The sequence below is a fragment of the Pinus tabuliformis genome, chromosome 4_2 (assembly GCF_031772625.1).
Source record: "Pinus tabuliformis cultivar Carrire ecotype Pingquan chromosome 4_2, CPIR1, whole genome shotgun sequence".
In the NCBI taxonomy this organism is placed as follows: Eukaryota; Viridiplantae; Streptophyta; class Pinopsida; order Pinales; family Pinaceae; genus Pinus; species Pinus tabuliformis.
The window spans coordinates 860,829,956-860,902,044 of record NC_142304.1 but is presented as its reverse complement, the minus strand read 5'-3'; the positions used below and the strand labels follow the sequence as shown (position 1 = coordinate 860,902,044).

General features: G+C 36.8%; 2 protein-coding genes across 2 annotated transcripts; both read right to left on the bottom strand.

Annotated features, from left to right (window-relative positions):
• Positions 1-12,591: 12,591 nt before the first annotated feature.
• Positions 12,592-27,173, bottom strand: LOC149172384 (uncharacterized). The gene is made up of 5 exons (XM_089426305.1): positions 26,831-27,173; positions 19,055-19,668; positions 17,865-17,922; positions 13,790-14,403; positions 12,592-12,657 (listed from the first exon to the last, which is right to left on the bottom strand). The coding sequence occupies exons 1-5, from the start codon at positions 27,171-27,173 to the stop codon at positions 12,592-12,594; spliced, it is 1,695 nt and encodes a 564-aa protein (XP_089282431.1).
• An 11,014-nt stretch (positions 27,174-38,187) lies between these two features.
• LOC149172383 (uncharacterized) lies at positions 38,188-41,236 on the bottom strand. The gene is made up of 2 exons (XM_089426304.1): positions 38,728-41,236; positions 38,188-38,504 (listed from the first exon to the last, which is right to left on the bottom strand). Exons 1-2 carry the CDS (start codon positions 41,234-41,236, stop codon positions 38,188-38,190), a joined length of 2,826 nt encoding a protein of 941 aa, XP_089282430.1.
• Positions 41,237-72,089: the final 30,853 nt, after the last annotated feature.

The window sequence follows — 72,089 nt, the reverse complement described above, 5'->3', positions numbered from 1 at the left end:
AAATTTTGTCGTCAACTCCCAACAACCATGTAGCAGGCCATTGGTTTTTAAAAGCTAGAAAAAATGGCATGGATCGTGATATATCAACTACTTTTACTTAAATAATTATTGTTAATTGCACCTAGAACGGGCTCTACAACCTAGTATGAGGCAGATGTTGTCACTTATATTAGGTTGTAGAGTATTATCCAATTTTAAGGTCACAACCATGTAGCAGGCCAATAGTTTTTAAAAACTAGAAAAGCTAGAAAAATGGTAAGGTCATAGCCAAGTTGGACGCCAAATTGGCATATGAGACCCCCTTGTGTGTGGGACAAGGGACCCACTTCCACGCAGCGATTTGATGCTAAGCCTACAAAAGCATACATACTCTACCCCCTCTGGCTTTGAACTTGTGACCTCTCAAGAGGAAACACAGGCTTTTAATCATTAGGCCCACTCAAATAGTATTATTGATACTACATGATATGTAATTCAATTGACATGTGACATATAAAAAAAAAATATCTATAATGAAAAATTATCTTAATATCAATTATAAATAACATTATATATATATATATATATATATATATATATATATATATATATATATATATATATATATATATATATATATATATATGTATCCAAATTATCTACATATATATAATTGAAAATGTGATAGAGATTTTTAATTCTTTCAGTGTTTATGTTTAATATAAAATAAGACATGTAATATTTTAAAAAGTATTAATAACAAATATATATAAATAAATAAAAGAGTCACATAAAATATCTGAAAAAATATTAATAGCAAAAATAATTCTATTCATCATATAAAACAAGCCAAAATAAAAATAAAAATAAAAATACAGTTAAAACATTTTATTAGTATTGTTCAAAACTAGAAATGTATTTCAATTCTAAATTTACTAAGAGAAAAAAAAAAAAAAAAACAAAAACTATAGAAGTCAAACTTTTTTTTAAATTCTACATGGCAAATAAATAACATCTTCAAATCCTCTTAAAACTTGATAAATCTAAAATTAGATTAATCTATACTAATAATATTATAAATAAATTCATAAATAAAATTAGTCCTAGTCCAAAAAATATGTTTTTTGCCCTTAAAGTTATGGAAATTCAGGCTATATTTTGAAAAAATCTGGCAAGGATTTTGTAAAAGCTGTCAAAATTCATAATTTTAGGTGCCTTAAAAGTTTTTGATGGTGCTGAATCCATTTCCACCATCAAAAACATGATTCAAACACTGCATCTACAATATTTTTTTAATTTTTTTAATCCAGATTCCAACCACTTTTAACCGTCCAAACAATTCTTCTGCCTCCTTAAACACTCCATAAAATTATATCTAAAACAATTAATTAAAAAAAATGCTAAATATCACCAAAATTATAAACAAAGATTTTCAAAATCCAATGAGTCAATGTCAATGCATACGACACCCTGTTTTTGCTTGCCACTTCGAAGATTTCTTTAAATTCAATGTGCTGCCAAAAGAAAAGTAATTACACGTTTCATATGAATAGTTGTGGCAAAGAAAATTAGGAGGAGTTTAAAGTGTAAAAGTGGTTAAATAGTCTGAGAATGCGTGGTGTAACTTGAAGTTTAAATTTTGTCGGAACATATAGCCAGACAATGAGAAATGAGAAAAAGTTCATGTATTTGAATTAAAGTAAGTTTCTGTTGGGAATTTATGAAAATTCCATAAACAGACAAAAAAAATGCAATGTTTTTATACTCTGTTTTAACACAGAAAACCCAGAAAATCACTTGCTGGAAACGGTGTTTTAGCAACACAGTTTTTTTTCAGTTGCTGTAACTGGTGTTACAGCAACGCTGTTCGTGGTGTTGCAGCAACGTAAATTTTTGACGTCAAGTATTTTTTGAGTTACGGTGTAACAGCAAAAGGAAAAATTAACTTGCGTTTATTAAAAGTAAACTAACTGTTACAGGAATTTCATAAAAGATTGTTCTTAAAAAAAACACATTCCTCTTGACAGAGGGATTCAACAGGGCTACTTTAGAGACACCTCAAAACTTAAAAAGACTTCAAGCTGTAAACAGAAAATACATTACTATGTCTGCACTGCTGTACATTACAGAAAACAAAATACTCTATCTCCTCTGAAAAATCAACAGGCTGTTTTTCACTGCTGTGTCTGCACTCTGCATTGTTGTGACTGCACTTCTGTGCATTTACAAAACATTCTGTTTCTGTTCAGAACTAATGTTGCTGTAACACTCTGTTTCAGCTCAGAACGCTGTTGTAACACGCTGCTGTAATACTCTGTTTCTTCCTTGAAACATTTTACACTGCTGCGTGTAAATTACATTCATACATTCACGTTGCTGCATACAAAAAAAACTTCTGCACTGTTGTGCATTACAAAGAGAGCTCTGTCTCTGTTCCAAAAAAACTTACACACTGCTGTGTCTACATTACATTTTTCAGATTCAACAGAAAACTAAAACTACACGTTTTTCCTTTTGCCGTAAAAACAAAACTGTTCGTGTGAATTAAAATAAAATAAAATTAAAAGTCCTACCTACATTTACCAACTACAGCAATAAATTACCATCATTCCGTGAGTGACCACCATTCCGTAATAAATTGCTGTGTAATGGCTGATTCAGGAAAAGACTGGAGCTGCGGCTGTTTAATGGCAGATTCATCAATGCAGAGGTATGGCTGTTGATTCATCAGTATAGGAGTATGGCAAAGGACAGGCCCTGCAGTTGAAAATAATATTTCAACACTCCCCTTTAGTTTCAACTGTTGGGTTATCAGTCATACCCAGGCATTTCCTCAAAAATTTAAAACTTTTATGTCCCAAAGGCTTGGTTAAAATGTATGCAACCTGCTCCTGAGTTTTGCAATGTACTAAGACAATTTCTCCATTATTTACCAACTCTCTGATAAAATGAAACCTTGTGTCAATGTGTTTCATTCTCTTATGAAACACAGAATTTTTGGATAATGCAATAGCAGAACTGTTGTCACAATAAATCACAGTTCCTTTTACCTGCTCTTGGCCTAAGCTCCTTAACATCCTTCTCATCCAAACTGCTTGACATGCTGCTGCTGTAGCTGCCACGTACTCTGCTTTTGCTGTAGACAATGCCACAATTGCCTGTTTCTTGGAAGCCCATGAAATGGCTCCTGAACTCATATGAAAAACATAACCAGAAGTGCTTTTTCGATCATCTACACTTCCAGCCCATTCACTATCAGTGTATCCAACTAAATTTGAACATTCTGAAGTAGTATATAAAATTCCAAACCTTTTGGTACCTTTGACATACCTCAAAATTCTTTTTGCTGCCTGCCAATGTGCTTCCTTTGGCCTCTCCATGAATCTGGAAATTAAACTAACAGCAAACATAATGTCAGGCCTAGTAGCTGTTAAATACATAAGGCTGCCAACAATACTCTTGTACAAACTAGGATCAAAATCCTTGCTGTTGTCCTCTCTGCTGAGTTTTAATCCCATTACTGTGGGAGTGATCACTGCTTTGCATTCTTGCATGTTAAATCTGCCCAACACTTGATTTACATATCTAGCTTGTGAAATAAAGATTCCTTTTTCATTTTGATCTACTTCTATGCCTAAGAAGTATCTCAAGAAACCCATGTCAGTCATTTCAAATTCCTCTTTCATGATTGATTTAAAATTCTCAATGAGCTGATCATCATTACCTGTGAAAATAACATCATCAACATATAGGACAACAATTAAAATTTTACCATCTTTTTCTTTGATGTAGACGGTGGGTTCTCCTTCACACTTGTCAAATTCATTATCCAATAGATAGAAATCTATCCTGCTGTACCATGCTCTTGGCGCTTGCTTCAGCCCATAAAGAGCTTTCTTCAATCTGCACACTTTGTGCTCTTCACCTTTCTTCTCATAGCCTAGAGGTTGTTCAATGTAAACCTCTTCCTTTAACACTCCATTTAGGAATGCTGACTTCACGTCCATTTGGTAAACTTTCCACTTGTTTTGAGCTGCTATGGACAACACTGCTCTCACGGTTTCCATTCTTGCAACCGGTGCGAAAGTCTCCTCATAATCTCTCCCATATTGTTGCTTATACCCTTTGACAACCAGCCTTGCCTTGTGTCTTTCTATTTTACCTTCAGCATTGCTCTTGGTCTTGTAAACCCATTTCACTCCAATGACTTCTTTGCTTTTTGGTAGCTCAACCAAATCTCATGTTTTGTTTCTCTCTATGGCATTCATCTCCTCATCCATAGCTTCTATCCATTTCTTATCTTTAATTGCATCTTTGAAATGAATAGGGTCTTCAACATGACAATATAAAGCAAATAAAGAATTCATACCTTCATTTGCTGCTTCTTGTTCATAAATTTCATTTAAATTTTTGAACTTTTTACCTCTTTCATTTGGTGTATAAGTGCTTGAAGAAGCACTTGAATTTCCTCCTTGTGGTGTGCTTGAAGAAGCACTTTCATTTCTTCTCAAGGGTGTCTCTTGCTGTCCTTGTGTTGGCGTTGCTGTTTGGGGTGTTTCAGCCACCTCCTCATCATCTTCATCATGAGACAAACAGTTTTTAACATTCACTGTTTTCTCTATGCTTCCATCCCAAGCTTCCTCCTCAATGAATTGAACATCTATGCTGACAAAAAATTTCTTGGTAGATGGGATATACAACCTGTAAGCTTTGGATTCCTCACTGTATCCAATGAAGATACATTTCTCCCCTTTGCTGTCCAACTTCTTCCTTAACTGATCTGGTATGTGTGCATAGGCCACACATCCAAAAACTTTCAAGTGTGTGACACCTTGCTTTCTCCCACTCCATGCTTCTTCCGGCACTTTGTTCAACACTGCTTTTGTAGGACACCTGTTCAGAATATACACTGCACAATTTACAGCTTCAGCCCAATAATCATTTGGCAAATGCTTTGCCTTTAGCATGCTCCTCGCCATATCCATGATGGTCATATTCTTCCTTTCAGCAACTCCATTTTGCTGCGGAGTGTACCTTGCTGTAAACTGTTTGTGAATTCCATTTTCTCTACAAAATCGTAGGAATTCCTTGGAGATATACTCACCTCCTCTGTCAGTGCTCAAAACTTTTATATGCAGCCCACTTTGGTTCTCCACAAGTGCTTTGAAATTTCGAAATTTCTCAAACACTTCACTCTTGTTCTTAAGGAAATATACCCAAGTTTTTCTTGTAAAGTCATCAATAAATGTTAAGAAATATTGGCTGCCTGCTAATGATGGTGTTTGCATCAGTCCACATAAATCTGAGTGGATGATCTCTAAGGGTGCCTTTGCCCTTATGCTTTTACCTGATGGAAAACTTTCTCTATGTTGTTTCCCCAAAATGCAGCCTTCACAAAGGCTGTCCGGTTTCTCTATCAGTGGTAATCCTCTTACCATTCCTTTTCTGCTTAACAAGTTTAGACCTCCAAAATTGAGATGTCCAAATCTCAAGTGCCACAACCAATTTTCATCCTTTGGCACGCTTTGGAAAGCCTCTTGTGTCACTGCTGCAATTTCTTCTTTATTTTTCAAATCTGCTCTTATTCTAAGAGGGAACATTCTGTTCCTTGTCATCTTCACTTCAGCAATGCATCGCTTGCTGGGTGCTCTGTCCATGATGGTGCATACATCATTCTTAAAGAAAACATTGTACCCCTTATGGACAAGTTGTCCAATACTCAAGAGGTTACACCTCATTCCAGGGACATAGTAGACATCTGCTATGGTTTTCTTTTCTCCTTGCTTTGTAAATATTTTTACCTCTCCTTTTCCCATAACAGAAATTTTGCTATCAGTTCCTAGTGTGACTTCTGATTTCACATTTTTATCTAGGGCAGAAAAGAAGGCTATGTTTCCTGTCATATGGTTGCTGCAACCTGAGTCTAAAAACCATATGTCTTCACTATTTGTTTCAGCCATATTACAAGCTAACAACACATTATTTTGGCTGATATTTTCACTAGTAATGTTTGCATTAGATCTATTGTTCATATCATGCTGCTTCTTTTTACATTCACTAGCATAATGCCCATATTTTTTACAATAATAGCATTGGACATTGGATTTTTCATACCTTTGTCCTTGAGCATGATGTTGTCCTCTTTGCTGGTTGTTGCCTTGGCCTTGGTTCTGATTTGGATTGTTGCCTCTTCCTTGAGCATTTGCTGGGCTGTTCCTTCCACCTCTGTTCTGGCTTCTGCCTCTTCCTCTCTTGTTTCCTCTGCCTTGACCTCTTCCTCTTCCAAAAGACATCTGGGTCTTGAAGGCTTGCTCTAGAGATGAGTTTTCATTTCTACTCAACCTCTGCTCATGTGTTATCAGTGATGCATGTAGCTCATCAACTGAAAAGTTTGAGAGATCCTTTGTCTCTTCAATGGTGGTGACAATCGCATCAGACTTTGAGGGTAAGACCCTCAATATTTTCTCCACAATCCTCCTTTCTTCAATGGTTTCTCCATGAGTCCTCATCTGTGTGATCAGACCAATCACATGTGTGAAGAATGAGTCAATGTTGTCTGACTCCTTCATGTTCAGATTCTCAAAATCCTTCCTCAGCAATTGTAGTTTTGCTGTCTTCACTCTCTCCATGCCTTGATAGGCTGTCTTGAGAGTTTGTCATGCTTCATTGGATGTCTTAGCTACTGCTATTCTTGGAAATACACTCTGTTCCACTGCTTGATACAACAATACAATGGCTTTTGCATCCTTCTTCATATTGCTCTTTAGCAGATCTTTCTCTCCCTGAGTTAATGCATTGAACTCATTTTCATCTGCTGGTTCTGCAAACCCAGATTCAACTAATTCCCATAAATCTTGAGAGATAAACACGACTCTCATGGTTATGGCCCAATAGTCATAGTTTTTCCCATTAAATTGTGGGAGCTGGGTGTTAAACATACCCATACTAGTGCTGGTGCTAGCCATTCTTTCAATACTTGACTGTGTAAAAAAATTACTGACTGTCTTCACTCTGCTGGTGAAGTTGCTACAGCAATAAACCCTTCCTTCAGCTTCTTTGACACTTCAAAGAGCCTGGACTAGCTCTGATACCATGTTGGGAATTTATGAAAATTCCATAATAGACAGACAAAAAAAATGCTCTGTTTTTATACTCTGTTTTAACACAGAAAACCCAGAAAATCACTTGCTGGAAACGGTGTTTCAGCAACACAGTTTTTTTCAGTTGCTGTAACTGGTGTTGCAGCAACGCTGTTCGTGGTGTTGCAGCAACGTAAATTTTTGACGTCAAGTATTTTTTGAGTTACGGTGTAACAGCAACAGGAAAAATTAACTTGCGTTTATTAAAAGTAAACTAACTGTTACAGGAATTTCATAAAAGATTGTTCTTAAAAAAAACACCTTCCTCTTGACAGAGGGATTCAACAGGGCTACTTTAGAGACACTTCAAAACTTAAAAAGACTTCAAGCTGTAAACAGAAAATACATTACTGTGTCTGCACTGCTGTACATTACAGAAAACAAAATACTCTGTCTCCTCTGAAAAATCAACAGGCTGTTTTTCACTGCTGTGTCTGCACTCTGCATTGCTGTGACTGCACTCCTGTGCATTTACAAAACATTATGTTTCTGTTCAGAACTAATGTTTCTGTAACACTCTGTTTCAGCTCAGAACGTTGCTGTAACACGCTGCTGTAACAATCTGTTTCTTCCTTGAAACATTTTACACTGCTGCGTGTAAATTACATTCATACATTCACGCTGCTGCATACAAAAAAAAATTTCTGCACTGCTGTGCATTACAAAGAGAGCTCTGTCTCTGTTCCAAAAAAACTTACACACTGCTGTGTCTACATTACATTTTTCAGATTCAACAGAAAACTAAAACTACACGTTTTTCCTTTTGCCGTAAAAACAAAATTGTACGTGTGAATTAAAATAAAATAAAATTAAAAGTCCTACCTACATTTACCAACTACAGCAATAAATTACCATCATTCCGTGAGTGACCACCATTCCGTAATAAATTGCTATGTAATGGCTGATTCAGGAAAAGACTGGAGCTGCGGCTGTTTAATGGCAGATTCATCAATGCAGAGGTATGGCTGTTGATTCATCAATACAGGAATATGGCAAAGGACAAGCCCTGCAGTTGAAAATAATATTTCAACAGTTTCATCACTAATTTCGTTTTTCTAGTTTGAGTTTTGGTGTTTGAAATTTATTTGCAGAAATCTCACTCGAAGCAGTTGTCTTTTTCATTTTTGTCATTTAAAAAAAAGAAAGAGAATTTTATAATATGTGAGTAGCAATAACGTAGAAATATCTCTGCCGTTGTGGAGACTTCGCAGATCCAGAGTCCCGGAGATCCAACTTCAAAATATGGTTTGAAACATGTGCGCAGGAGTTTTGTTGGAATATGTACAGAACGGAGGCCACCCATCTCCTTGAATTGCCAACATTATCGGGGCAAAGTTTCACGTTTTCCGAACTCTTTTCCAACATTCTCCATCTTTAAGAAAAAGGCGAGAAATTTCTAGTTTTGCGTAGGGTGGTGATCTAATAAATGAATATTGTTTTTGACCAAAAGTGGCATCATATCAAGATATTCCCACTGTAAATTATATACAAACCATAAGAAAGTGCCAACCGATTGCACAGGACGATGGACTCCAATATACAACACGGACCCCACAGCAATAGTACAATAACTAGCATTTGCACCTGATGTTGCAAAGAAAACGCCGTAAGGCAAGCCAATAGAGAATGAACTACTAGTTTGAAGTGTCTTGTAAAATCAATGCAATCTATGCACAACATTATAATGTTTCAAAATGTTATATTTACAATGTTCAAGATCATTTAGTCAACATTTATTACCACGAAAAATAACAATATAAAGTCCTGGAAAATAGGCTTTTGATCACCCTATGAGGACACAAATAATAATGTTGAAGGCACATTTGAGATAATTTCACAAAATGGCTAGTGAAGATGCAATATCCACTTGCAAAAATTAAATTAACCTAAATAAGCTCAAAGGAAGAGTGGGTTATGTAGATGGGAAAATTGAGAAGAAGCCCAAGATCGTAAAATGAAGGAGAAATAAACTTCAAATAACAATGTTAAATTGACCCTGATTTTCTGAATACAACCATGACCATGAACAACAATGGTGTGATACACTCCATTCCTAGATATCAACTATAATATTCTATACAAAGCCTTTGTGCCCATTTTCATTTAAGAAAAAACCATTACATATAATAAGGTGACAATAAGACAAAGATATGATAGATATGAAATGGGAAATAACCAATAATTGGCGACAAGACTGAAATAGCTATGATATTAAATTTGACAAATAAAATTCTAACTATAATAATAGTTCAATGAATGGAAAAGGAGCTCTACAAAATCTAGAAATAGATGTTGACTTATGAACTTCCATTTAATAAAAATATCCTATTTACGTTAAGAACTTGTAAAAGTACGGAATCAAGTTGTAGGTGGAAATTACCTGCATTGCTCCCCCCTCCTTATCACTAGATTTTGGGCCTTTCATTGGTCCTTCTTCACCAAAAATCTTTCCCTCATCCATAGCAATTTTCTGATTTGTTTCTTTCTTTGTTCTCACTTTAGCCTTTGCTAATAGATACGAAACAACCGTTGGCATTTTTACTGTAGAAGTTGTTTCTGGAGGTGTTGTAGGATGAGGATATTCAAATAATGAGGGTGTGGCGTGTGAAAGAAACTTAAATTTTGGCTAAAGAACCTTTGTGCCCATTTTCGTTGAAGAAAAAACCATTACATATAATGAGGCGGCAATAAGACAAAGATATCATAGATATGAAATGGGAAATAAGCAATAGGTTGTGACAAGACTTAAATAGCTATGATATGAAATTTGACAAATAACCTTCTAACTATAATAACATGTCAATTAAAGTTAAGGAAACTCTACAACAGGTAGAAAGAGATGTTGACTTGTGAGCAGCCATTTAATAAAAAATTACCATTTATGTTAAGAACTTGTAAAAATATGGAATCAAGTTGCAGTGGAAATTACCTGCATTGCTTCCCCTCCTTATCACTAGATTTTGGGCCACTTTTTTGGGATTTTTACCCCGACAAAATTCATGTCCATTTGAATCTGCTCAAAAAATGCAAAAATACAGAAGATGATCTAAACATGATACTATCATTTAATATTCGGTGTGCACCCTGCATTTAATTTCAGACTCCTTTTATAGTATGGGTATTAACCTATTTGTGATAACATAGTTTCTTGAGCTCTCCCAACGACATTTTAAATTGATTTCTTTTGTTTCCAAGCACGCATATTGCTACCTGAGTTGTCTCATCTTCATAGGATTTCCCAACTGTTTATTGCAAAAAGTACGCATGACACAAAATTCTGGAGCAACTTTAAGAAGATATTTCATAACAGTAACATTATTACTTCAAAATGAATGTCTGTCAGTAGTTAGTGGCTTCTGAGATTTATTATATTTGACTTGAAATACATCTACGATGTACAATAAGAATTCAAAAGGCTAGAATACCAACACTATGCGAGCCCTATTATGACCAGCATTTGCAACAAATCTTTAGGGCACCTCGTAAAAGTAACAAATTTTGATCTCTATTATAGTAAGATTACAGGATTAATTTCCTTGATAATTTAATTGGTCTTAGCCATAATGTGTTTTTTAGAAAAAGTGTTTCAAGTTCAACAATGGACAATATCATGTATTATTTTTTTTATTAAAATGTTATAAATATTCTTTTTCTTTGTGGAGAAGTCATACAAACATGACATGTGTCACGAGCATGGAAGGAATTACACATCTCCCTAATGTTGAGCAACACACTATTGAAATATTTTAACTATAAGAACTTTCTTATTTTCAATTGCTTTACTCACACATATATACTTTCACTATATATATATATATATATATATATATATATATATATATATATATATATATATATATATATATATATATATGCCAATCAAAGACTTCTATTAAGTTGTCAAAATATTACAGAGTGCTTGTCCATAAATTAGTGTTCTTTTGACCTCACTTCAATCAAATTTGTTGGCCAAAAGAACAACACAGAAAATACTTCCAAAATGCCAAAACCTTCTTGAAATTGAGAGTTGTAGCAGCCATAACACCTCCACCATCCAGTAGCAGTGCTTGAGTTCTGAGTCTTGTTCCTTTGTTGTCGCCACCTCCATCTACACCCTCACGTGGAGGGCATGTGCCTTCTAGTTCTAGTCGTTGGTCTGTGCGGGAGACTCCTAGAAGACAAGCACGACCTGCTTATACTCCTAGAGACTCTTGTGGCAACGGCCACATGTAGATTTACAGTTTACTTGTCTTTTCTAGTTTTTATTAGTTTTCATAGCTATTGAGTCTTGAGTCCTTGAATCTTGACTCTCGACTCTTTCATATCATAATGATATTTTTCGTAAACAATATATGACTGTGACAATGAAAATTTGAAGTTTGAAGTTGGCAATTATAACTCATTGGTAATGATTGTGAATTATGAATATGATGCTTCGTGAAAGATTAAAGTTGTTTCATTTCATTATTCATGTTTCATTTTATAACATTTCATTTCATGTTAATAGTTAGAAGTTAAAACTTAGTAATATCTAAGATATTATTTCTTGCAACGGTTAAACTTAGCTTACATGTACAACTTTGGTGATCAATGATGATAAATGTTATATATTGAATTTTCAATTTTGAAAGCTTGAAGTTGAAACTTTAAGATTGAATTTGATGAATCATGATTCATGAGACTCAATATATTGCAGTTGTAATATGTATGTTACTAACTTGTGGACATGGTTGATGAAGATTATAACTTCTAGATGATTGATGTGATATGGTTCAATGATAAATCTATGTTTTTTTATGTTTTTTATATCTAATTCATCATTCTCCATGTTTTTGTTGACATATATGTATCAAAAATTAAAAAATATAAAAAATATATATATTTTTAAAAAATTGCTCTGGGATTCGCTCCCAAACCGAGAGCTTTGTATTGGCAAGAAAACTTGTTTCATGAAAATTGAAATTTTGTAAGTTAATATATATGTAACCAATTCAACATATATTGTGCCTTTGTATTGGCAAGAAAACTTGTTTCATGAAAATTGAAATTTTGTAAGTTAATATACATGTAACCAATTCAAACAACCAAGAATGAGAATTGAAATTCTGTAAGTTAATATGGAGTGACCAATTCATACAGCCAAGCACATTTTAGGAGACAAAAAGAACATTATATTATTCGTTCAATATAAGTAATAGTTACAAGCATCTCAAAAGAAATAACAAATAGACAACCCATTTTCCTTCCTACATAATTGCCAAACCATAATAATCAACCAAAAACATACATATTGTAGAAATCTAGTTGTCTCTAAGCTGTATGTAGTTAATCCGAAATCAATATCCTCAACCATACTTTTACAAACCTGGAGCCAGCAAACCATTTTATCACAAAATAACTACTACTCGACAATAATTACTACTCAACAAGATTCAGGAAACAATGAACTCTCCACTGGAAACTACAGGATGGACTAAAAGCATTTCCTGTGAACAATTGATGGGCCACATTCGTCATATTCTACTCGTGTTACCCACATCTGAACAAACCAACAATGAAATTAGTCACAAACAAGCTTGTATTTGATGAATCAATGAACCAAATATGAAATAATCAGAATGATGTTATTTGATGTTAGAACCTTAGTATCGGTTAATATAAACAACAAAAGGTATAGTTCCTTAGCCAGAGATATCTTCGAGTAGAGTTGGGTCCAACTGGTATTAGAATGAAATTTCGAAGGTTAGGGTTTCATTTTTTCTATTAGACTAGTTCCACTGTCTAAATTAATAAAATCAAAGAATACTTGTAGCCAAAGGCATTGGTTCATGACTAGCATCAATCCATTCACATAGATTCTATTATCAGTTTGGAGTCTGGACTACCCTCTTACATTTTTTATGTCAATCAAGTTATACCATAGTTGGATACATCAAGTTGTTCTCAATCGAACATTCTAGCTCAGACCATTTAGGACTAACTCTTTGCCATGCTCAAGTAAGACCTGGTAAGGTCTTTTTGGGACATGACTTAGCAGGCTGGCCTTTTAGGACCAGAGCTCTACTAACGGCTGAGCTTCTATGATTGAAGCTCTACCTATATAAAACCTTTCAGGACCTGAAGTTCTACTTACATAGGACCTTTCAGGACCTTTCTTTTGGCAAAGGGAAGTTTATTTTTGGAAAGCTCAGGAAAGACCCTTTAACACCAACCTGGTATAGTTCTTCTAAGACCAGAGCTCTGCTTAGATAAGACCCTTCGGGAGCTTTCTTTTTGAAAAGGGAGTTTCAAGGAGACGAGGCACAGTGCAAGTCCTTGGTGATAATTGGTGGAAAAACTATAGGTCAGACCTAACACAAGAGTCTAAGGAAGTCTGTGCTTTGTGATGCAGCTCCTCAAGTATGTTTCTTAAGGAACTTAAAAATGTGTGGTTGTAAATTTCTTCCCCTATCAGAAACAATACCTAGGAGGTGTTTTCAGATCTCAAAACAATAACATACTTTTTATAAGCATGAAGGATACTAATGAAAATAATTGGCAATTAAATAAAGCCTATTTTCTGGAGTCTCATGATCCATTATTCCAAATATTTAAGCTATAGGTTATAGTTCAAGTGTTGAAATATGGTTGAGTTCATATTTCTATTTCAAGAATGTGGTGGGCAGGACTACCTGTTGGAATGTGCTGAGAGAAGCCAAGATGGAGCCTCCAATCCAGACACTATATTTTCTCTCTGGAGGAGCAACCACCCTGATCCTCATGCTACTTGGAGCAAGTGTTGTGATCTCTTTGTTCATACGATCAGCCATGTCTGGAAACATAGTGGATCCCCTGCTCAAAACTATGTTACCATACAAGTCCTTTCGGATATCCACATCACATTTCATGATAGAGCTGTAAGTAGTTTCATGCACCCCCGGAGCTTCCATCCCAATGTGAGCAGGCTGGAATAAAATCTCTGGACACCTAAATCTTTCAGAGCCAATTGTAATCACTTGGCCATCTGGAAGCTCATAAGTCTTTTCTAATGCAGTAGAGGTCTTTTCCAGTTCCAACTCCTTTTCATAATCCATTGCAACATATCCCAATTTTTCCTTTATGTCTCGAACTATTTCTCGTTCTGCTGTTGTAGTGAAGGAGTAACCTCTCTCAGTCAGGATATTTGATATTGCATTAGTTAAGTCTCTACCTACAAGGTCCACTCTGTAGATTGCATGTGGGAGGGCATAGCCTTCATAGATGGGAAAAACATGAGTGACACCATCTCCTGAATCTAGAACAATACCTGAAAATAGAATTTGGAATTCAAATATTTAAACATACTCTTTGTTTTGAAAAACTAAAATAAGGTGACAATAAGACAAAGATATGATAGATATGAAATGGGAAATAACCAATAATTGGCAACAAGACTGAAATAGCTATGATATTAAATTTGACAAATAAAATTCTAACTATAATAATAGTTCAATGAATGGAAAAGGAGCTCTACAAAATCTAGAAATAGATGTTGACTTATGAACTTCCATTTAATAAAAATATCCTATTTACGTTAAGAACTTGTAAAAGTACGGAATCAAGTTGTAGGTGGAAATTACCTGCATTGCTCCCCCCTCCTTATCACTAGATTTTGGGCCTTTCATTGGTCCTTCTTCACCAAAAATCTTTCCCTCATCCATAGCAATTTTCTGATTTGTTTCTTTCTTTGTTCTCACTTTAGCCTTTGCTAATAGATACGAAACAACCGTTGGCATTTTTACTGTAGAAGTTGTTTTTGGAGGTGTTGTAGGATGAGGATACTCAAATAATGAGGGTGTGGTGTGTGAAAGAAACTTAAATTTTGGCTAAAGAACCTTTGTGCCCATTTTCGTTGAAGAAAAAACCATTACATATAATGAGGTGGCAATAAGACAAAGATATCATAGATATGAAATGGGAAATAAGCAATAGGTTGTGACAAGACTTAAATAGCTATGATATGAAATTTGACAAATAACCTTCTAACTATAATAACATGTCAATTAAAGTTAAGGAAACTCTACAACAGGTAGAAAGAGATGTTGACTTGTGAGCAGCCATTTAATAAAAAATTACCATTTATGTTAAGAACTTGTAAAAATATGGAATCAAGTTGCAGTGGAAATTACCTGCATTGCTTCCCCTCCTTATCACTAGATTTTGGGCCACTTTTTTGGGATTTTTACCCCGACAAAATTCATGTCCATTTGAATCTGCTCAAAAAATGCAAAAATACAGAAGATGATCTAAACATGATACTATCATTTAATATTCGGTGTGCACCCTGCATTTAATTTCAGTCTCCTTTTATAGTATGGGTATTAACCTATTTGTGATAACATAGTTTCTTGAGCTCTCCCAACGGCATTTTAAATTGATTTCTTTTGTTTCCAAGCACGCATATTTCTACCTGAGTTGTCTCATCTTCATAGGATTTCCCAACTGTTTATTGCAAAAAGTACGCATGACACAAAATTCTGGAGCAACTTTAAGAAGATATTTCATAACAGTAACATTATTACTTCAAAATGAATGTCTGTCAGTAGTTAGTGGCTTCTGAGATTTATTATATTTGACATGAAATACATCTACGATGTACAATAAGAATTCAAAAGGCTAGAATACCAACACTATGCGAGCCCTATTATGACCAGCATTTGCAACAAATCTTTAGGGCACCTCGTAAAAGTAACAAATTTTGATCTCTATTATAGTAATATTACAGGATTAATTTCCTTGATAATTTAATTGGTCTTAGCCATAATGTGTTTTTTAGAAAAAGTGTTTCAAGTTCAACAATGGACAATATCATGTATTATTTTTTTTATTAAAATGTTATAAATATTCTTTTTCTTTGTGGAGAAGTCATACAAACATGACATGTGTCACGAGCATGGAAGGAATTACACATCTCCCTAATGTTGAGCAACACACTATTGAAATATTTTAACTATAAGAACTTTCTTATTTTCAATTGCTTTACTCACACATATATACTTTCACTATATATATATATATATATATATATATATATATATATATATATATATATATATATATATATATATATATATAGATATATATATATATATATATATATATATATGCGCCAATCAAAGACTTCTATTAAGTTGTCAAAATATTACAGAGTGCTTGTCCATAAATTAGTGTTCTTTTGACCTCACTTCAATCAAATTTGTTGGCCAAAAGAACAACACAGAAAATACTTCCAAAATGCCAAAACCTTCTTGAAATTGAGAGTTGTAGCAGCCATAACACCTCCACCATCCAGTAGCAGTGCTTGAGTTCTGAGTCTTGTTCCTTTGTTGTCGCCACCTCCATCTACACCCTCACGTGGAGGGCATGTGCCTTCTAGTTCTCGTCGTCGGTCTGTGCGGGAGACTCCTAGAAGACAAGCACGACCTGCTTATACTCCTAGAGACTCTTGTGGCAACGGCCACATGTAGATTTACAGTTTACTTGTCTTTTCTAGTTTCTATTAGTTTTCATAGCTATTGAGTCTTGAGTCCTTGAATCTTGACTCTCGACTCTTTCATATCATAATGATATTTTTCGTAAACAATATATGACTGTGACAATGAAAATTTGAAGTTTGAAGTTGGCAATTATAACTCATTGGTAATGATTGTGAATTATGAATATGATGCTTCGTGAAAGATTAAAGTTGTTTCATTTCATTAATTCATTTCATTATTCATGTTTCATTTTATAACATTTCATTTCATGTTAACAGTTAGAAGTTAAAACTTAGTAATATCTAAGATATTATTTCTTGCAATGGTTAAACTTAGCTTACATGTACAACTTTGGTGATCAATGATGATAAATGTTATATATTGAATTTTCAATTTTGAAAGCTTGAAGTTGAAACTTTAAGATTGAATTTGATGAATCATGATTCATGAGACTCAATATATTGCAGTTGTAATATGTATGTTACTAACTTGTGGACATGGTTGATGAAGATTATAACTTCTAGATGATTGATGTGATATGGTTCAATGATAAATCTATGTTTTTTTATGTTTTTTATATCTAATTCATCATTCTCCATGTTTTTGTTGACATATATGTATCAAAAATTAAAAAATATAAAAAATATATATATTTTTAAAAAATTGCTCTGGGATTCGCTCCCAAACCGAGAGCTTTGTATTGGCAAGAAAACTTGTTTCATGAAAATTGAAATTTTGTAAGTTAATATATATGTAACCAATTCAACATATATTGTGCCTTTGTATTGGCAAGAAAACTTGTTTCATGAAAATTGAAATTTTGTAAGTTAATATACATGTAACCAATTCAAACAACCAAGAATGAGAATTGAAATTTTGTAAGTTAATATGGAGTGACCAATTCATACAGCCAAGCACATTTTAGGAGACAAACAGAACATTATATTATTCGTTCAATATAAGTAATAGTTACAAGCATCTCAAAAGAAATAACAAATAGACAACCCATTTTCCTTCCTACATAATTGCCAAACCATAATAATCAACCAAAAACATACATATTGTAGAAATCTAGTTGTCTCTAAGCTGTATGTAGTTAATCCGAAATCAATATCCTCAACCATACTTTTACAAACCTGGAGCCAGCAAACCATTTTATCACAAAATAACTACTACTCGACAATAATTACTACTCAACAAGATTCAAGAAACAATGAACTCTCCACTGGAAACTACAGGATGGACTAAAAGCATTTCCTGTGAACAATTGATGGGCCACATTCGTCATATTCTACTCGTGTTACCCACATCTGAACAAACCAACAATGAAATTAGTCACAAACAAGCTTGTATTTGATGAATCAATGAACCAAATATGAAATAATCAGAATGATGTTATTTGATGTTAGAACCTTAGTATCGGTTAATATAAACAACAAAAGGTATAGTTCCTTAGCCAGAGATATCTTCGAGTAGAGTTGGGTCCAACTGGTATTAGAATGAAATTTCAAAGGTTAGGGTTTCATTTTTTCTATTAGACTAGTTCCACTGTCTAAATTAATAAAATCAAAGAATACTTGTAGCCAAATGCATTGGTTCATGACTAGCATCAATCCATTCACATAGATTCTATTATCAGTTTGGAGTCTGGACTACCCTCTTACATTTTTTATGTCAATCAAGTTATACCATAGTTGGATACATCAAGTTGTTCTCAATCGAACATTCTAGCTCAGACCATTTAGGACTAACTCTTTGCCATGCTCAAGTAAGACCTGGTAAGGTCTTTTTGGGACATGACTTAGCAGGCTGGCCTTTTAGGACCAGAGCTCTACTAACGGCTGAGCTTCTATGATTGAAGCTCTACCTATATAAAACCTTTCAGGACCTGAAGTTCTACTTACATAGGACCTTTCAGGACCTTTCTTTTGGCAAAGGGAAGTTTATTTTTGGAAAGCTCAGGAAAGACCCTTTAACACCAACCTGGTATAGTTCTTCTAAGACCAGAGCTCTGCTTAGATAAGACCCTTCGGGAGCTTTCTTTTTGAAAAGGGAGTTTCAAGGAGACGAGGCACAGTGCAAGTCCTTGGTGATAATTGGTGGAAAAACTATAGGTCAGACCTAACACAAGAGTCTAAGGAAGTCTGTGCTTTGTGATGCAGCTCCTCAAGTATGTTTCTTAAGGAACTTAAAAATGTGTGGTTGTAAATTTCTTCCCCTATCAGAAACAATACCTAGGAGGTGTTTTCAGATCTCAAAACAATAACATACTTTTTATAAGCATGAAGGATACTAATGAAAATAATTGGCAATTAAATAAAGCCTATTTTCTGGAGTCTCATGATCCATTATTCCAAATATTTAAGCTATAGGTTATAGTTCAAGTGTTGAAATATGGTTGAGTTCATATTTCCATTTCAAGAATGTGGTGGGCAGGACTACCTGTTGGAATGTGCTGAGAGAAGCCAAGATGGAGCCTCCAATCCAGACACTATATTTTCTCTCTGGAGGAGCAACCACCTTGATCCTCATGCTACTTGGAGCAAGTGCTGTGATCTCTTTGTTCATACGATCAGCCATGTCTGGAAACATAGTGGATCCCCTGCTCAAAACTATGTTACCATACAAGTACTTTCGGATATCCACATCACATTTCATGATAGAGCTGTAAGTAGTTTCATGCACCCCCAGAGCTTCCATCCCAATGTGAGCAGGCTGGAATAAAATCTTTGGACACCTAAATCTTTCAGAGCCAATTGTAATCACTTGGCCATCTGGAAGCTCATAAGTCATTTCTAATGCAGTAGAGGTCTTTTCCAGTTCCAACTCCTTTTCATAATCCATTGCAACATATCCCAATTTTTCCTTTATGTCTCGAACTATTTCTCGTTCTGCTGTTGTAGTGAAGGAGTAACCTCTCTCAGTCAGGATATTTGATATTGCATTAGTTAAGTCTCTACCTACAAGGTCCACTCTGTAGATTGCATGTGGGAGGGCATAGCCTTCATAGATGGGAAAAACATGAGTGACACCATCCCCTGAATCTAGAACAATACCTGAAAATAGAATTTGGAATTCAAATATTTAAACATACTCTTTGTTTTGAAAAACTAAAATAAGTATCAAGCTTAACATCACTTGTATCAATCTCAGAGTGGTACTCGGTCTGGCAATTAGAGAACTTTGGGCTTGTCTCTTACTCAAGCCTGGAAAACTTTGACTTATCCTTTTATATTTGTTTGCTCAAGGGATTCCTTTTGGATGTTTGCCATGTATACTCCATTAGGGAAATTCTAGGAGCTTTGGGATATGGATTTCCAGGAAGTTCCGTAAATGAACAAAGTTTTGTGAAGGCATGAAGACTTCATTAACAGCAATAGGACATCTATATTCTTGGTAACAGCTAAAGCCCATGAAAAATGAGCACCAATGAATTAGAATAAAATGGCTATTAGATAAAAATAAAAACAATACAATGCCAGAATCTCACAAAAGAAATAATAAAAAGAATTTGACTCTTGCAATACTTGCCAACTTCTGTTTGCCATTTTGACTGTAAATGAAGATTATAGAAGTGCTCAGAACCACTTATGTTGCATGCTTCAAGACATCCTAAATTAAAACCTAGGTTAACAAAGAAAATCCTCCATAAGCTGCATACATATGATAAGTCAGTGCTCCAAGTACTCTGGATCTAACAAATTTAAGGATGTTCAATTTGAACTGGTGATTTTTGGCAAATTTTTAAAGCCATGAGTGATCTAATTATAAATTACAATTTACTTGCATTAAAGCAAAGCAAACAAATTAAACAAAACTGAAAACCTGCAGCATTGTACATTGGATGCAAAGAGGTACACCTTAAAAATCAAATAACTACAAAGCGTTAAACAATCTACAGTAAAACGACATGCATCTTAAGCTCCACTACCCAGAGCTAGCCACAGACTTGACAATCCATAGATTCAACCTACTATCCATCACGAGTTGACATACGAAAATAAGTGATATAAATATACGCCGTGTGGAAAGCCTCCCATCAAAATTGGGAACAAAAACTGTAACTTAATTTGATTTTTAACTTTTGAAATATAGGCTCAATCTTAACAGTTACTGTCTTACGCTAGAATAAACCTACTAAACTTATAAGAACGGTGGACAAATCTAGGTTTAGAGGATATGCGGGGGTTTGGACCTGGCCATATCTTCTTCTACCATATTTCCAATGCTATGCCACTTGCTTGCTTCCTGTTTATTCTAAGATACCACTTACCCCATGTGAAAACCGACTTTATCAAACGGGATCACCCAGACACAACAAGAAGATCATGTCCAAAGGTATGGTGATGGGCCGGCTCGATACTTCTGGCCTTGAATTTGACAACAAGAAGATCATGCCCAAAGGTATGGTGATGGGCCGGCTCGATACTTCCGGCCTTGAATTTGACAATGGCAACAGTAGGGCTTTCTCGCACGATGCTCATGGATCCCCCGGGCATGATATCCACATCCTGGAAGTTTCTCATTTTGCTTAATGAACAGAGAGCGCAGGAGGGTTTTGCTTAATGAACAGAGAGTGCAGGAGGATTCAGAGTGCAGTGCATGCTTGCCAGATGGCAGATGCGATGGGCGGCTAGATGCCAGATGTGATGCACGACGAGGGATAATGAATCAAACACTTCGAATCAAACGGTGAATATTAATTCAATCATCTAACAACGAAATCAATGGCACAAGAAGGTACAGAGTGGCACTGGAGGGGAGTTCAGCAAAGGTGGTGTCGAATGTTAGAATAGCAACGTCATTAGTAGCTAAGTTATTTCCATCAACAGATAAGCTCCTTTACCCATAAATGATTGACCAGGTTAAAGGTTTATATGAGCCACACATTTCTCTTATTTATATATATATATATATAATTAATTCACACATTTCTCTTTTATATTTATATATATAAATAATTAATTCACACATTTCTCTTATATATATATATATAATTAATTCAATGATTGGATTTTATATTAAATCAAAAAATAAATATTTTAACAATAAATATCATTGTTGTTGTGTATTTGCTATTCAAATTCGCATCATCATATGTGTAGTGCATTATCATAGTTTTTTAGCATGAAAAAACATATGTTTTTTATTATATAAAATAATATATAATTCAGAAAATTGGACTTCTGTAACAGATTTATGCCAATATTTCAGAAAATTGGACTTCTGTAACAGATTTTTGCAAAAATTCAGAAAATTGGGCTTTTGTAAGAGACTTCGGCAAATATCTATAATTTATATTTTGCATACATATACTAAACCCCGGAATTAATCTATATTTTGCATACATATACTAAACCCCAGAATTTTTCTCAGTGAGAAAAAAGCTTTATATTATATAAACTGGAAGATGTACAGAATAGGAAAATTTACATATCATACTGATAATGATTGGAAATAAAAACATGTTTTCCATATCATCATAACGGGAGCAGTGAAAGCTATCATATTGTAACTATATACCCATTATCAGAGAAAGACCATATAACTTTTGGAGGCTAATTCTTTAGAAAATCTGGAGCGGTGATGTCTGTTTCTACACCAAAATGCATATATAATTTGGAGCAGTAATCAAAATTGACATCAGTAAGAAGCAGATAAACAAAAAGATATAGCAAAAAAACTAAATTTTAGAGAAAATAGAAATACTTAGATTCATCAGGGAAATAAGAAGTCCCACAAATCCCACATACAGGTGAACCCCATATTCTTCATACAGATCATCAACACTATATGGCATCAGTTGCAATGTATACCCAAAACACGGGAACTAAACCAAAAGCAAAATCACAAGTAAAACATTCAAATTGGAATGGTAAACGGAATTATAAATTTAAAAAATCATTAGTAAAACATTCAAATTGGAATTGTAAATTGAATTATAAATTAAAAAATAAAATTAAAAGGCATTGACAGTTCTGCGATATCTTTCAGCAAGAAAAATAAAATTAATAGGCATGGACTGTTCCCCAATATATGTCACTAGCTAAAACACTGTAACAGAAATTTGGATTTACCAAACATAAGCGGCAGCTTATATATTTATATTGCATTGAAAGCCCTTCCAAAACAAACAGAAACGAATATACTATCATCCGAAGAGGATTCAAACCCCTTAGAAATGTTTTGTTTCAGCGCAGGGAAATGAACCAGATCTATTGACATTTCTGCGATATCTTTCAGCAAGAAAAGTAAAATTAATAGGCATGGACTGTTCCCCAATATATGTCACTAGCTAAAACACTGTAACAGAAATTTGGATTTACCAAACATAAGCGGCAGCTTATATATTTATATTGCATTGAAAGCCCTTCCAAAACAAACAGAAACAAATATACTATCATCCGAAGATGATTCAAACCCCTTAGAAATGTTTTGTTTCAGCGCAGGGAAATGAACCAGATCTATAAAATAGATGTTATCCCTTATTAAATAACCATGATAGTTTCAATACTATCCTATTCAACAAAACAGTATCAACTCTCGTTTTTCATAAGCTGTGGCGAACCAACAAAACTAGATCTATGAAATATCTGCTATCCCTTATTAAATAACCATGATACTTTCAATACTATCTGATTCAACAAAACAGTATCGTAAGATGTGGCGAACCAACAAAACAGTATCCAATTCGACAAAACGGTATCATAAGCTGTGGTGAACCATGTATATTTAAAATCGGCGCATTGAGAAAGAGTGTTTGCAAGCATAAAACTTTTTCCAAACCCTTTCAGCTCTCACCCTCTTCACATCTTCATGCACACCATCTAATTCTTCATCTTGCACCGCATCTGCTCCACCACCTTGCGCCGCATCTTTCATCATCACCAGCTTGCTCTTTCATTCCTTCCAAATCAGTACAGCCTTTTTCCACCAGAAAACTCATCTGGGAACTGGATACTGCTTTTCCTTTTAACTAGTTTCTGGAGCAATAATCTTCAGATACGTTTGATTGGCCGTTGTATCTCACATTTTCCTCAAGCCTTATCACTTGTCTGATGTTCAGGTTTTCCGCAGCCTGCATGACAAACTTCAATTTTCTTAGTATCTAAACTAACCAGCAACGTCGGCAGGGCTTCCACGGTTCTCCTTTGCACTTCCCCTCCCGGCAACATCACAAACCCCATCGAGGATGCATCTTGGAAGGGTCGGCAGGGCTTCCACGGTTGTCCTTTGCACTTCCCCTCCTGGCAACATCACAAACCCCATCGAGGATGCATCTTGCAAACGGATCGCAATCAGACGGTGAATATTAATTCCATCGTCTAACAACGAAATCAATGGTGCAAAAACGTACAGAGTGGCACCCGAGGGAAGTTCTTCCCAGAGGAACGCCTTACGGCGTAATAATAATAATATGTGGAAGGCAAATAAAGAGAAAGAAACCATTGGGCAAATGTCGCTGCAAAAGCCATGCGTTATCTGTCTGCATCCAAAGATATAGAATTTTTGGGACATGGATTCCCGATGGTATCATTGAACCGCACTTTTCAGTTTTTTTAAGAAGAAAAATTGGCTTTTACATTAATTAAATGTGTTAAAAACTGATGTAACACGCTACTCTGATCATTCAGGTCAACTTGAACCTGAGGTTGCGCCGGGTTACCAATTTGGGCATAAGTAAATAAATATAAGATTTTGTATATTTATTTATTTATTTATATAAATTAATTAGATTATTCAAGTAGTTTTTAAATGATACTAGTAATACTTTTCCTCTCTCGGATTTTAACCATTTTTTTTGGTAATTATTTGAATGTAAAGAAGGCCTTTATAAGATTAAGATTTTGATTCCTTGCAAAATGATGTTCTTTACAAACTCCTTATTAACTTATTTACGTGAACTCAATATTCCTAAAAGAATTTCAAGTTGTTCCTCGTCATTAACATGATGATCATTAATGAAGGTTTTCTAAGCACAAGACATAAGTCTATTAAGAATGAATTTATAAGTTTAAGTGATTGTTTTATTTTATATTAACTTTTGTATAGTTTTTTTATCTAATATATTTTAGATTATTTTTTTAAAAAGAGGTTTTTTTTAGCAATTTAAATCTTCTTGATGTCATATATTCTAATGTGATTTTTTATTTTTTTTACATTACTTCTATAATGAATTTTTTCATTATAGGAATTGTGTTTCCTTTATTAGAATAATATGCTCAATTATCTTGCTCTGTGGTACCTCCTTAGAAGTACATGAGTCTATCAGTTCTTGTAATCCCTCCATAGCCTTCTGATTCCTTAGCGACTTCATGCAGGTATGTAGAAAAGACTTTAAGACATTCGGATCTACCTCATGTGTCGCAACCAGTATTATCTCGTGGCTATCCTTCTGAGTCGGTTTCGCGGTAGAGGTCAAGGCCCCATCATGCATAAATCTTTGCCTCGCCTCCATGAATTCTTGTTTTTCCTTCAAGATATTAGGTGAATGCGTTTTTTCAGTAGTCTTCCCTATCCATGTAGCTTCAGCTTCTTTTTTCCCATCGGTCTTATCATTCCCAATCGCGGTTCCACTTCTTTTTATAATGTTGATGCATGGTTGAACATCTCTTGGCTCAATGGTTATCATTTGGACATTTGTTGCAGGTTGTTGGTTCTGTTTCTCCTACATCTTCACAATAAGGATGGGACATTATTCTATGATATGATCAAAATACTTACAGTAATTGCAGGTTATCATCAGGTTCTACAGTCTCTTGCGAAGTGTTCTGGCTGTCCACAGTTATAGCAAATCATCTAGCCATGTCCTTGACCATCTCCTCCTACTCCTCCTTGAAATACTCCTCGACCAACGTGTTGGTCTTGCTCTTCATGTGTGTGTCCTTCGGCTTGCAGTGTATAACTATCAATAGTGTGTGTCCTTCGTCTTGCAGTCTATAACTATCAGTAGTGTGCTCCATCATTAAGTCATAACTTCAGTCATTTTTCTCATCATGGTCTACTAATCTACAGAAGTTACAAAACAAATTCTTCGGGGTCTGTATATATTCATGTAACAGATAGTAGTCTTCATAGTGATGCTGACCTCGCATCCTACAAATCTAGAAGCACAAACCTAGATTTACTGGATTAGGCGCTTCACTTGCAATATAATCTCTAAATATGGGGCACTGATCCATGTAATGACCTTCTGCTCTGCATTGCGTACACCATACTTCTAATCTTTTTGATCTAACTTATTTATGCTTCTTCAGATCCTTCAATTCTAGGGTCAATGTAGTTAGCTGATTATGTATATGTTTTACTCCTGTGTGGGTACCTTCAACCGGCGAAGCTTCCAACTTCATCACAATCTCCAATGATTTAGTTTGTGCCGTGATCTTCTATTGCGTTAATGGTAACCTAATATGCGGCAGTAGTGCGACTATGAACCATTCCTTACGTTGATGTGGGGAATCTCAAATCTTACTTGACCCATTAAAACCTTGAATCGTTGATCCATCTCACACATTAATTTAGTCAGTGCTTGTTTGATCTCTTTTAGCTTTGCGATACACTATGATTTTGATTTTTTCTTCTTGAATTTTTCTACCAAGGATTTCTTAATTTCATCAAACATAGCATTCGACTTACTCGCACAATGTTTCATATACCATGTGAGTGTCCTCTCCCTCAGCGACATGACGATCTATGCCTTCTTTACATCATCATTATTAATTGTCTTTCCATCCATATTGCATCAGCTATGAACAAAAACTGGTCATAATCGCCTGTTCCAAGTCCTCTAAGGACATGTAGCTTAATGTAATCAACCATTCTTCTTCTCGAGGGGCTAGGTGGAGGGGGAAGTGGAGGTGGAGGTGAAGGGGAAGTATGGGGATGGGGATGGGGTGCAAGGGGGGTGGATGGATGGGGAATCCCAAAGAAGCCTGATTCTTCTCAGCTCTTGACTTGAACGCGCCTTCATGATGGGTGGGGGAATATCGCGGGGTTGTAGGGTTACTTATTTCTTCTTCATTCTCAGATCCTAACAGAGGGCTATAGTTAGCCTCAATAAAATTCTTTGGATCTATTCTATATCATTTTCCACTCCATGTAGCTCCTGGTTCTAGCTTATTTCTTGTTTTCCCAAATATTAATCTGACTACATCTGCAAAATCCATTTTTCACACAATAAAATCTTAATCCAAAGCTTTAGATAATTTAAGAACATACCTTGTGGTCCTTTGAATAATCTTCGTTCATCTTTGCTATAGGACACGATTTGGTCGATCGCGAACTCAGTGATAAATCCTCCCAAAATGCTATCAATCCAAAAATCAACAACCCTTGAGATATTATTATCGATCCTTTTGAGCCGCTGTATCAAATCAGGGTTCCACTCCTTCGGTTCGTCACCTTTATCCCATCCCCAAGGCCCTAAAAGTTTGCGTGATGAATATATCTTCACCAGCTCCGTGTGGTCTGCTCCTTTTTTCGCATGGTCTTTTACCCAAAACTTGGACCAATTTGGGCCATGCCAAACACCCTCCTCACTTTTTTTTGCATCCCCAACCATTACCCTTACGACTAGTGAAATTTTTAGTAGACGCATGACTGACCAAAGGGGGTAGAATCCGAGATGAGCCTTTGTGAAAAATGAGAGCTAAAAGGTCCATAACCAGACTAGCTTTAAGAAACTTGGGGTCATTGTCCACCAAATTATGTGGAGAAGGAGGAGGAAATGGTAGTGGAGGAGAGGAGAGATGTTCTAGCAAGAATGGGATAAGAGTAGAGTCAGGAACAAGAGTCTTTGATGGCTCCATAAATGTCCTCAGCACGATCAGAAGGAGGCAGAATAAAAACATCGTCTAGAGCAAGAGATGTAGAGGGGAGGTCAGAACGAGTCAAGGAAGGATTCAGACAAACTGGGGTAGAATAAAGACCTTGGGGAGGAATTAATTCCTCCTCACGAGAAGAGTAATAAGACCGAGAAGAGGTAGATGTCAATTTTTTCAAATGTTGACAAGGAGCATTAGATGAGGTACCTCGGTCTGAGCCCATCTTAGGCATGAAGCCCACCAATTTCGACCCGCTAGTGTTGCAATGATCATCCCGCCGTTTGTCTGAGGAACGCAGGTGATGCCGAGGGCATTTCTCCAAAACATTGCCCATCCTATGACATAAGAAAAAACTCAAATGGTACACCCCAATAGTCAACACGATGTATAAAACACAAGGTTGCCCATTCCAAGATCATATCCACCATCAAGTCACCCACATAATCCACCTCCACCAAAATCTAAGCGATCTACTTGTCCCAATCCCCTAACACCCTCAGATCCATGTATGCAAATTTACCCACAGTGTTTCTGATCACTTCAAGGGTCGATCTTGTCCAGAACTCCAGCGGTAGACCAAGAAGCTTGACCCATATGTATTTATTATGAGGGATATCTTGGATAGTGTTAAATCTAACATACAACCGAGTAAGTTGTAAGAAACCTCTACCCTGCACCCATGGAGTCCCCATGATTTTCTCTGTGTCCGCATGGTGGAGGAATTGAGGGCTATACCATTGATTCAAAAGACGACTAACCTTAGGAGTGTAGCCCAAAATGGGCTTCCATTGTGCCAATACCCACGCCTCCATATCTAATTAATGAGTCTGGAAGAAGACCCATCCTTAAATAAGAGCACAGTTATGCAGGCTCTGGACTCGGTCCTAGAGTACAACATAGCAGAAATTGAATAGTTTAGGCACCTCAGTTGTTTTGATGTTCCTATGTCGAAATCCCCGTCGAGGTCATGGGATATGGAAAAGTGGATCACCATCCGAAACTAACAAGCCTGATGCATGCGTCAAGACTAGACATGGATGTGATTATGGGGTCCATGTGGCTTGTACATGCACATTCTGCGTGGCATTCGATGGAGGTCGAGAGCCCCCACCCCATGCGCGCTTCGCCTCCAAAGTGGCATGAAGAAATTCCTCATGTATTGATACATCAGCATCTAAAGATGTTAGAAATCCGTCCATGTAGCCATAATAAATCGTAGTCACCACCCTAGGCATGTTAATCAACACCAATCACCAACACCCTAAGAGTTCACCGGGATCGAGGGTCCTCAATTGTTTAGAAAAATAAAATAAAATAAATAAATAAATTCAGAATGGGACTAGGCCGAAAAAGGAAACATTCACCAACGTTTGAGGAATATGGAGGATCAAGAAAAGTCAAACTATCAAGATCACTGGATTGGGAAAATGTCAGAGAATGGGAATAAGATACCCAAGAGAGCAGAGTGTGTGATGCTCCCGCCGCCACCCCAATTTAAAAAATGCATGTATGCAAGGTCGTCTAATCAAAAGTACATGGATTCCAAAACAAATGTTAACGAGGAGATCTGCACAACTCCCAAGTGCATCCACGAAGAGGCACATATAGGATGATGCCAACTAATCGATAGAAAAACACAGACATAAATAAATTAGAATCACCTAATCACACTGTTAGACTGGAAAGTAGAGCTCGGAAATTGTGAAAATGACAGCAGAAAAGTCTTCCACCTTAGCATCACCGAGATCATGCACCAGCGCCACCGCCCACCCAAACTAGTGTATACATAGTAGACCATGAACTAGCACCACTACCCACCCAACCTGGTTCATTCCCAGCAACAACAACACCAACATCCTAAGAACTTCCCCCATAAGTGACAACATCAGAAACTGATATCTTTGAACGACCATGAGATGTTGAAAGAGTTAATCCATTTGCATCAGAGTTTTCGAAAACGGAGTGGTTCCTGTTGTTCAAGGTCCCTAGTATTATCCCCACAAATAACACCCTTAAGAGTGTCTCTCCAATCTCGCATCAGACCTCCTACGAGTTGGACGAGAGTGTTCAAACCATATTAGGACCAGAATGTAGATGGTGCAAAGAAAAAGACAGATAATGTGGAGTAATTTTAGCATATGAGGTGGGAACATGCCCGTGAGAGGAACCATAATAATTCCCATGAAATAAACCCCCACAAGTAGATCCCCACAGAGAAACACTATGAACTGAGCAGGATCCTCCATCCAGAGCGCACATATAGAACAAGGATGTCTGACGATAATGACATGTAAAGAAATCCACCATGTACAATCAAATGAGGATCCACCACCATGAAGCAGTTATAGAAAATCTACCAATAAGCCCCAGAGTAACAAGCTTATAAGGATGGCAGAAACAAAAAGATGAAATGTAGGGCTTTCGGAGAGATATAGAGAGAACCTATGTAGTGAAATGACATAAGGAAACAAAGATGTCCACACTTATATATTATTGGAGACCAACAAATAGGAGATGTGAAACAACAACCATAAACAAAAACAAAATAAACAAAAGAGGACAAGAGCACTTGTGTTCACGTCGGGTCGTATGCAGAGTCCACTACCAGATGTCTGAAGCATATCAACCAAGAGAGTGTTACAGACCATGAATAGGATAAACCACCATGTTACCGCATCGTCGCTCCAGAGCTCCTCCCACCATGTTAGAAGTCGTTATGCTTTTAACATTATAGGTTTATTTGGAATAGAATTTATAGAATTTTAATTTAATTACTAATAGGAAATAACCTCCATGCAATATTTTAGAATACTTTTAGTAATTGTTACACATGAGATTTATTTCAAATGTAGTTATGTCTTTTTATGTTGTTTTAATTAAAAATCGGTCATATGAAATGAACATTGGTATTTTGGATACAATGTATTATTGATAGGCCATGGTATTATAACAAATATTATTTACAAATTAAGAATCTTCATAGTAAACTAAGGGTAAATATCCATGATTAAAAATCTTGTTACATTTTTTCTTTCAAATATTATATGTTTAACTCATATATTATTTCTTTTTACAATTATTATTAATAATATTGATTTAAAATAAAGTAATAATTTAGTTCATTTTTATGATTTTTCAAATTTAGCAATATAATGTGTACAATATTATGAAGTATTTTGATATTTATCTTGGATTAATGCATATTAATAATTACCAACCATTTAATTTATATAATTTTACTAATTAATATTATTATAAAATTTAATAAAAATAAATTAATAAAAATGTATATTAATAATTTATTACATACTACTTGTAATTGAATTTTTATTATTAAAAAGTACACATATTTATAGTCAATTATTTAATTTTATAATTTAAACTTTTGATAAATTTGGAAAATCCCTCTCCATTTTTTTAAATCTTTCTAGTTAAAAGATGGTTAGTCTATAACAATTCAAGGTTCTGGTGCCTACTCAACACTCATAGGTATAGGCATTAAAATTAATGTTTTATGTCATTTACCAAATATCAAATATCAGTTTATTATCATTGTGAACCCACATATGGTTATCGGGCAATTATGTTTTCGCCAACTATTTTGCAAAGAGTGGAGGAGAACAACTAAGTATAAGGGACTCATGTGATAGATACATGCACATGAGTATATCACTTTGCAACGCATAATGAACTGTTGTAAAATAGAAACATGGTTTCCACATGAAGCCACACAGTTGGGTTTGAAAAATCACAATATATCTAGGATAAATATATTTCCTTATCCCTTAATTATCTTCATTGTTTACTTAGTGAGAACCAAATAATGAAGCAACCTCTTTATTTGGTTTCGGAAGTAATCTGCTCATATTTGGGGAAATTTTTTTAAAAGAGTTGATAAAATGGTGTTGAAATTTTTTAAAAGGAGTTGATAAAATGGTGTTGAGCATGTATTATATTTTTTGCAAAAATAATTTGGATGGTTTATCTGGTTTAATTTTTAAGATTTCTATTATTTTTTTTGGTGGTTTTGTGGTATATGATGTTTTAATTCATGGTTTTTTAATATTCTTTAACTAAGGAAAGTTGTAAATGGATTATGGATTTTTGGATAATGAAAGATCCTATATATTGTATTGTGAAAAATGAATTTGAAATATACTACAAATTAGAGGCGTGGCTCTAAATAGTTTGTGTTTTTACTGTAAATTTTTGTATATTATGTTTGATTGTTAATGTTTACTTTTCTATTTATTCAGAATATGTGAGGTGCATTGCATTATCTTAAAGGTATAAAACTTACATTTGGTATCATATCAGTTATTGGTTTTAATGGGATGCATTTATGTCCAAGGGTTTAGTTATATTTGATATATGATTGAACTTTTTGCAGTGGGGGATTTGTGGCAATGATCCTTGGGACAAAATAGAATGGAAAACAATTCAAAAATAGGGATCTATAAATTTAATGGGTAAAGTTTTGTGCTCTGGAAGATTAAGATGGATGATCTTTGGGTAGAAATAGAAATGGGTCACTATGATCAAAGTATTGGACCTATGGGAAAGTCAATAGAAGACTAAACAAAGTTGAATTGGAAAACAAGGAGCCCAATATGATTATCTCTCAAATTCAACTATGGTCTATTGGGGCGACTATTCCTCCCGAGGAAATTTTTCAGTCAACTCTCAACAACCATGTAGCAGGCCATTGGTTTTTAAAAGCTAGAAAAAATGGCATGGATCGTGATATATCAACTACTTTTACTTAAATAATTATTGCTAATTGCACTTAGAATGGGCTCTACAACCTAGTATGAGGGAGATGTTGTCACTTATACTAGGTTGTAGAGTATTATCCAATTTTAAGGTCACAACCATGTAGGAGGCCAATAGTTTTTAAAAGCTAGAAAAGCTAGAAAAAATGGCAAGGTCACAGCCAAGTTGGACGCCAAATTGGCATATGAGACCACCTTGTGTGTGGGACAAGAGACCCACTTTCGCGCAATGACTTGATGCTAAGTCTACAAAGGCATACATACTCTACCCCCTCTTGCTTTGAACTTGTGACTTGTCAAGAGGAAATACATGCTCTTAATCATTAGACCCACTCAAGTTGTATTATTGATACTACATGATATGTAATTCAATTGACATGTGACATATAAAAAAAAATATCTATAATGAAAAATTATCTTAATATCAATTATAAATAACATTATTTTATTATTATTATTATATATATATATATATATATATATATATATATCCAAATTATCTACATCTATATAATTGAAAGTGTGATAGAGATTTTTAATTCTTTCCGTGTTTATGTTTAATATAAAATAAGACATGTAATATTTTAAAAAGTATTAATAACAAAAATATATATATAAATAAAAGAGTCACATAAAATATCTAAAAAAATATTAATAGCAAAAATAATTCTATTGATTATATAAAACAAGTCAAAATAAAAATAAAAATACACTTAAAACATTTTATTAGTATTGTTCAAAACTAGAAATATATTTCAATTCTAAATTTACTAAGAGCAAAAAAAAAAAAAAATCTATACGAGTCAATTTTTTTTAAATTCTAGATGGAAAATAAATAACATCTTCAAATCCTCTTAAAACTTGATAAATCTAAAATTAGATTAATCTATACTAATAATATTATAAATAAATTCATAAATAAAATTAGTCATAGTCTAAAAATTATGTTTTTTGCCCTGAAAGTTATGGAAATTCAGTCTATATTTTGAAAAAATCTGGCAAGGAATTTTGTAAAAGCTATCAAAATTCATAATTTTAGGTGCCTTAAAAGTTTTTGATGGTGCTGAATCCATTTCCACCATCAAAAACATGATTCAAAAGCTGCATCTACAATATTTTTTGAATTTTTTTTAATCCAGATTCCAGCCACTTTTAGCCATCCAAACAATTCTTCGGCCTCCTCCTTAAACTACTCCATAAAATTATATCTAAAACAATTAATTAAAAAAGTACTAAATATCAGCAAAATTATAAACAAAGATTTTCAAAATCCAATGAGTCAATGTCAATGTATACGGCACCCTGGTTTTGCTTGCCACTCGAAGACTTCTTTAAATTTAATGTGATGCCAAAAGAAAAGTAATTACAGGTTTCATATGAATAGTTATGGCAAAGAAAATTAGGAGTAGTTTAAAGTGTAAAAGTGGTTAAATAATCTGGAATGCGTGGTGTAACTTGAAGTTTAAATTTTGTCGGAACAATGAGAAATGAGAAATGAGAAAAAGTTCATGTATTTGAATTAAAGTAAGTTTCATCACTAATTTCGTTTTTCTAGTTTGAGTTTTGGTGTTTGAAATTTATTTGCAGGAATCTCATTCGAAGCAGTTGCTTTTTCATTTTTGTCATTTAAAGAAAAAAGAGAATTTTATAATATGTGCGTAGCAATAACGTAGAAATATCTCTGCCGTTGTGGAGACTTCGCAGATCCAGAGTCCCGGAGATCCAACTTCAAAATATGGTTTGAAATTGGAAAGCAACATGTGCGCAGGACTTTTGTTGGAATATGGACAGAATGGACGCCAACCATCTCCCTGAATTCCCAACATTATCGGGGCAATGTTTAACGTTTTCCGAACTTTTTTCCAACATTCTCCATCTTTAAGAAAAAAGCGAGAAATTTCTAGTTTTGCGTAGGGCGGTGATCTAATAAATGAATATTGTTTTTGACCAAAAGTGGCATCATATCAAGATATTCCCACTGTAAATTATATACAAACCATAAGAAAGTGCCAACCGATTGCACAGGACGATGGACTCCAATATACAACACGGACCCCACAGCAACAGTATTATAATAATAATAATAATATGTGGAAGGCAAATAAGGAGAATGAAACCATTGGGCAAATGTGGCTGCAAAAGCCATGCGTTATCTGTCTGCATCCAAAGATATAGAATTTTTGGGACATGGATTCCCGATGGTATCATTGAACGGCACTTTTCAGTTTTTTTAGAAGAAAAATTGGGTTTTACATTAATTAAATGTGTTAAAAGCTGATGTAACACGCTACTCTGATCATTCAGGTCAACTTAACCTGAGGTTGCGCCGGGTTACCAATTTGGGCATAAGTAAATAAATATAAGATTTTGTATATTTATTTATTTATTTATTTATATATATAAATTAATTAGATTATTCAAGTAGTTTTTAAATGATACTAGTAATACTTTTCCTCTCTCGGATTTTAACAATTTTTTTTGGTAATTATTTGAATGTAAGGAAGGCCTTTATAAGATTAAGATTTTGATTCCTTGCAAAATGATGTTCTTTACAAACTCCTTATTAACTTATTTACGTGAACTCAATATTCCTAAAAGAATTTCAAGTTGTTCCTCGTCATTAACATGATGATCATTAATGAAGGTTTTCTAAGCACAAGAATGAATTTATAAGTTTAAGTGATTGTTTTATTTTATATTCACTTTTGTATAGTTTTTTTATCTGATATATTTTAGATTATTTTTTTAAAAAGAGGTTTTTTTAACAATTTAAATCTTCTTGATGTCATATATTCTAATGTGATTTTTTATTTTTTTTACATTACTTCTATAATGAATTTTTTCATTATAGGAATTGTGTTTTCTTTATTAGAATAATATGCTCAATTATGTAATGTTTAAATTCTAGAAATTTGTTAAATTAATGAGAAAATTTTGTTCCATTGAGATAAGTTTATAACAATAGTATCATATCATTTTAATCCTTAAAATTAATTTGAAATCTATTCTTGAGAATTTTGAAGTAGGCTAATGATGTGGGTTTAAATATAAGGAGCCAGACTTGAAGCTGTTAAAAATTGTAACTAGGTTCAGTCTTCATAATGACATGTGTAATCATGATTTTATGTAATTGATGTAAAGAAGATAAATAAAATTATCTTATAATGCTTAAGTCATGGGTTTCATGCTCAACGAATTTTATCTTATAGTTAAGGCTCCCATTGTGAGCATTTAGGGTTGGTCATCATGTCAAAAAGTCTAATGAGTCAATGTCAAAGATTGAAGACCCATTTTGGGCATATTATACAATGTAAAATAGTGAAGTAAATTGTGTTACAAACCATCCAAGACCTTGTGACAAGTTCATTTTATAGTTAAGGCTCCCATTGTGAGCATTTAGGGTTGGTCATCATGTCAAAAAGTCTAATGAGTCAATGTCAAAGATTGCAGACCCATTTTGGGCATATTATACAATGTAAAATAGTGAAGTAAATTTTGTTACAAACCATCCAAGACCTTGTGACAAGTTCTACTTCATGTCTGCCTTCAAAAGAGATGAAAATCATTATTGTCAAGCATGTCAGCCTAGTCACCAAGGGTAATTCGACCTCTTATCCATGGAAAAACTACTATAAATAGAAACTCAAGCTCACTTGTATGGCATCAATCAATTTGGGAAGGCCTATAGTCCAACGAGGAGAAAGAGTAGTCGAAATATCTTTGGTCTATTTTGGTGAATTCCTCCCACACATGCGAAGATGACAAGTATTTTCTACTGCTAAAAGAAGCTGAGTTGTTACAGTTATCTTATAAGACCGAATCGAGGAAGAAGAACAAGTCTTTCATCAAATCGAGTTAAAAGAGAAAGTCATGTTTTCCAAGAGAAGAAGATCAAGGGATCAAATCACCATCTATCTCTCACACGTGTTACAATTAGGGTTTCTGTAGAGGTCAAGCGTTGTAGGTCTCATCTAAGAAGTTGAATTTTGAAGGGAAGTTGAGATACAAACTTAATCAAGTAAGCTGACCATAATTCACTCAAGGAAGAAGAAAGCAGACTTATGACTTAGTCATGGAGAGGTTTATAGGTCAAGGGTCTTGGTCTTGCAATTCCTCACTTGAAGATTCTATAAGACGAAAAAATTGTTTGGGTTTTTCTCTCAAGTTGGAGAGGTTTGGGCCATGGCTGATCACCTGCATTTTGTGTCTCTTGTCTCTTTATTGTTTATGCTTTGCTAGTTGTTTGATGAAGAAGAATAGTATAATAATCTAAGTAAATAGAAAAACCTAATCTAAAGAATTAAAAAGCATTCACAAGCAGTTATCACCAAAGAGAAATCTCGTAATCCTAATGCCCTAGATTTCTCAACAGAATCTAATGCAAATTTTAAGACCAAATCTAGAGCCAAATCTTAAGAAAAAGAGTATAAGAAACATATCTAGAGTCACACCCAAAGCTTAGGCTAGAGTTGTAAGATCTAGTATCCATAGATTCTAGGTTAAGCTCATTTAGGGTGAAGGTAGGAAGATAGTGCTAGAAAGATAATGATAGGTTGAGACAATGCCTAGCTAGTGTATAAAATTTTCAAGGGCTCCATATAATTTTTTATAGTGACCATCAAAAGTTAAATTGCAAATATGTAGTAAAAAAATTAAGCTAATTGTTAGATATAAATGAATAATTAATAAATTATAATAATTTTGATATGTGAGATATGAACAATTAGAGTCTCTTAAAATCTACTTATACAAAATATTGATCACGTTCCTTTATAACATGAAATATATATATCTATATCTATATATATATATATAACTTCATCAAATCAAAATAAATAAATTTTTACATTCACAATCCCCTAGTATCCATTCTCACTACACACCTACTACTAATTGTAATATCACTTCACACTAATTATCATGATTCTCTTAAACACTATTTTCATCTCTTAAATAACCACCAACTTCAACCATTTGCCACCTAACCAGTGCTTCCTTCCTCTCTTAAATAATCACCAACGTCAACCACTTTCCACCTACCATTACCTCCTCATCCACTAATTGCCACATATTACACTTCCCACCTATAGAAAGTCTCATCTACTAACTAAACGACCACTCTTTAATGTGGAAAATCTAAAATAAATCATGTGGAATTTGAAACTTCAAGGTCGGTCATAGGCTCTATTAGAAATAATCCTTCCACTATATAGTGACGATATAAAAGAGATCATCATTGGAATGATTGAAGATATTTTTGAGTGTTTTCTAAAAAAATTCAATAAGCTAGGCATAACATTTACCGAAAGAGCGTGTGAGTTGTACATTCTTTCCAAAATAGTTCACAAACTAGAATTAGAATTGGGTGTGTGAGTTGTACATTGTTCTCTCCAAAATAGTTCACAAACTAGATTTGGGAATATGAGGGGAAAAAATCCACTACTACTTCAAGAGTGAGGTTAAAGTAATGAAAAGTACAAATAGAAAATAAATTATCCCCAAATACACTCTTTTTTCCAAAAACCGCATCCAATATAGGTACCTTTGAAATACCGTGGGGCATGAAGAAAGCCATTTGGCATTTAACACTACAATTATGTTAAATAGTTACACAACAAGTTAATAAATTATTTTTTGTAAGTAGCAAAAGAAGGTCATCTCCAAGGAAATGATAATACTTAATATTTATATAATGTTGTGAGAGGAACTTGTTTTCTTTTGCATTACATTCTATATTATTTTTTTCATTACTTTAACATGGAAAAACGCAGGTATAGGCATTCTTTCAAATAATAATACAATGTCAAAAGTTATATAACCTGGTATTTAGAGAGATAATACAATGTCCCAAAGTAATAATACAGTTTGGGACATGGTATCTAGAAAGATACAAAGCGTCACAGAGCATAATCTGACTGACGTAGATTGACAAATGAAGCTAATCCATCGACATCGACATCGACATCGACATCAACTTCATCTATAGGAAATATGTGAGCATCTGGACTATCTCCCGCATGGTAGGCCTATCCACCGGCTGTTCTTGTGTGCATAGCAGAGCCACGAAAAATATGTGCATCGCTTCTCGCATCGGGACATCGCTGAGCCTGGGATCTATAATCTTCCTAACTTCATCTCTTTTCCAATTCGTCATCTTCTTCACCCACCCTGTGATGTTCATGCCTTCCTCAAATTCACATTCACCCACTGCCTCTTTACCCGTAATCAGCTCAAGCAGAACCACACCGAAGCTGTATACGTCGCTCTTCTCGTCCAGTTTCAGAGTGTATAGGTACTCTGCTAATTCAATAATCAGCGTTAAGTTGAATGTTAGACGCAGAAACAAATTTAAAATAAGATGAAAAATTAAGAATGTTTCGACTTTATTGAAATGATTTTGTTCTATATCTTCCACACCAGTCGTCTGGACAGTAAAACTACGATAAATAGATAAATTGGCTATGGACTACAATAAATAAATTAGTTCTAAAATGAGAAAAAGATTGATACATCAATTTACCAGGAGCAATGTAGCCAAAGGATCCTGGTATTGAGGTCGTGGGCTCCAAGGTACCAGAATGATGCAAGAACTTGGCCAAGCCAAAATCTGCAACATGTGCTTCAAAGTTGGAGTCCAGAAGAATGTTGCTGGATTTGACGTCGCGATGAATGATACTCGGCTGACAATCATGGTGAAGATAGCACAATCCCTCGGCAGCCTCCACTGCTATTTTGTACCTGTTATCCCAATCCAGATGCCGTCCATTGTTTCCATGAAGCAGCTCTGTTAGGTTTCCATTAGGCATGTATTCATACACCAGAAGATTGGCGTCATGGTTGGAGCAAAATGCCAGCAATCTAACTATGTGACGATGGCGGATTTTTCCCAAAGTACTGATTTCCGCAGAGAAACCATAATCGTTCGCACGTCCATTGAAGGTGCCAATACTCGTGAGCTTCTTGACTGCAATTTGTTCACCATCATGCATGATCCCTCTATATACAATTCCCGCTCCTCCTCTGCCGATTGTGTTCTCCTCTTTTATGCATTTCAAGACGTCGTCGGTCCCAAAGTTGACTTTCTGGAAGGTCGTCATCTGGCAGGACCTGCCCTCGCCTTCTTTCCTAACTGTTCTTGCCTTATTTACGGCTGCCAGACATGCCAAGGCCAGCGAGCAGAAGATGACCAGTCCAAACGCTAAGAGAGCTAAGAGAAGTCCAACTTTGGTGTGTCTCGACCCACAAGAGCGTAAGTGTGCTCCGCATAAATATGGATTCCCACTTACATTGACAAAATAAAACAGACTACTGTCTGGAACCAGGCCTGAAAAATTGTTGTATGAGAAATCCGCGTATATCATCTTTTTGCCAAACTCTCTTGGGATGCTCTCGTTCAACTGATTTCTGGATACGTTCAGATGGTTCAGATTTTTCATCCTGCTGATTTCCACTGGGATTGGACCACTGAACTCATTCTGGCTGAGATCAATGGATTCAAGTAAAGTACAGTTGCTAATCTCCCTAGGAATCATACCATTAAACCTGTTTTTGCTGAAATCGATCGTAGAAATATCCATCAGTCGGCCAATCTCTGGTGGGAGATTACCCGTTAATCGATTTCCATGGATGAGAAGCATCCGCAAACCAGATAATTTACCTATGGAAGAAGGAAGAGAACCGCTCAAACGATTATTGGAAATATCAAGCCGCAATAGCATGGAGGATACAGCATTAATTTGCTCCGATATGCTCCCACTCAGATAATTGTTCTGCAGTTGGATCACAGTCAGCATGGGTAAGTACAGTAAGCCTGCAGGGATCGAACCATTCAAATAATTTTTCTGCATGAGGACCATATGAAGAGAATTACATTTTCCCAAAGAATCAGGAATAGGGCCGAAGAATAAATTATTTTCTACTGTCAAATTCTCTAGCTTTCCACCCTTACAGAGATTCTGAGGGATGGGACCGGTCAGTTTGTTGTAAGAAATGTCCATTTCCACTAATTGTCCACTGACGCCCAGTTGCTGAGGCACCTGGCCTGTGAAATTGTTCCCCCAAAGGTTCAAATCCTCCAAATATGGCAAATCACCAATGAAAGGTGGAATCTCGCCATGTAGTATGTTCGAGGACAGATACAGCTCTTTTAACTCTTTTAGCTCCGAGAGTTGCATGGGTATTTGTCCAGAGAGAGAGTTATTGGACAGATCCATGCATATTAAGCTCGTAAGATTACCCAGTTCGGGGGGAATACGGCCAGTGATGCTATTATCATATAAATACATTGCAGCTAGATTTTTCAGACCACCAAGCTGAGAAGGAAGAGCACCAGTAAGACCACAACCAGACATATCGAGTTCCACAAGCTTGCTCAAATTTCCTATCTCTACAGGAATATCTCCATCGAATACATTGTAATAGCCTAAATAAAGTGTTTTCAAGTTCCCCAGATTGCCCAGCTCTCTTGGTATTCTTCCATTTAAACTATTTCCATACAATGAAAGATATTCTAAATTCGTTAAATTCCCATACTCACAAGGAATGCTTCCCGAAAAGAAATTTCCTCCCAGCTCAAGATGCTTGAGCTTCGCTAGATAGCTCACATCAAGTGGCAATGCCCCTGACAAATTGTTGTAAAAGACATCAAGGACCTTTAGATTCTTCAACTTTGATATGTTGGAGGGCAGGCTTCCAGTGAGAAAGTTGTTGGAGATGTTGAGGAAACGGAGGGCTTGCAGATTTGTGACCTCAGTAGGAAATGGTCCGGAAATACTCATGTAGGAGAGATGTAGAGCCACTACTTGGCCAACATGGTCACATTGGACGCCAGTCCACGAGCAATAGGTGGTGTGATTGGAGACACTCCAGGTATCTAACAGACGACTAGAATCGGCCATTCCTTCTTTCATTGAAATCAGCACTCTGGCATCTCGATGGAATGATGAATCGGTGATCATAGCAGATGATGGGTATAGAAACAAGGAAATGAGGAAAAAGGAGATGTCAATGGCGAGTTTATGCTTCCTCATCTCGTAATGAATGAATCAATGTTGACAACTCCCTGATTGTCGCAGTGGAACAGAATTCTCAGAACTACAATTATGGAAGTACTCTCATTAACCACACAGACCGACTACTCCAAGAGGCCGATGGTTGCAAAAATATGTTGGGTATAATATGAAGCAGCGCACTTAATATAGACAATCCCAGAGTACTGTACTTGTCCACACAACCAGCAGTGGGAATTTGCGCAAGGAAGATGTACACAATAGTATTCTACTTTCAGTCTTTTTGTGAACTGTAGATGGTCGGGGGATATTTAAAATGTCTAAATTATAAATTTTATAACAAAAATTATCCCCTTATTAACTCACCCTCTGCTTAAATTCCTTCCTGTCGTTACCACTGAGAGGCTCAATTATCCCCTTATTATCTACTTAAATTCCTTCTTATCCGGGCTAAATGGTTTAATTTTGCATCGATCGCAAAAACAAAGAGCCGTGTCACCTGCTTTCTCGGAGAGCGTTTCACTTACGGTTTCATGAGGAACACCAATAACAGGATATAAACGAACCATGTGAGGAATATGCTTTGTGTGCAATTTTTTAATGAACTTTGTCATTACATTTTGCCACTTCGAACATTTCCTCGGAGCCATAAGGAAATTTCGTATACACAGAGGCAATAGAAATTTCTTCGGAGCCAATAGAAATTTTCGAGAGGCAAAAATATGGTTTGAAGTTGCGTGCCGCAGGACTTAGAACGCGGAAAGAATGAAAGCCATGAATTTGCGTAAAGAATGAGAGACTTGCATTTCCGGACAACGCGGAAAGATTGAAAAATCTGAATTTCCAAGATTTTCCTGTGGACGCTTGACATTAAGCAAGTCCCTTTCTCATCGTTCTCCAAAATAATAGGACAACTTTAAATCACATCCGAGTTTTATTTTTAAGTCTGATCTCACTTTCTGCATTGTTTTATTTTTAACCATGTTTAATAATTAAGAAATATCTAATATTGTAAAAGGATAGTTAGAAAGTTAAGCAATACATATCTTACACTCACAATCAAATACATATATCACACTCTAAAGTATTTAATATTGATATATGTTCAATTTTATAACTGGCATGCTCTAAACCTTGGGAAATGTAACTTTTAAAAAAGAACCTATATGATATAAACATTGATAAATAATTAAGAATTTTATAGTAATATACAGAAGGTTAGTGGCCCGATATGTTCCACAAGTTCCCCAAATTTAAAAGGAGGATGGTATTGTATTTGACAAAGTTGATTGCATTGGAGAATATGTTTCAAAAGGTTTTATCGTATTTGGGATATATTAATTATAATTTATATATATATATATATATATATATATATATATTAATTTGAATAGAATATTTTAGAATATTTTTAAGATAAAATATAAACAGAATAGAAAAGAAGGAGATGTAGCTCACAGGTGTGGCCTGCACCTAGAGACTACACTCACAAAATAGAGAGATCACTCTCGTACACTCTATTACCATCAATGAAAAGATTACATCATTAAATACAACTCTGGAAATCAGGGAGTTGCAACCACACTCCTAAATTCTAGGAACAAATCCTAAACTAAGGAGATTCATTACAACTATGTAACCATTTCTCCATTAATACAAGATAATGTTTAATTATTTTCAACTCCCCCCTTAATGGAGAAAGGGTTCTCCTGGACTCCTAACATCCCTCTAAACAATTCAAACTTTATTCGTGCAAGAGGCTTTGCAAAAATATCAGCCACATTGTCACAAGTTTTACAATATTCAACAATAATTTCCTTTGACTGTACTTTCTCTCTAATAAAATGGAGCTGAGTGTCTATATGTTTGGTGTTTTTATGGAACACTGGATTGTGTGCCAATTTAATGGTACTCTGGTTGTCGCTTTTGATGGAAGTGGAATTCTTCTGTTCTTTTCCTGCATCCTTGAGAAGCCTTCTCAACCAGATCGCTTCACACGTCGTTGCACACAATGCTTGATACTCAGCTTCACATGATGACAAAGCTACAGTACTCTGCTTCTTACTACTCCATGCTATGACCCCGGATCCTATGTTGAATGCATAACCTGTGATGGACTTTCGATCATCCAGGTTACCTGCCCAGTCTGAGTCTGAAAAACCTGCTAGAGTAACATCAGATACGTCAGTGTATAAAATACCATAATTAACAGTACCACATAGATACCTTAACACGTTCTTTGCTGCTATCTAGTGACTTTCATGCGGTTTTGACATAAATTGGCTCAACACACTAACAGAGTATGCTAAGTCAGGTCTGGTTGTTGTAAGATATATCAAGCTGCCAACCAGTTGTCGGTACATTGTAGCATCAACCTCTTTAGTGCCGTCATCACTTCTCAACTTCAGATTCTGCTGCAAAGGTGTCGCTGCTGATCTACACTGATCTATACCAAACTTTTCCAACAGATTTCTGGCATACTTCCCTTGGGTAAGAAAAGTTTGCCCAGTATCTCTGCATACTTCCAATCCCAGACAGTAATGAAGGCTTCCGAGATCCTTCATCTCAAAAACTTGTGCCATAAGCCTTTTGATTTCTCTGATTAAATCATCTGCATCTCCTGTTATAATCATGTCATCCACATACAAAGAAATCAAAATAATCTGCCTCTGATTATTATACTTGGTATACAAATTTGGGTCATTTAAGCTCCTATGAAAGCCATGCTCTAAAAAGAAAGAATCAACCTTTTCGTACCAAGACCTGGGTGCTTGCTTTAAACCATATAAAGCCTTTTTCAATCTGCAAACAAGATGTTCCTGCCCCTGCTTTACAAATCCTTCTGGCTATACTAAGTAAATTTCCTCTTTTAAATCACCATTTAGAAATGCAGATTTAACATCAAGCTGGTGTAATTCCCAATTACATTTAGTAGCTAAAGCAATAAGCATTCTGATTGTATTTAGCTTTGCTACAGGTGCAAAGGTATCATCAAAATCTATACCTTCCTGCTATGAATACCCTTTTGCAACCAACCTAGCTTTTAATTTCTCTATACTTCCATCTGCATTCATTTTTGGTTTAAACAGCCATTTACATCCTATGGGTGTTTTATTCTTGGGCAGCTCAACTAAATCCCAAGTATCATTTCTAAGAATTGATTCCATTTCTTCATTCATTGCAGTCCTCCACTCCTTAAATTGACTAGCTTCTTTGTAATTAGCAGGTTCTACAATGTTTAAATTTTTTGACATTAAAGCATAGTCTCTCAATTTAGCAGGTAATCGTGTCTTCCTACCTGACCTCCTTGGTAGGGGACTTACCTCAACTCTGTCTATTTCAGCGCTTGCATCATCATTGATTACATTATCTGTCACTTCTTGTTCTTGTTTCTGCTCCTGCTCTTCATCTTCCTCACTGTTTTCTTCTATAAGCAATGGAATGTGGCAATCACTGTTAGAGTCCTCCTTTCCTTCTTCAACCTGTTCATGAAAAATGACATCTCTGCTTGCAAAAACTTTGTGAGTCACAGGATTATACAACTTATATGCCTTAACCTCAGTGCCACATCCAACAAATATACATTTCAAGGCTTTGGGGTCTAACTTCTTCCTATCTGCCTTAGGTATATGAGCATAAGCTTTTGACCCAAAAATTCTTAAATGACTAACTGCTGGTTTGAGTCCAAACAATGCTTCAAAAGGGGTTTTGAAGCCTAGACATCTAGTAGGACTCCTATTCTTCAAATATACAACAGTGTTAATAGCTTCTGCCCAAAGACCATTTGATAGACCCTTACCTTGTAGCATACTCCTTGTGCACTCCACAAGAGTTCTGTTCTTTCATTCTGCCACTCCATTCTGCTGTGGAGTGTGTGGCACTGTAAACTGCTGCACAATCCCATGTTGCTTGCAGAAATTCATGAACTCTCCCAACCTGTATTCTCCCCCTTGATCTGAGCGGAGAATTTTTATCCTTTTTCCCGTCTGATTCTCTACCATAGATTTAAACTCTATAAAATACTGAAAGGCTTGACTCTTTTTACTTAGAAAGTACACCCATGAAAACCTAGTGCAGTCATCTGTAAACAACAGAAAGTAATATGCTCCTCCTAAAGACCTAGTTTGCATAGGTCCACAAATATCTGTATGCACTAGTTCTAGAATGTCTCTTTCCTTTCCGTTGACATGCAAAGGGAACTCTTCTCTATGCATTTTCCATAATGCACACCCATCACAATCCATCTTAACATTATGAAAAACAGGTAGTCCGTTAACCATACCTTTTCTCTGAAGTAAGATGAGGTCGTGCAGATTAAGATGGTCGAATCTCTGATGCCATAGATCTTCGACTGTTGATCCGGCTGCCACCATTGCTTGTTGTGGCATACTCTTTGCATCTAATCTGTACAAGCTCCCCACGCGCACTCCTTTTGCAACTATTTCCATCTGGCTGTCCTTAATAACACAGTTATTCTTAAAGAATTGAACTTGCATATCCTGGTCAGTAATCATTGAGACAGAGACCAAATTTTTCTTAATTCCTGGAACATATAATACATTTTTAAGATGCCTAATGTCTCCACTAGGTAATTTTACAGGAATGTCACCATGTCCTTTGATCTCATATCCACTATCATCTCCTAAATAAATTTTCGACCCACATGATGTTTCTTCAAGAAATTCAAACCATTCCTTCTTACCAGTCATATGTGAGGATGCGCCTGAGTCGACATACCATATGTCGTCCTCATCTCCCTTTGAAGCTGAAAGAGCACAATCGACTGTGAATAGTCGAAGTTCGTGGCTGTGGTCCTCCTCTTCTCCAGCAAAACAGCCCTGGTGTTTCCTCTGTTTGCTTCTTTTCTCATCCGCCTGCCTCTTATAGCATTCTTTAATCTGATGACCAGGTTTTCCACAGTAAAAACATTTCTTAACATAATTATCAGTCATACCTCTAAATGATCTCTTTTGAAATGTGTTGGCTCCTTTCTGCTGCTGCTGCTGCGGTTGCTGGTGCTGGTGCTGCTTCCCTCTGTACTGCCTCCTTTTTGCCATCAAAGCAAGATCATTGCTCTGAGTTTTCAAATTTTTCCATCGCTCTTCTTCCTGCAGCAGGATCCCAGTCAGTTCTTCAAATGAAGGGACTTTCTCCCTTGCTGACAGCCCTGTGATGAATGTCTGATATTCATCAATCATTCTGTTCAATGTGAGCGTGACCAGATCTGAATCGGAAACTTTCTCTCCGATTGCTCCCAGTCTGTCACTCAGATCCTTGACTCTGGCAATGAATCCAGCAACGGACTCATTCTCCTCCATCTTCAATGCAAACAGCTTGCCTTTAAGTGACAAGACACGGTTTGTATTCTGCGTCTCGTACAGGTTTTTGATTGTCGTCCAAATGTCTGCGGCCGATTTACAGTCTCTAATGTGAGGGATAACACCGTCCTTGACGGACATTTTCAATATGACCTTCGCTTTCGTCTCCCTTTTATCCCAATCTTGTTCTTGTGTTGTTGTTCCAGCTCTCGCCTCATTTCCTGTGATGATCGCCCACGCATTTGCACTTTCGAGCAAAGTCTGTATCTTGAATTTCTAGTTATTGAAATTTGATCCATCAAGTTTTCCAGACTCGTGGAGGTATGATTCTAAACTGTTATTCATATTGACTTATACCAGATCCAAACCTCTGAAAAAAAAAAAACTTGTACCTTCAATGTGCCACCACCGGGCAAGTCCGATCTGCTGCCACCGAACAGATCTGAAACTTCACTGCGCCACCACCGGGCAATACGCCTCCACCGGGCAAGTCCGATCTGCTGCCACCGAACAGATCTGGGACTTCACTGCGCCACCACCGGGCAATATGCCTCCACCGGGCAAGTCTGATTTGCTACCACCAAGTAGATCAGGAACTTCAGCACGCCACCACCGGGCTACTCTGATCTGCTTCCACCGAACAGATCCGCAAATTGAAAGTGTCACCACCGGGCAACTCCGATCTGCAACGAAAAATTGCAGATTTTCAGAGAGAAAGAGGTTGGCTCTTTGGCGCTTTGAACAGCTACGGATCCGCGCCAATTGCAGAAAAGAAAAAATTATGAAGTGCACCGAAATTGGCACGATTAACAGCCATGGATCCGCGCCAATTCAGTTACTTTTTCGCTAGCACGCTTATCAGCCTCAAAACCGCGCCAATGGCCGCGTGTTCACAAAAAATCATGCCAATCCGCTTCTGCTTTTAAAGCCGCACAACAAGTCCGAGCCAACCCTTTCTTGCACTCAAAGATGATCAATCATCTGAAATCCATCTTCAGGTGTTACTGCAGTCCACCTGATGTTCCACTGCCACTACAGTTATCTTATCAATGATGCATCCTAACAAAAATAAGGCTGTCCCTACTCTAAGCTCTGATACCAAGATAAAATATAAACAGAATTGAAAAGGTGATGTAGCTCACAGGTGTGGCCTGCACCTAGAGACTACACTCACAAAATAGAGAGATCACTCTCGTACACTCTATTACCATCAATGAAAAGATTACATCATTAAATACAACTCTGGAAATCAGGGAGTTGCAACCACACTCCTAAATTCTAGGAACAAATCCTAAACTAAGGAGATTCGTTACAACTATGTAACCATTTCTCCATTAATACAAGATAATATTTAATTATTTTCAACTTTTTATTAGTAGTTTGGGAAAAAAATTGAGATTTATTTCAAAAGTAGTTTATGTTTTTTTAATCAAATTGATTAATTAAGAGTATAGATCTCTTGATGCCCAAATTTTTTTAAACTATATACAACGTAAAATATTTCTTCACTGAGATATTTGATCTCTCTAGAAGATTGGTAGATCTATGGTTGAGATGGATATATATGTTTGTGTATGTGTGATTTTTCATTATTTAAATTGCAGTGTTAATGCTAAATGGATTCAAAGCCTTGAATTTTTTAATTATGTAGAACACATAACTTAAACTTGCAATTCCAAAAAAAAATTGTTGGATTCAAAATTGACCTTGAAAAAATGAGAAAAATCTAAACTAATAAGATTAGTTGAAATGTTTTAGCCATCACAATTTATTTGTAAAACTTTTTATTTATCATGGACATTGAACTATTTTATTTATGAATTGCATTGTCAACATTAAAATATTTTTTTCTTATTAGTATGTTTTTCAATACATATCTATATTACTTAATCTTATATATTGAAATATGTTATTTACGATGAGATTGATTTTTTTTAATTATTATTAATATTTTTTAAATGTCATATATTAAATTTATATTAAGAATTGAATGAATTACATACCTTCCTCCGGAAGTAATAGAATTACTTTTTGTAGACATTAAAATATTTCTTATGGTTAACATCTCTATCTCTCTCAAAACATGGATATTCAAATATTCATGTCCTGTATGTAAATATGAAAATATAAGTTTATTATTATTATTTTTAATTATTTTTTTTCTTTCTAAAATTGTATAATGGAAATAATTTATTTATAATTAAGAGTGAGAGTGAAATATTTTTACTATGTCTCCTTAATACTAGGTTGTAATATACTTAAAGTGAGACTGTGTTTTATAATGCTTTAATATTAACTAACTAAATACATTTATTTATATTATACCATCAACTCAAGGTTAATTAAGGAAGGAATTACACATTTCTTTTATACTATGCTATAGAATGCTCCTATCAATCCAGAAAAAGTCATATGAACAAATATCATATGAAGGAGTTTGGTTTTTGGGCATTTGTTATTGATAAGCCTGAAAGAAATCATATTTACATGTTCAGAATCTGCATGGTAAAGTAGAGGTGAATCTTCATGATTAATAATGTTGTTACATTTTTTAATGTAGATGTGTTTAACTCATATGATAATTCTTTTTATAATTAGTAATAACAATTTAAAATAAATTTATAATTTAATTAATTTTTTAGCTTTTTTACTCATAAGAATATGAGATGTAGTATAGAGAAAGTATTCTAATACTTGTCATGGATTATTTTTTATTGGCATTCACCAATCATTTAATTTATTTAGCTACACTAGTTAATATTATTATGGAATTTAATAAATATAAATTAAGAGAAATATATAATAATAAGATATTAAATACTGATAATATTGTAATAGCATAAATCCCTCTCAATTTTTTTGAGAAATTTCAAATTAGAAAAAGATTAATCTATGACAATTAAATATTATTGTTCCTACCAAATCTTAAAATATATAAGTCTCACTATTGATAGTTTTTAAAATGTAATTTTATATCCCAATTATCAAATATTAGTTCCAAATATATAAATATTAGTTAATTGTGTTGGTACCAACTATTTTGCAAAGAGTGAAAAAATAAACTAAGTATAACAAAAAATGTGATTAATATGATAGACACTTGCACATGCAATCATGCATGTAGATCACTTTGCAACACAAAATGGAAGGTTGTAAAATAGACACATAGTCTTCAAACGTGAAGACAATATATTTAGGATTGAAATATGTTTCCCTCTCATCTAATTATGTTGTAAGTTGTTCCCCTTCGAGAATAACTCTCCCAACTACCACATTGCATTGGTCTACAACGTTGGATTGAGTGACGATGAAGCCGAATATTTATGAGTAGTGGAAATATAATTTGTTGGTTATTAGTTATGACCTTGTGGCCTCATAGGGTTAACCTCCATTTATTTTTATTCAACATATGTGTGCTTCTTCCAACAAATTTCTTGCTCGGTTCTCTGGTGATTAAGTGCTTCTTCCAGCAAATTTCTTTCTTAGTTCTCTGGTGATTTGCAAATTGCTTTCTCTATTCTTTGGCGATTCATGACAAGACACTTTATTCTCCTCTTTGAAGGTACTTCTCATCGACCCAAATAATTTTGTGTGTTGTCTTCAACTATCTGTTAGTTCTACAAGATGCATCAAATTACCCCACATGGTTCCCTCTACAATAGATTTTGAATCTACATAAGAACCTTAGTGGAGTGTTGATGGTGTTGGACCCGCAAACATGTCAAGGGATATCCCTGGTAAGAAGTCCTAATTAGACCTCAAACCGTTTGGTGTAGGAGTCCCAGTGGTGGGTCGTACAGTAATGCCCTGACTACGATTTCATACAAAGGCAAGTAAGATAACTCTGTTGATTGCAAGGGTGTGACATATGCAGTGAGCCAAGGAAGGTGCATCAGAGGTTCTAACACACGGGGGTTGAGATGAGTATGCCCCTTGGAAACCTGTGATAGCACGAAGTTAAGAAGGGAACACATGAACAAGGATGCATCACAACATGGAATGCAAGTTAGCTAGCAATCCAAAGTGATGGTTAAACCAACAGCACATTTTAGAAAGATTCGTACATACATACACAGAATTAGCTATACATGCATGCGTAAGAAAACAAATACATATATCATTTAGAGTAAACAGATAGCTGAAATACAATACAACATATGCACGAAACGTGTTGGCTCTTGTTATATTAAGAAGTGTAAGTTCCAGTCATACAATACATCCATGTCCAACCACTAGCTCCAACAGCGAAACGTTACAGCCGCGACCGCCTACTCCTCCAAAGAGATGTACTGGCTTTGCGCAGTGGAGAAGCCAAGGCTCGTTACAATATTGTCTAAGCTCTCTCTAAGATAGTCCTATCGGAAGCTTGGCTGACCAAAAGCCTTTACAATGAGTTATGAGGTTTTGTTTGTAGCAAAGGGTGGGGTGACCTTGACATTCTCCTTTTTGACAGTTCATCTACCCTCATGACTCTTCATCTACTCTATGACTGTTACATCCAACTATGGACACTTGAACTTCCACTTGACAAGACATTACATTACAATGCACATGTGCCCATGTAAGACAAAATGGCTTAAGCCAGCCATGCAAGACATCATTGACACTCGATCCATTGTGATGAGACCAAATCTTTGACATGCTTGTGATGGTGAAGGTGGTGAGCTGATGCCAAGCTTGGTTGTACATGATGGTGTGCATGTGCTCCATGGTGACATCTTGCTAAAGCGAACTCTTGCCTCTATTGCATCTCGGTGCATTGGTGTGGCTCCTCCATCCAACTCGTCTGCTAACATGCACATGGTCTTCTTGGGTGTGGTCGAACCGGCACGACTGATGCATAGTGTCTGTGCTGATCTTCCAGTGTGTGCTGGTGGTCATGCGCATCAACTGTCAACTACATGTTCAGCGCTAGTCAGACTAGATTCTTGCCTTTGCCTTGGTGAGTGTACCAAATGGGTGAGATCACATGCGTGCGCACAATGACATGCATGCTACTGAATTCCCTTGCATGCGATCAACAAAACTGCGCACCATGTCTACTTCGTGCCAGCTGCTGGGATGGATCTATAACTTGCACAGGTGTAGTTTCATCCGTGCGTGCATTTTGCACCCGTTGTTGTACCTATTCCTGCTGCAACTCATTCTCTCGTCTATGCAACTCTTGTTCTTCCTTGAGTTGTTGCTTCACCACATGTAACTCCTTCTTGGTTCCTTCCTCTGCCCTTGTGCGACCGTCTTGTTGTGTCGTCACCTCGTAGCATCAATCTCCAACGCTTCTTTCGTCATGAGTGGATCTACTTTGGACTTGCACCTTTGCTTCGCCTCTATGTTTTCAACAACCTTCCTCTTGCATCGTTGTGTGCAGGTGTGTTTCCTTCTACTTTGGACTTGCACCTTTGCTTCGCCTCTATGTTGTCAACAACCTTCCTCTTGCATCGTTGTGTGCAGGTGTGTTTCCTTCTACTGCTAAGATGGTGCTGCTTGTTGTGATGTTGCTGCCATATTATCTTAATGTCCTTGTCTATGAACAACTTGATGTCTTCACAAGTAGGCAAGCTCATAGAAACTTGCTTGGCTACAAACCCTGTTGTGCTCTCAATGACGTCCTTTAACTCTTCTCTCCTGAAGGCCATTGTACTTGCACTGCTAAGAGAAAAATGAACACCTGTGATGCCTGGAGTCATAGCAACACTCATGGAAAGCAATATGCCAGTCGAAAACCAAAACAAACTTGAGAAATGACTTGCAACATACCTATGTGACTGATCGTGAAGGTTGCATAATTTCCGCCGAGAGGTTGCATGACTGACTGCCACAGTTTGGGCTGTTGGGAGGCTGATTGACTATTGGAACTATGCAATTCATAGTCTAGCTTGGCCTGCTGAGGACTAAAACTGTGTAGTGTGCAATTTCAGTGAGTAGCGACATTCAACCAGCAAAATGCATTGCGCAGTTTGTGGGGCCAACGGGACACTGCCTCCAAGAATTGCACAATGCAAGCTTGGAGGTTAGTTTTTGGCTAGGCTTGTGCAATTTCTGGAGGGAAGGCGGAGCCTTCACTTCTGGAAGTGCAAAGTGCTAAACGGGCAAGGCATGGTTCAAGTTAAGGCAGCCCAGTCCGGTCACTCGTAAATGCATGGTGAGATGAGTGCAAACGAAAGTGAATTATCATTCATGCAAACTTTGAGTGCAGGATTCAGAAAACGGGAAAGCATGCATGTGTGTGAAGTGAGTCGCCGCAACGACAACCATCCGTGCAAAACAGTGTCATGCATGCAACAACAGTGAGATGCAAACAATAACTGAAACAGTGCTAGTACAAGCTAGTATGCATGCAAACAACAACAAGTGCTCACTGAAATCACACAGACAACACTCACATAAAGCAAAACAAAAAGCGACAAAAACACAACGCAAGTCATGAGCAGTGGGCTTACCCTAAGACAACTAAGTTGAATGTGACGACAACTTAATATGAAGCAGTGCACTTAATATAGACAATCCGAGAGTATTGTACTTGTCCACACAACCAGCAGTGAGAATTTGCGCAAGGAAGAAGTTCACAATAGTATTCTACTTTCAGTCTTTTTGTGAACTGTAGATGGTCGGGGGATATTTAAAATGTCTAAATTATAAATTTTATTAACAAAAATTATCCCCCTATTAACTCACCCTCTGCTTAAATTCCTTAAAAATTTAGATCAAGTTTAAAGTGGAGATAGTGAAAATATGGTTTGAAGTTGCGTGCCGCATGACTTGGAACGCGGAAAGAATGAAAGCCATGAATTTGCGTAAAGAATGAGAGACTTGCATTTCTGGACAACGCGGAAAGATTTTCCTGTGGACGCTTGACATTAAGCAAGTCCCTTTCTCATCGTTCTCCAAAATAATAGGACAACTTTAAATCACATCCGAGTTTTATTTTTAGGTCTGGTCTTACTTTAACCATGTTTAATAAATAAGAAATATGTAATATTGTAAAAAGATAGTTAAAAAGGTAAGCAATACATATCTTACACTCACAATCAAATACATATCTCACACTCTAAAGTATTTAATATTGATATATGTGCAATTTTATAACTAGCATGCTCTAAACCTAGGGAAATGTAACTTAAAAAAAAAAAACCTATATGATATAAACATTGATAAATAATTAAGAATTTTATAATGATACATCTAAGGTTACGGGAGGAGATGTTCCACAAGTTCCCCAAATTTAAAAGGATAGTATTGTATTTGACAAAGTTGATTGCATTGGAGAACATGTTTCAAAGAGGCTTTATCGTATTTGGGATATATTAAATTGTAATTTATATATATATGAATTTTAATTTGAATAAAATATTTTATAATATTTTTATTAGTAGTTTGGAAATAAAAAATGAGATTTATTTCAAAAGTAGTTTATGTTTTTTTAATTAAATTGATTAATTAAGAGTATAAATCTCTTGATGCCCAAATTTTTTTAGACTATACAACTTAAAATATTTCCTTACTGAGATATTTGATCTCTCTAGAAGATTGGTAGATCTATGTTTGAGATGGATTTGTGTATGTGTGATTTTTCATTATTTAAATTGCAATTTTAATGCTAAATGGATTCAAAACCTTGATTTTTTTAATTATGTAGAACACATAACTTAAACTTGCAATTCCAAAAAAGAATTGTTGGATTCAAAATTGACCTTGAAAAAATGAGAAAAATCTAAACTAATAAGATTAATTGAAATGTTTTAGCCATCACAATTTATTTGTAAAACTTTTTATTTAACATGGACATTGAACTATTTTATTTATGGATTACATTGTCAACATTAAAATATTTTGCTCTTATTAATATGTTTTTTAATACATATCTATATTACTTAATCTTATATATTGAAATATGTTATTTACGATGAGATTGATTTTTTTAATTATTATTAATATTTTTTAAATGTCATATATTAAATTTATATTAAGAATTGAATGAATTACATACCTTCCTCCGGAAGTAATAGAATTACTTTTTGTAGACATTAAAATATTTCTTATGGTTAACATCTCCATCTCTCTCAAAATATGGATATTCAAATATTCATGTCCTGTATGTAAATCTGAAAATATAAGTTTATTATTATTTTTTTTAATTATTTTTTTCTTTCTAAAATTGGTATAACGGAAATAATTTATTTATAATTAAGAGTGAGAGTGAAATATTTTTACTATGCTGCTTAATACTAGGTTGTAATATACTTAAAGTGAGACTATGTTTTATAATGCTTTAATATTAACTAACCAAATACATTTATTTATATTATACCATCAACTCAAGGTTAATTAAGGAAGGAATTGCACATTTCTTTTATACTATGCTATAGAATGCTCCTATCGATCCAAAAAAAGTCATATGAACAAATATCATATGAAGGAGTTTGGTTTTTGGGCATATGTTATTGATAAGCCTGAAATAAATCCTATTTACATGTTAAAGTAGAGGTGAATCTTCATGGTTAATAATGTTGTTACATTTTTAATGTAGATGTGTTTAACTCATATGTTAATTATTTTTATAATTAATAATAACAATTTAAAATAAATTTATAATTTAATTAATTTTTTAGTTTTTTTACTCATAAAAGAATATGAGATGTAGTATAGGGAAAGTGTTGTAATACTTGTCATGGATTATTTTTTATTGGCATTCACCAATCATTTAATTTATTTAGCTACACTAGTTAATATTATTATGGAATTTAATAAATATAAATTAAGAGAAATCTATAATAATAAGATAGTAAATACTAATAATATTGTAATAGCAAAAATCCCACTCAATTTTTTGGAGAAATTTCAAATTAGAAAAAGATTAATTTATGACAATTAAATATTATTGTTCCTACCAAATCTTAAAATATATAAGTCTCACTATTGATAGTTCTTAAAATGTAATTTTTTATCCCAATTATCAAATATTAGTTCCAAATATATAAATATTAGTTAATTGTGGTGGTACCAACTTTTTTGCAAAGAGTGAAAAAATAAACTAAATATAATGAAAAATGTGATTAATATGATAGGCACTTGCACATGCAATCATGCATGTAGATCACTTTGCAACACACAATGGAAGGTTGTAAAATAGACACATAGTCTTCAAACGTGAAGACAATATATTTAGGATTGAAATATGTTTCCCTCTCATCTAATTCTGTCGTAAGTTGTTCCCCTTCGACAATAACTCTCCCAACTACCACATTGCACTGGTGTGCAACGTTGGATTGAGTGTTAGATGATTGAACAATGGTGTTTCGTCAGATTAATAGTTAGCAACAAAATTAATAGTTAAGAAAAAAGTAATAGTTAGCAAAAAGAAAAAATGACTAAGAGTTAGGGAAAGAACTGAATACAACCCTTCCTCCGTGCACTAATAATCAACTATGAAGGGACGAAGCAGAGCTATGGAAGGATACATGCACATACTGCCTTCTACGTCAACCGCAAGTGCCCTTAGATCTGAATAAGGCAAGTTGTAGAGGGATAAAGTGGGTGCGTTGAATGGTTGAGCGATGATGAAGCCGAATATTTCTGAGTAGTGGAAATATAATTTGTTAGTTATTAGTTATGGCCTTGTGGCCTCGTAGGGTTAACCTCCATTTATTTTTATTCAACATATACGTGCTTCTTCCAACAAATTTCTTGCATGGTTCTTGGTGAGCTCCAGTATTACAGCAATGATGCTGCAACTCCTTGGACTCCCTACTTTACTTTTATCAACTCGGTAGTTCGTAACAAACTTGGAAGCGACAGTGCTATATGCACAAGTACTAGCTCTTAATTCAGGCTGGCACTTGATCAACTGGCACAAGTTCGCTAGGAGCTTAAGCCAACTTCTATGAGTTTTTGGAAGAAGCTTTTAACTATGATGGATGAAAGCTAACTCAAAAGAGGCTAGTCTACTTGCATAAAAAAGATGGAAGCTAAAAGGAAACGCAAACCCTAGCAAACCCTAGTTCTACTATCTAACCCTACTTGTGCAAGAAAAGGGATGTACAACTACTGAAATGGATGCCATGGACTATTGCAGAGGTAAAACACATGTGTTTAAGCTACTTCTGAAGGAAAATATCGAAAAAATCATCTTTTTGTATTTTTGAGCAATTTTATGCAAAATTATTATGCATGTGTTTAACTATTTTTTACTGTGCAGAGGTTTATTGGCAAAAGAAAATGGAGTGGGTGTTTGCAGGGGGTTAGGAAGGTATGGAGAGGACCTAAGGGGTCCCTAGCACCCTTATGGAGATTTCCACTACACTCAGAACTCGAAAATCTGCTCGCGTTATCTTCTACAGGAGGCTGTAGGGGATCTAAAGGAAATTCTACAGGAACAGGCCGAAAGTGATTTTTACAGGATTGATGGAGGAAAAATGGTGGGGAAGTGGAAACGAAGGATGGATAAGGATGTTAAGAGGTGTGGGACTTGGTAAATGAAGCTAAGGAGTGATGAAGATGGTTGGATTTGTTCAAGGATGTAGAAAGCAATGTTGCACAAAAATATAGAAATTAGGGTTAGTTGGAAAAGTGTGGCAAATGAAGGGAAGAAATCTTCAGTGAGGGGTTGGAACAGGTTGTATGATGGAGGAAGGGTAGGTAGGAATGTATTACACGTGTTCTGCACATTACTTTCCAAAAATTGATCCAAACAAAGACAAAAGGAACGAAGATCTATCTACTTTGACCTAATCTACTCCTAAAAACCAGAAATATGATGAACAGTGGTGTATAAATAGAAAATCATGCAAGAGAGCTATGGAAACTAAGCAAGAACAGATCTGAACATGAAGATACAACTAATATCAACTTTTCCAATTCAAAATATAACATTAGCAATTGCATTAGAAGGCAAAAACAGTGTTTTTGTGGTAGCAAGTGTACCTTGGTCTCAATTCATGATCCCAAGGAGGGAGAACTGAGATCAAGGACTGCTTGGTAGCCTTTTTGTGGATCTTTCCCATTACCAAACTATCAAATCAACCTGAAGCATGAACAACTATCTAAATCATCAAAAGCAACCTAAGAAATGAAGCAAGATTTTAACCTAAATAACATAAATTAGTCTATGAATGCAAGAAAAACATATAAAAGTACACAAAGGAGGTACTGGCACTTGGTTTGGGCCCAACCCCAAGAGCTACAGCCTCCTAAGAAAGATCAGAGATGGCGCAAAGCAAGATTCATCTTCATTGGTGAGAAAATAATAGTTACATCCCACAAACTGTCTACAAGAAGAAGCTCGAAAATGTGTTAATACAGAGCTGCACTAAAGTGCGAAAATGGACTAACAAAATGACTAAACTACCAAGGCTTGAAGCCTTCCTACTTATGCATACGAGGACCCCCAACAATCCTCCTTAACTTGAGGAGCTTGGCTGCCCAAAACTACAGTTAATCAGCCACTTCACTAGACCTGCTCGGCTGCCCTTGAAATCATCTTTGGTGGGCTGTAGAACTTCGAGCTGATGGTGGAGAACTCGAGGAAGGGGTCATTTAGTGCAGTAGACATCCCTCCTACAAATTCTTAGCCTTGTTTCCTCGTATTTGGTTGCCAATATATTCATAAATGCCTGATCTTGGTGCCAAAAATGTCCAAAAATCTGCAATAAGCACGTGTTAGACCTTGTGGTAAAGTGACTATTCCCATTCACACAATTAACATAAATATATTCAAAGTCATGCATAAAACTATGGAGAATGGTGGATTAAATGAGAATATTATGCAAAATGAGCCCATATAGTTACCCATTTCTGGGGCTCATCATCACCGCCCTGCTAAATGCGTTGCTCATCCTCTGAGCAACTAATCCAGTTCATCATCCTTGATTGCTTTGACTGCCTCTCTGACATCCCAGGCCTCTAAGGTGCTGTCCTCTTCCCTATCATGAAATCCTGCCTTTTTGTCTACCTCGTCCCATTGCCTTTGCTCATCTTGTTCCTTGACCCCTTCTAACAGCCCCAGTAGTATTGGAGGGCTAAACTTAAGGCCAATCCAATTGGCTTTCAGGTTCATCATTGATTGTTTGTATAGGGGTACTCTTCTCATAGCCTCCCTCATCCTAGTTGGGGAGTGTTACTCTCTTATTTTCAGACTATGTGACAAGGTGTTCCATCACCTTGTGCAAGCATGAATGCAATTATCACCAAACAGTCTTTCCATGTCCTCAAAGTGAGCAATGGCCTGAGCTTGTCTTTCAACATAGTCAGGCACGATGTGAGGGTTGTCTGCAAGGTACCGATGGGAATATATAAGGGTTGAAGGATCTTCTGGTTCTGCCCTGATCATAAGTGGCTCATTTAGTTCCCTGGCCATAATGTTCTGAATCTCTACTCCCCTTTTTTCTTCATGGCTTAACCAAGAAGCCATGGCCATTAGTTGCAGATATCCTAATACAATGTTTGGGTCTCATAGGTTCATGTTATGTAGCGCCAAGTTATGCAAATAGAATTCTGCCATCTTGGTCTTGTCTTCTACTGAGCTACTATCACACAATTGCAAAAACTGATTGTAATTCTGAAATGGAGTAGTGCCCCTTTGGGCTAGTGTGTTAATTTGAAATTGCAACCATTGGTCTTTAAGGTATAATGCATAAGATTTAGTAGGTTGCCTACATTGTAAGGCTTCTATTGCCCAACTGGCCATGCAGGCCAATTGGGCCTCTTTCTCTTGCAACTGCTGTTTCAAAACTTGTATTTCTTTTGCTGCCTGAGATTCCTGTTCTTGTAGTAGTTTTGTTAGCATCTCCACATTAGCTTGTAGCTCTTCCTCTTTCTGTTGTTTCTCAGTTGTGTCCTTGTCTGCTGGAGGTCCTTCTTGCTGCTGTTGCCCTCCCAAAATGGACAACCTATCTTCCTTGTGGACTTCCTGTAGCTGCAACTATTTTTTCAGTAGCTCATTCTCCTCCTACAGCTGGGCTCTTTTGCAGCTTTCTACATGCCTTACCATGGCCAATTCTCCCCTTAATTCTTTTAACTTCTCTTCCATGTGGCCTATGTCCTCAACTCCCTTAGATTTGGTGATTTTCATCCATGTGTGTGTTTTGATCCTCTCTTTCTCTAATTCGAAAAATAATGGTACAACAAATTTCTGTGGGATGATTTTCCCACCCTCTAACAGATTGTAATATGAGCCCAAATTAGGTTGAGGGGTAGGTTCAGGTATTTCTTCAGTTTTTCTCTCCCCTTGTGATTGTTTAGCTACCTTCTCCTCCAATTTCTCAATCTCTTTTAACTTGGCTAGAGTTTCCTGTAGAGATGTTGCAGCTTCCTGTAGAACTGCCTTTGAGTCCATCAACTTAATTTTCTCTTTCCATGTAGAGGTTTTTGGGCTTCCTCTTTCATAGGTGATGGATATCTTGGAAGGAGACTCTTCCTTCTTTTTAGTGGGTGAGTCCTCAATGACAATCGGTTCCTTGGACGGTGGCTGAGGTTTGCCTACTTTGATCCTTGTGCTTTTTCTGGCTTTGAAGTACATGGAGGTCCTTTTTCTTTTTCCTATTTGTTTTGTAGGTGTGCTTAAATGCTATTCTTGGAGCAGTTACATACTTTCTAGGCAGCATCTGGGCGCAGATTTCAGGTGTGGTGCTGGTCTGACATCTGAACTGTCAGCAGTGGTTACATTTTATTTACAATTGTTGGGGCAGCAGTTAATAGCAAGGAGGGTACAGTTTTGAGGGTTAATAAAGCAGCAGAGGGGCACAGGTCTGACAGCATCAAGGCAGCAGTTACATTCTCTTTTTAGGTCATGGATTAACAAGCTATCTTCCCGTTCAGGGATCCCAGCCAGCAGTACTGGAAACAGACGCTCTACCTTGAACGGATCAATCACCTCAACCTGCTGATTACCCACCTGCCCGTCGCTTCAATTATTTGGAAACCGGCCTACCCTTATCAGGACCCTCGGAGTTCGGTTGCCGACGGGACCCGCTTATGCCTAGACCAGGGACCCGTTAGTTGGCCTAAGAAACGGCCCCGAAACAGACTCGAGGAAGCTATCCCTGCTTAACTTATTAGAGCGCCCACTGAGCAACATTCAGGCTCTTGGTTTGACCATCGACCTCAGCGAACCGGAACCCATCGAACACTACCGAAGGGACGGGCACAATTCCCTTATTCCTATGAGTGGTGAGGGAGTACATATACTAAGAGATAGAGGGATACATGTAGGGTGAGCCTAATACTATTTTGATGTAAGCCTTATGAGATGGTGTGGGCTGCTAGATGCTATGTAGATCAATAAGATCACATCGTGCTATGTACAGCAGAGAGAGTTGTTGAGTTACTGGGACCCCACACATCACACATTCTTTACACCTATGGAGGAGATTACTCCCACGCTAGAGAATGTGCAACACATCATAGGGCTTCCAGCCACGTGTGAGCCAATAGTCCTTATCAATCCACAGGACATAGACCCTACAGAGAGGTATGCATTGGTGATGTACATGTTTGTTTACAAGTTAATATGCATTAATGAGGCTATGAGGACTAGCAGATACATTCTGATGAGCACCTATCCATGAGAGTTGCATCACGATATAAGATTTAGGTTGTTTGTAGGCATGGTATGTTATGCAATGAGCAGTCATTCTGGGAACCTGATTCCTAAGGTAACATTTTCATTGATTAGATAGATGCATAAGCACCCATATAAATATGCTTTAGGGTAGAGATTATAGGCACAGATATATGAGGATCTATGCCTATGTGGAGGGCAGAGGGAAGGAGCTTGTATGTGCTAGTTTTTGATAGGTATGGGCATGGGAGCACTTCGTCAGGTGGAGACCATCCAAGGGACCTTCATAGAGTGGTATCCCATATTACGATCATATGTAGGCCATACAATGAGATAGGATGGGTGGCCACACTTGGAGTATCCCCTATAGGACATCAGATGGTGAGGAGCCTACCCAACTCTAGGTGTGTGTGCAAATTATAGGCAGGCGAGAGATATGGACAACATGTAAGATCTGTATGGAGAGAGGTCATACTACCACCCAACTAATATGGTACCACTACAGCGAGGATAGAGACCAGGTCCACTCCTTCATCCACCAAATCATCCAATGGGGATAGTGCCACTATAGTGGGGTATCAGGCCTATAGTATGACTGGCTCTTCCAGACAGGAAGATGCCTTGCACTAGGATGCTTGCACATAAGGAGTATTATACTATAGCTAGGACACGGCTCACATAACTATGACAGAGATCAGGGCCTATATGGGATGAGTTAGTGATTATATATTATGATGATACATTATTGGTTAGCATCCTACAACGGCAATAGATTAGAGGGCTAGTGGAGTAGAGAAAGAAAGTGTGCCTCCTATAGGACCCAGGCATCATATTGAATCCATTAGAGTCAAGCCATTAGAGTAGGCACCTCTAGCAGTAGTAACAGGCACATCGCAGGCAGGTACAGGGCCTCGAGTTTACGCTCAATAGGGCAGAGTTAGCGAGACTCCTACCGCTAGGCTAGTACAAGTTCTAGTTTAGCGATTGAGAGTAGGGACTGCTACTGTGAGGGATATAAAGGGCATCTTGGATTTTGTGGCTACTCAGGGAGGTACACCAGCTACTCAGGGTGTGTCTCTTCTTTCTCTTGCTGGGTACCTGCCTTGGCTGTGGCAGCCTTCTTTTGGGCCTTCTTGGCCTTTTTCTTCCCAAACTTTGTCTTTTTTCCTTTATCTGTTTTTGTTGTTTTCTCCTTTGTTGTCTTAGGTTCAACAGTCTTGTCAAATTCCTCTTTTTCTTTCTGTTCTTCTTCTATTTTACCCTCTGCTTGAATGTCCTGTGTTCCCTCATCAATGCTCTTCTCAGTTTCTTCAATTTGCTCCCCCTCATCACTGCTAGGTGGGTTGATGTTCTCAGCCAAAGTTTTGATGTTATCATCCTTGGACATATTTATGAAGATTTCCCAAGCTATGGGGACAGTATAGGTGTGTAAAGCATCTTCCACCAACAGTTTAATGAGTCCATGGTGGGCTAACTGATTTGGGACTCCTGCATTTAGTTTTGCACCACATTCAATTAAAGACTAAAGAGGAAATATGGGATGTTCAGTTTCTTAGCTGGACGTAAGTCCATCCCATACCTCAATTCATGTAGCAACCTGAAACCATAAATGATGCTAAACCTCCCTTCACATGTGATATACTTCATTATTTGATAACTGACTTCACTCCAGAGAGGAGGCAAGCTTGTCCTTCTGACCCCGTTTTTGTCTTCTACAGGATGCTCCTCAAGTAGAAAAAATGTTTTCTTAGCCACTTGTCCCAATGAATTCTCCTCTTTGCTCCAAGGGAGCCCCAATGGTAAACTAGTAATTCTACTGATGAAATCAGGGGTAAGTTCTAGGGTCAAACCCCTAAAACTAACTATGGCATGTGTCTTCGAATGTGGTCTCAGGGACATCAAAAACTCTTCAGTCACCTCCTCATCATAACCCTGAATTCTGTCAGAGAAGGATATCCAATGTGCCCTGGTGAAAAGGCCCATCACCTCAGTGTTTTCATACAATTTGCTAGAGTTTAAGGGTTCTTTCCTCATGAATCCTCCTGGCATGGTGTTGAGTTTGGTCTTTAACCAGAAAAGAAAATGCTCAGGTGGGAAAAAAACACAGTCAATCACTAAGACAAATGATAGCTAAATTCGGTTATTTTCTTAGATCAAAGAAGGAATTTCTCGTGTGCTCCTTACAATATCAAATGGCAATAATTCCCCTGTTTGAAAACTACTATCACCTAGAATTTGGTCTCTCTGTTTATGAAATAATTTTTTTTTACAGGACAGAGCATAAGGACACAGGTTTTTTATTAGCACATTAATAGATATGTAAATTCGAGTTTTTTCACACACACAGGTTGGCCTCTACTGCTGCATGTCTTCCTTATAGGAGATTTTTTTTTTTTTAACTGATGAGGAGATTTCAAATGCAGAAAGAAAAAAACTGGGTAAACTCAGTGAATTATGCAGGTAGACTTCCACTTTTTCTCAATGCACAGGAAGACTTTTTACTCTCATTTTTCAATCTAATGCCGTGTTCAATTCACCATTTTGCACCAACAAATCATGCACAGAGAAGTTTTCCCGAGCCTACCTCATTTTGAGCTTGAAATTCGGTGAAAGTCCCAGGTTTTCTTTCTGCAGAGTTGTTCTCTGCTTTTCCTATAGAACCCTTCCTGTAGAAGTCACCCAGCTCCTGTAGAATGAAACTGTGCTTCCTGTAGAGTCCGATAGGTGGGATATTTTTGAAAAACAGGCAGAAATCTGGCGGAGGATGACTGGTTAGCTGCTCTGGAAGTGGTAGATGCATACTCCAGTCGAAAACGTCGTGAGTGCAGAATGAACAAAAGGTGATGAATGGCTTAACTGAGCTATGTTTTATCTGCGGGCGTGATTTGTGGTGAGGTGATGAGGTGGCCGGACCGGACCGTTGATCCTACGTCACGGCCATAATGTTGCTGCATGCCGTCTGACTGCCATCACCTCCCTTACTCCCGTTATCCGTCGCCACCACTACTAGTCCCGATTATTTCTTCGTGAATGGACATTCCACATGTGTTGGTTGCGTATCTTATCAGTAGTTTTGAATTTAACGGGGCTCGGTTGGATTCCACGAGGACGTGTAACTAACCGAGAGTGGCCAGTGAACTGGCCATCGATTCCATTCAAACCGAACCATTCCCAAATTTACGCAGCTTTGAAATATAATTCATGTAATTGCAGAATAGGTTTAATCACTTACCTGTGCAATCGCGGCCGTGTTATGCACATTTTGGATGCTGGAACCCATTTCTTCATTGCTGTGGTTGCTTGGGTTATGCATGCTTGACCTCGGACTGTTGTTGATGTTTACACATTCAAACAGAGCTCATGCATGTCTCATAGGCTATACTTTGTTTTCCCTGGCTCTGTAGTATGTGTTTCAGAGGGATCAGCTGCTACAGGAATCCTGTAGGATTTCCTGTAGTTGCTTCTCCTTCTGAGATTCAACCTAAAATGAGTAGGGCTATAATTATTGATGAGGGTATCTACTGGAAAGGAATCTCAAATGAAGGGTAGCAGGTATGGTGAGTGAAAAGAAAAAATGTTGTTTTGACTTGTCACTAAAATTTGTTTGCAGCATAAAAAACAGGATTTTTGTGTGACTATGCAGGGACATGAAAACGAGTGGAATGGAGGTGAACAGAGATGGAAGAGGATGACATATGGTGAGATATGGAGACAGGGAAGTTTATAGAGCTTATAGACAGATCTCAAACCCTCGGATCCTCTTCTGAGACTGATTTTGGCTTGCCTATAGTTTCTACAGGATCCTCCTGTAGAAGATACAGAGCTTCCTGTAGGATGTGGAATTTCGGACCAAATGAGACCAGATCTTGGGAAAAGGTAACGATGATGGAGGAATGGATTGTGAGGGATGCATGCATCCTGGTCATGTCCTCTGTCTTTGACTTGTGTGATTCTCCCAAAACCTGTAATGACCTTCCTACAACCTGCAATTTATTCAACAGAAATTAGATTTTTTTTTCTTTTTTATTTTTTCTTTTTTCTCTTTTTTCTGAGATAGTTGGGGTGCCTCCAGGAGGTTTTCACCCTCACTGTCTACCCTGGGCGCCTCCAAGAGGTTTTCACCCAAGGATCTTTTATTCTTTTTTATTTTTTCTGTGTTTTTTTTCTGTTCTTTTTACTTTTTTGTTTTTTTTTGTGTGTTTTTTCTTCATGATGTAGGTAGAGTGGAGACAGGGACCTGCTCCATTACCAATATTGATTTTCCAAGAGTCTCAATGAACTCCTGCTTAGAAAGGGGCTTCTTGTAGATTTTCAATCTATGCCCATTGACAAGCATGGGGATGGCTTCTTCATCAATGGTCCGAATAAGGACTAAACCATTGTCATTGCATGTTTCCACTATATATGGTCCCAGCCATCTTTTCCTTAGCTTGCCCTTGAAATCCTTGTACCTTGAATCATATAACAGTGCCCAATCTCTTGGCTGAAATTGCTTTTCTTTGAGGTGCCGGTCATGCCATATCTTTCTTTGAAGCTGGATTACCTTTGAGTGGAGAAGGGCCTGCATTCTTTGTTCATCTAATCCATTCAGCTGAAGCAATCTTTCCTGTTGTGCATGGCTGAGATCTAGGTCTAGTTGAGCTGCCAACCTCAATGTGTTATATTCAAATTCTATGGACAGCAAAGCCTTCTTCCCATAGACCAGCTCATAGGGTGTGAAACCTGTTGTAGTTTTCCAAGTAGTGTTGTAGGCCTAGGTGGCCTCAACCAAGTGATCTGCCCAATCTTTTTTGCTGCTGCTCACTACCTTAGTCAAAATCCCTTCCAAAGCTCTGTTAGTAACTTCCACCTGTCCATTTGCTTGCGGATGATAAGGGGTGGAAGTTCTGTGCTTAATCTTGTGATGAGTGAGCAGGTCTTCAATCAGGTTAGAGGTAAATTGACTTCCTTGATCTGTGACTAATTCTCTTGGGTAGCCAAACTTGTAGAAGATATTTTCCCTCAAAAACTTAGCTACCTTTTCTTCTGTTGCTGCTTTGATTGCCTTTGTTTCTGCCCACTTTGTCAGGTAATCCATGCACAAAATGATGTAGGACCTCTGTTTTGAAGGAGGGTTGATAGGACCCACAAATTCCATGCCTCACTTCTCAAATGGCTCGAAAGTCACCTGAGGCTGCAAGGGAATTTCATCCTTTGGGTAGTTTTCCCCGTCCTTTGACATCTGTAATTACGACAGATATTATATATATCATTATGCCATCTCCTACCTCTCCCTCCTACCTTTTAGCCTTGAAATCTCGACCGACGTGGAGAGATTTCATCCATCTAAGGCATACCCCCCCTTAAGGTTGAAGGGGGTCGATAGTTGATTTGAAGGGGGCTGAATTTGAAGGGACGTAGTCGCTTGTCTGCACCAGGCAAGGAATTTATTTCTTTCTTGAATTTAGGAAAGCAAGGACCGGCAGGGTGAGGTACGAACACTTGACTATTAAGTCCGCCATCAGCTTGACTGATAAGGAGAGGATGCATAAGAATGACTCGACCAAAGGGAGAGGAATTTATTGCTTGCTTGACGTTAGGAAAGCAAGGACCGGCAGGGTGAGGTACGAATGCTCAACTGTTAAGGCTGCGATCGGCTCGACTGATAAGGAGAAGATGCATAAGCATGACTCAACCAATGGGAGAGGAATTTATTGCTTGCTTGACATTAGGAAAGCAAGGGGGAGCAAGCTCAGGTCGACCAATTCCTATATGGGCCAATAGTATCCTACCTGTAGAATTTTGAAGGTAGTTCTCTTTGCTGCAAAGTGGCCTCCACATGGCCCATCATGATAGGTTGGGAGGATCTCAAAAACTTCTTCCTCCCTGACACATCGCCTCAGAATCTGATCTGAGCCAAGCTTAAAAATATTTCCCCCAATCCAAGTGAATGGGGCACTTTTCCTCACGATCTTGCTCTTCTCTTTTGAGGATAGGTATGGCAAAAACTGTGCTGAAACCAAATAACTTGCTATATCAGCAAACCATGGAGAGAGTACTGAAATAGAAAACAGGTGTTCATCTGACATCTGATCATCCACCATCCCTTCTTCACCTGTAGGCAAATCTAGTCTAGACATAAAATCAACAACAACATTTTCCTTACCTGGCTTATCAACAATGTTCAAATCAAATTGCTGCAATAAAAGTAGCCATCTAATGATACAAGCGTTTACATCAGGTTTGTTCATCAAATACCTAATTGCAGCATGATCACTATGCACAAAGGTTTGATAGCCAGTGATGTAGTGTCTGAACTTGTTTAGGGAATGGACTACAGCCAAGAGCTCTTTCTCGGTTACAGTATAGTTTAACTCCGCGTTGGACAGGTTTTTACTAATAAAATATATGGCATATAGTAGCTTCTCCTCAACTTGTCCTAAGGCTGCTTCTATCACTTTGTTTGAGGCACCTGTGTGAATGTGGAAAGGTAGGGCCCAGTTTGGACCTCTCAAGATTGGGGTAGTTATTAGCTTACCTTTTAAAGCATCCAGAGCCTCTTAACAGTTGTTAGTCCATATGAACTCAGCATCTTTTCCCAAAAGACAAAACAATGGAGAGGCTAGTTTACTGAAATCTTTAATGGATCTTCTATAATATCTTACTAAGCCTAGAAAACTCCAAACATCTCTTACCTTTTAAGGAGGTGGGACCCTTTGGATGAAAGCAATCTTGTTGGGATCCACCTGTAAACCTTGCTAAGAAATTGTATGACCTAGCATGGTCCCTTCAGTCATTAGGAATTCACATTTATCAGGACTGAGGGACAGGTTCATCTCAATGCACTTGGCTAAAACTTTCCTCAGGTTAGTCAGAGCTTCTTGGAAGTTAGAACCATAAGGGGTAAAGTCATCCATATAGATTTCCACTAAATCATGAACCAGCTCAGTGAATATACTTAGTACTACTCTCTGGAAAGTGGCAAGAGTGTTGCATAACCCAAAGGGAAGGAATCGGTAGGCAAAGTTACCCCATGGACAAGTGAAATTGATCTTATCTTGGTCTTCTGGGCTGATTTGGATCTGATTGTACCCGCTAAACCCATCTAGGAAGGACAAGAAATTCTTCCCTGCCATGCCATCTAGCACTTGATCTATGAAAGGCAAAGGGAAATGGTCCTTCTTGGTGGCTTTGTTAAGTTCTCAATAATCTACACAGATTCTCCACTTCCCGTTTTTCTTGGGCACAATCACCAAAGGAGAAACCCAGTCACGCTCAGAGATGGGATAGATGAATCCTGCATCCAGCAACTTTTGCAGTTCTTCTTTGACAATATCCTTAAGGGCTGGATTTATCCTTCTTTGAGGCTACCTGACTGGTTTACAATCCTCTTTAATGTAAATGTGATGGGTACAAACCGAAGGATGGACTCCTTTCATCTCCTTATAGCTCCAAGCAAAAGCATCCAAATGGTTGTTCAATAGGCTACACAGCTCTTTCTCCTGAGAGGTGGATAGGGATGAATTGATCTTCAAGGTTCTTACAGGGCCAAATTCCACATTCTTAACTCGGAGAGAGGTCAAATCAGCCACACAGAGATCAACTAAAGCACTGGCTTGGGTTTCTTCCACCAACTCTGCTAATGGCAGCTCATTGGGGGGTGGATTTTGAATCAAATTCTCAATAAGATCATCCTCGGTTTGAGGACCTCCCCTGGTGGCTTCCACTATGCACAAGGGGGCAGAGTAGAATTCACCTTCATCTTCCTCCTCCAACCAGAGAGGTAAGTCATGTTCTAGCAAAGGTTGGGTAGGAGGATATAGGACTAGCTGTTTGGACATATGCCCATTCTTGATGATCATGCTCCCAACTCGACAACTGATGTAAGCATTTGTAGTAGCTAACCAAGGCCTTCCCAAGATGAGGGGATACCCCGTGAGTTTTGCCTTTGGCTGAAGGACCAAGAAGTCAGCAGGGTACTCCCAGGAATCAATGGAGACCATGACATCTTCCACAATCCCTTCAGGAGTCACAGTGGAGCGGTCTGCCAACTACAGTATTGTTGAGGTCTTTCTTAGGGAACTCTGAAGGTTGAGTTTGAGCATAGTGTCCCTGGTCATTACGTTAATGGCAGCCCCTAGATCAATCAAAGTGTGGGGGATTATGGTGCCATTTATGTGGACATCAACTACAGGACTCCCAGGGTCCAGATATTTTGGACAGATTATCTGTCCCAACATCAGGTTAGACAGTTGTCCTATGACATTGATAGTTGGGGCATCTCTCTTGCGCCTGCTTGGGTGCCTGAAACACTTCTCTTTGATCAACTTATTGTAGATTGGTACATATTTTATGGCTTGGAGAAGTGGTATTTTCACACATAACTGTTTAAGTTTTCCCAGAAGTTCAGTTTCTTTTGGGTTTGGTTGCATGGTTTCAGTTAGTCTCTCAGGAAAGGGTGGAATGGCTTTGGGTTCACTTTCCTGTTTCTCTTCCTCGTCCTCCTTAGGAGGAGGTTGGCTATCTGGGAGGACCTTCCCAGATCGTAGGTTGATCTCCTGAATCTCCACAACATAGGTAGGGCATGTGGTTTCTCCAGTATATACCTGTTGGGCCTGTCTGTTATTGGGGTTCGGGTTCAGTTGAGCAGGTATCTAGGGTTGTCTTGGAGGAGCAGGAGGTAATGGTTGTGGTTGAGCAGGTGGTGGAGGCAAAAGAGTGGGAGGAGAGTTGTATTGGGGCCTCCACCCCTGATGAGGTGCATTCCACTGAGGTTGTGGCTGAGTGTGAGAATGAAACGAGTGAGTAACTGGTTGAGTATGGTATTGAGGAGGATATGACCAAGGAGGGGGTGTAGACTAGGAAGGATGAGTAGGGGGGCCCCAAGAAGGCATGGAAGTGGCTTGATTGGGGTTGTAATAAGGTTGGGATGTCCCTTGCATCCCCTGCTAGTAAGGTCTGGGTCCATGTGGTCTCCTTTGGTTCATGAAGTAGAGTGGTTCAGTGGCTCCTTCAGCCCCTTGGTACATAGCTTTAAATCCAGGCAAAGGAGGGCATTGATTTGTAGGATGGTCTTCTTCACAGAAAAAACACACTTCTATAGAGTGCAATGGACATTCGTTCCTAGGATGATTTCTGGTGCACCTGGGACAAAAGATGGCCAAAGCCCTCTCGGCTTCCTTTTGCATCTTTTGGATTCGCAAGGTATCCATTTTCATGGCAATGGTATGTCTCATCTCGCTTTTGAAATCTTCCATTTGATTTTCAAACTCATTTTTAAGGAATGAACTAGATAAATGGGTATTGGCTAAGAGTTGGCTTCCCCTACCTCTCTTTCTGGCTGCCCTAGAGTGGTTTCTAAATACAGTCTTTATGTCATCATAAGGTAGCTGGTAGATGTCTCACCCGACCAACAAATGGAGGGTATCTAGAAGGTCTTTAGGGACTCCTCTGAGCAGAACCAACTTCAGAGATTGGGGGTCAAGTGTGCACCTGGCCCTTTTATAACTGAGTTGAAACCTCTCTTCATAGTCTTATAAAGATTCATCACTTCCCATGGTCATTCGAAATATTTCTTCTTTTGCATCCTTTGACCTACAGTAGTCCCGATATTTTTTGTTGAAGGCTTGCTGCATTTGAGCCCAAGTTGTGATATTGTTTCAAGGTAGCCCCATGAACTAGCGGAGTGCTACATCCTTGAGGGTAGAAGGAAAGAGTTTCGACTTTTGCTCGTTTTCTACATAGTCATAAGTTCGACAAAGGACAACAAACTCAAACAAAAAGGTATAAGGGTATTCAGTAATAAATCCGTGGAAGTGAGGTAAGGCTGAGGGACTGATATTTTTCATTTTTGTGTCCCCATTAGTCTCTCAGATGGGAAAGGTGCCTTCTACTCTCTCCCCATTTCCTCTACCGTTTCTGTTTTCAGTAATTGTCTCAAGAGGAATGGTTTCTTACTCTTCTTCTGTTATAGGATCTTCCTATATTTCTGGAGGTTCACCTATAGGTTCTTCAAGATCACTACCACCAAAGAAGAGAGAAGGGTGACTCAGTGATGTGGTGGGGGTGTTGGGTAGGAATTTTCCTGAATTGTCTCCGTTCCTATGAGGCATGAAATTGATTTTCTTTTTTTTGGTGATTTTTGTTGTTATTTTCTGCTTGTACCTGCAAAAACTAAAATAGATTGAACTGCAACTAACTGAATTCTATCTTTGCTGAAACAAAAATGCAGAATTCAAATGAAAGTAGGAAAGGACTAATCCATTTTGCTGAAATGAAATTGCGGAATTGAAATGAAAGCAAGAAATGACTAATCTATTTTGCTGAAATGAAATTGCGGAATTGAAATGAAAGCAGGAAATGACTAATCTATTTTGTTGAAATGAAATTGCCGAATTGAAATGAAAGCAAGAAATAGCTAATCTATGCTTGCTGAATTGACATTGCAGAATTGAAAGGAAACAACTATTCTACTTTTGCTGAAATAAACTACTTAGCAGAATGTTTGCAGTAGAAAATAGAAGAAATGCAGTAATCACAAAATACTCTGATGCTTCCCCGGCAACGGTGCCAAAAAAATGGTGAGCTCCAGTATTGCAGCAATGATGCTACAACTCTCGGGATTCCCTACTTTACTTTTATCAACCCGGTAGTTCGTAACAAACTTGGAAGCGACGGTGCTATATGCATAAGTACTAGCTCTTACTGCAGGCTGTCACTTGATCATCTGGCACAAGTTCGCTAGGAGCTTAAGCCAACTTCTATGAGTTTTTGGAAGAAGCTTTTAACTGTGATGGATGAAAGCTAACTCAAAAGAGGCTAGTCTACTTGCAGAAAGAAGATGGAAGTTGAAAGGAAACACAAACCCTAGCAAACCCTAGTTCTACCGACTAACCCTACTTGTGCAAGAAAAGGGATGTAAAACTACTGAAATGGATGCCATGGACTATTGTAGAGGTAAAATACACGTGTTTAAGCTACTTCTGAAGGAAAATATGGAAAAATCATCTTTTTGTATTTTTGA

Coding starts and splice junctions, on each gene's coding strand:
- LOC149172384 (XM_089426305.1), bottom strand. CDS start 27,173: ATGGTTGGGGATGCAAAAAAAAGTGAGGAGGGTGTTTGGCATGGCCCA. Junction 19,669..26,830: donor ATTATTCAAAGGACCACAAG/GTATGTTCTTAA, acceptor TTCTATTTTCAG/GTATTGTTCTAGATTCAGGG. Junction 14,404..17,864: donor ATCAATTGTTCACAGGAAAT/GCTTTTAGTCCA, acceptor TTCTATTTTCAG/GTATTGTTCTAGATTCAGGA.
- LOC149172383 (XM_089426304.1), bottom strand. CDS start 41,236: ATGAGGAAGCATAAACTCGCCATTGACATCTCCTTTTTCCTCATTTCC. Junction 38,505..38,727: donor CTTTGGCTACATTGCTCCTG/GTAAATTGATGT, acceptor TTGAATTAGCAG/AGTACCTATACACTCTGAAA.